The following is a 72089-nucleotide window of genomic DNA, read 5'->3' as shown; positions in this document are numbered from 1 at the left end:
TCATATTGTACGCCTCAAAATAGTGGAACGGGTGGCTCACAACATAACATTTTACGTTCTTTAACGCTGGTACTTTTTTAACAATAATAATTTAAAAAAATATTTGAACTTGCAAACTGGATAGTAAAAAATAAATTTTAGATCATATAATCCGAATGACAGTGGAAACCTACCTGCTAAAATTAAGAGCTTACTTTGGATTTGTTTCGTAAAAGTCTAAGTTATCGTGTGAATAAATATAGCTTCGGATGTGATATTGAATTGCTTTTGTAACAACATGTGTAAAATATACGCCGTAACTAGCTATACTTTCCGTTTTACTATTAAAATGTTCTATTTTATAAACATATCATGAAACTTATTAAACCTTATTAAGATGCTTCATCTATTATTGCTAATCGAGGTTCATAAAGAAAACAAGATTTTTATATTCAATTGCAAAGTCAAATATTATTCGTTTTCCACCTTCAAGCTTGAAGAACTTACTTCTTCCTCTCTCTTTATTTTCTTTTTCTTCTAAGAAATAGCGTGTCAAATGAAGCACATTCGTCTGACCTGGTAACACTTTCCAATCTGTTCGTGCTATATTACACAGCGGAAAATCTGATTGGGTGTTTTAGACATGTAAATGACGTGTACATGTAGTGAGCCGCGGTATACGCATGCAAGAACTCCCTCAGGTGAGGCACGAGAACACGGTACTTCCAGCGACAGACGAACTTGCAGACAGTAAAAAGTTGGGTGTCTACCTGCTGGTTCACGTTCAATCCCAGCAATACGTTAGTCTCCATTGCGGTTCGTGGTCTATTGAAATTAGCGTATCAAAAGAGCTTGTGTCTGTGTAATGGATTAGTAGTAGGTTCAAGTGTTTTCAAAAAATCGTTGGATGATCCTTTAATATGGACTGTTTTCCCATAAGCTGTGGGATTTCTGAGCAAAGTTCCTCTGATGTCCAACTTCTCAGTGAAGACTCTTGTCAGTCCGAAGCTACTGACATGACTTTAACCCAGAACTCCAAAAGGTCTTCGTCATTTTCCGTGGGGATCCAAAGTGTGGTTCGCCATGTAGTGACACTGGGTGCCACTACTTGTGATTCTCAAACTGTTAAACTTTTATCACAACAGCAAACAGACAAGCTAGGTGAAACGTCTTTTATGGAGTTATCTCCCGACTATGAAAATCATTGCTTGAGTAGGCTTAGGAGAACGGACTTCAGCGGTTGCGCTAGACTATCGAATGGCAACAATGTTTCTATGCTTGAGCATAATAACAAACCCGTCCAGCCGAGGAAAACCCGGAGTAGAATGTCTCCTCATCCGACAGTGATACGGAAGCGTCGACTAGCCGCCAACGCGCGTGAACGACGTCGCATGAACAGTCTCAACATTGCTTTCGACCGACTGCGAGATGTGGTTCCTTCAATTGGAAACGACAGAAAACTATCCAAATATGATACACTACAAATGGCTCAGAGCTATATTACAGCTTTAAGTGAACTGCTCGACAAGTAATTTGAGATTGTATGTCCAAGTTTGATTTTACAAACAAGTATTTTATGTATAATTTGTCCAGTAATTACTTTTACCTCGTGTTTGTCGGACGCTTCAAAACGTTTTTTTTTCGTTTTTCGTGTTTTTTTTCTTTACACTACATCGCAATACCGGGTGGATTCAACATCTGTAAAAACGTTTGTTGTTGCTGTTATTGTTGATTGATGCTAACCTGTTCAAAATTAAAAAACAACAGAGCTTTTGAACATTTGTTTTGTTGAGTTACCTAGCAACAGAAGAACGTGCTTTTTCATTCAAAAGGTTTGATACTCGTTAGAAAATGACTCTTTCGCTTAAATATTGCTTTTGATTGTATATTTTTTAAAGATATATGAGTTGTTACTTAAATACACATGAAAACGTTTATTAAAATATTATAATGGATAACAAGAATTTTGGTTTTGTGGTTCTAAAGAGCAAGTGTAGAACGTGAGAAACCTAAAGTTGTTATGTACATGTAACTGTATGTCATGAACCACGACAGTGGTTCATAATAGGGATTGCAAGGAATTGTTCAAAACCCTACTAGAATGTTCGGGAAAAACACGCCTTAACCATTAAAGATTCAATTCAAACAAAACTTTAAAACACTTACAATTGACTTCTGAGGCTGTACATTTATAAATGCGGATAAATAAAGTACGCATGTTACACTCATAAGGAAAAAAAATCTGATAAAAACGTCATATAATTATTATTATTTTCTTGCTAGTCTTTATTAAAAACTGCTTAGTACATTGTATCCAAATCTTTTGTTCAATACTAAGTAAAGCCCTACAAAGATTATGTGTGTATTTAAAAGTCAATTTATTTCTTTATTTTACACAAGTTAAAAACATTAATTCTAGTTTAAATGATGTTACAAACTACCTTCGTTTTTCTTTACAAACATCTGATGTTCCTTTAAGAGGGATGAAACAAGACCTACAAGCCAATAATAGATGTACATTAGATGACTGTAATATATCGATATTTAATGCTTTGTACACTGTACAATCGGTATCTTTATGGAGCTAACCCGATATTATGTATAAAGTGAAGTACAAACAAAAGCACAATTCACATAATATTAAGTTTCATTACACATATTCGTAGAATACGTACTTTAAAAGACAATAGGGTTTACTTAAAATGATATTTTAGCCGTATATGTTTCATTTGAAAAGGCTGCTGGTAAACTTGTACACGTGCTTCGTGTAGGTTGTCTTAGTCTAGGCAATTATTTGCTCGTTGTTTAGTTACACAGAAAATATAATTGCTCACGTTATTCTCAATCAAATTTCCATGATAATCTTCAGCTGCAGCTTAACATTTTACATTTCGAACTAATGTGATCAAATAGTCAACAGCTACAGTAAATCATCATGAAACGCATTAGCTAGCTAGTAGTTATGTTTATTAAGACAACAATGTATAAGGTTAGCTGCCATACTAGGTACTTTTTTGCCCATAGTTAGGCATAAAAAGTCAATAAACAAGATAAATAAAAAACTGGGAATTTAGAAAAACCTATACATAGGAATCGTAAAGAAAGTAATCAAACAAAGCTGGATATGCTGTAGACATTATTTATTCAAACTGTAAATCCATAATTTGGGTAGGCCCGGCATGGCCAAGAGTGTTACGGCGTGCAACTCGTAATCTGAGGGTCGCGCCAAACATGCTCGCCCTTTCAGGCGTGGGGGCGTTATAATGTTACGTTCAATCCCACTATTCGTTGGTAAAAGAGTAACCCAAGAGTTGGCGGTGGGTGATGATGACTAGAGGGAAGGCAACTAGAAACAGGACCGTCAGCTGTTTCTCAATTCTGCGTAAATGAGCAAGTATCATTTGGTCCTATGCTGTCAAATTACGTCCTGGCTAGAATAAATGTAACATGGCCTGGTGGTTAAGGCGTTCGACTCACAATTTGAAAGTCGAGTGTTCGAACACCCATCGCTTAGAAACTTCCCTGTCTCTCAGCTGTAAGAGTGTTGGAATGTGATAGTAAATTCCACTGTTCGTTGATAAAAGAGTGGTCCAAGAGGTGGCAGTGGGTGGCACTGATTAGCTGGCTTCACTGCTAAATTAGATAGCGTAGATAGCTCTATGCGCGAAATGCAAATCAAACCAATAATTTTTTTGTGTAGAGGAGCGAACAACATAAGAATTTTCTCAACCCATACCAGCCGTTTTTAAATATGTATTTTTCTTTACAAGTGGGTTTTCTCGTCATCACGGATTACAATCATTTTTTGCATTGAAACTAGGGAACTGGATACACTGCGGCTGTTTGTTTACATGCGCCTACTTCTAGCTAGTTCGAAACAACACGATAGGGTGCTTAACACATTGGCTGCCTTGTGTCCCACCCGTGAGTCACAGACAATTGGCCCGGCATTGCCATGTGGGTTAAGGCGTTCGACTCGTAATCTGAGGGTCGCGAGTTCGAATTCCCATCACACCAAAGATGCTCGCCTGCCTTTTCAGCCATAGGGGCGTTATAAAGTGGCGGTCAATCCCACTATTCATTGGGAAAAGAGTAGCTCAAGAGTTGACGGTAGTTGGTGATGACCAACTGCCTTCTCTTTAGTCTTACACTGCTAAATTAGGGACGGCTAGCGCAGATAGCCCTCGAGTAGCTTTGCGCGAAATTCAAAAAACAAACAAACAAACACAGATAATTATGTTTCAAAGCCAAATAACTCTTGTGGCATGTGAGTTTGGGACACCATACGTCTCCTCGGTGATTTTTGAATCTTTAATTTTATTTATGTTTAATGTGTAATGTGGGAGCCAAAGTGTTAAACTGAAGGGTTGAGATTATAATGTGTCTACTTAAGAAGTTTAACCCTTCAGTTATAATAACGTTTTCGAATTGCTGTGTTACAAATCTGTAATTTCTGTTCAAAACTTGTAGCTGATCCAATTATTCTCCCTAAAAGAAATTATGAAATGATTCTCAGTGCACAGTTTTTTGTTATAGGTTCTTACTTGACACAGCTCGAACATTGTTAAGAACTATGATTAATATTTACTTCTGTTCATAATAAGCTGCCTAGGTATATCAGAACTAATATTTAACCCTGTAATGAATATAGCTAATTTAATATACCGATTTTACTTACAACGATTAGAATGCGTTGTTTCATCATTTACGTATCGATGTTTTCGGCCACAATCCCAATAATATCTCAGAAGGATCAAAAATACAATGACTAAAATAAAATATTAAGCATTCTAAACAACATTGTTAATTAAAATAACACAAGGAAATGCTAACTGTGTTTATGAAACACCTGTTCCCCCATTTTGTTATACTGAATGTTTAAGTCCGTCAGTTTGATAGTGTCGTAGCTGTTCACAAGACTGAGAGAGATTTTCTGTGTACGAGTGACTATTAAAAGTTAATCAGGTCTAGAATTTTGTATTTTTCAACTATTTTGTAAGTTTCGTGAGAATCTATCCATATAATTCTGAGATATTCTGTCCATTGCAGTAAAGGCATTAATATGTATATATATATATATATACTCAAGAATACATAAGCAGTAAGTTGAATAGGCCTATGTTCCCTTTGACCCTGCAAAATGGGGCGTTATTACCTATATACAGTTTTACAAACTTCTGTCATTATTTAAGAAATTGAAAGTTATTAATAACACACGCACATATATATATCAAAAATACCAGCATAACCTTTGAACTAATAAAACGAGAAAAAAAAAGAAAAGCTAACGTTCTCATGGTACGCAACTAAAAGCAAAAAGTGTGTGTGTTTGTGTTTTCTCACAGCAAAGCCACATCGGGCTATCTGCTGAGCTGACCGAGAGAAATCGACCCCCCCCCCCTACACACACTTTAGCGTTGTAAATCCGTAGACTTACCGGGGTTAAAAAACAACTAAAAGTTAATCAAACGATTTTTTAACTTTGGCTGTCAGTCTCTTGACGAAAGTTAAATTACCAAATCTAATGAGCCTTAGTTGACTGAATTATGTATATTATCAACTTATAAACTAATGTTAAACCTAAGGTAATTTTCATCAGTTGCTCTACTGTTATGTTGTAATGTAATTACTGGTATGTGTCGATAAAAAAAGCTTTTTTTTGAGAAAGCAAGTTGTTAATTAAACACTCATGCACAGTTTAAAATTATAAAACAAAAACAACGTTCTTGGATCAAAGGTAATTCAGAAGGCTAGTTTTCATCCGTATACCGCAACACAACAATAACAACAAATAAAAAATATGTTAAAAATATAAATGTAATTATATTCTCCACTAAACGCCATGAATTTCAAGCTGAACCAAACATATTCACATAACCTGAGTAACGCATTACTTTACCCCAAACCCGCTTTACTTCACAAATACGATGTTGTAAAGTGGTTACTTCAGTAAAGGACGAACCCTCTGCTGGCCCTCCAGGCTGGAATGAAAAGACAAAACAAACATCTTTACAAGAAACGAACTCCTGTAGTTAGATTACTACATAAAGAACTGTAGTGGTCTCACTCCTGTAGTTAAATTACTACATAAAGAACTGTAGTGATCTCACTCCTGTAGTTAGATTACTACATAAAGAACTGTAGTGATCTCACTCCTGTAGTTAGATTACTACATAAAGAACTGTAGTGATCTCACTCCTGTAGTTAGATTACTACATAAAGAACTGTAGTGATCTCACTCCTGTAGTTAGATTACTACATAAAGAACTGTAGTGATCTCACTCCTGTAGTCAGATTACTACATAAAGAACTGTAGTGATCTCACTCCTGTAGTTAGATTACTACATAAAGAACTGTAGTGATCTCACTCCTGTAGTTAAATTACTACATAAAGAACTGTAGTGATCTCACTCCTGTAGTTAAATTACTACATAAAGAACTGTAGTGATCTCACTCCTGTAGTTAGATTACTACATAAAGAACTGTTGTGATCTCACTCCTGTAGTTAAATTACTACATAAAGAACTGTAGTGATCTCACTCCTGTAGTTAGATTACTACATAAAGAACTGTAGTGATCTCACTCCTGTAGTTAGATTACTACATAAAGAACTGTAGTGATCTCACTCCTGTAGTTAGATTACTACCTAAAGAACTGTTGTAATCTCACTCCTGTAGTTAGATTACTACCTAAAGAACTGTTGTGATCTCACTCCTGTAGTTAGATTACTACCTAAAGAACTGTTGTGATCTCACTCCTGTAGTTAGATTACTACATAAAGAACTGTTGTGATCTCACTCCTCTAGTTAGATTACTACATAAAGAACTGTAATGATTTCACTCCTGTAGTTAGATTACTACATAAAGAACTGTAATGATCTCAATCCTGTAGTTAGATTACTACATAAAGAACTGTAATGATCTCACTCCTGTAGTTAGATTACTACATAAAGAACTGTTGTGATCTCACTTTTGTAGTTAGATTACTACATAAAGAACTGTTGTGATCTCACTCCTGTAGTTAGTTTACTACATAAAGAACTGTTGTGATCTCACTCCTGTAGTTAGTTTACTACATAAAGAACTGTTGTGATCTCACTCCTGTAGTTAGATTACTACATAAAGAGCTGTAGTGATCTCACCCCTGTAGTTAGTTTACTACATAAAGAACTGTAGTGATCTCACTCCTGTAGTTAGTTTACTACATAAGGAACTGTAGTGATCTCACTCCTGTAGTTAGTTTACTACATAAAGAACTGTAGTGATCTCACTCCTGTAATTAGTTTACTACATAAAGAACTGTTGTGATCTCTCTCCTGTAGTTAGATTACTACATAAAGAACTGTTGTGATCTCACTCCTGTAGTTAGTTTACTACATAAAGAACTGTTGTGATCTCACTCCTGTAGTTAGATTACTACATAAAGAACTGTTGTGATCTCACTCCTGTAGTTAGATTACTACCTAAAGAACTGTTGTGATCTCACTCCTGTAGTTAGATTACTACATAAAGAACTGTTGTGATCTCACTCCTGTAGTTAGATTACTACCTAAAGAACTGTTGTGATCTCACTCCTGTAGTTAGATTACTACATAAAGAACTGTTGTGATCTCACTCCTCTAGTTAGATTACTACATAAAGAACTGTTGTGATCTCACTCCTGTAGTTAGATTACTACATAAAGAACTGTAGTGATTCACTCCTGTAGTTAGATTACTACATAAAGAACTGTTGTGATCTCACTCCTGTAGTTAGATTACTACATAAAGAACTGTAGTGATCTCACTCCTGCAGTTAGATTACTACATAAAGAACTGTTGTGATCTCACTCCTGTAGTTAGATTACTACATAAAGAACTATAGTGATCTCACTCCTGTAGTTAGATTACTACATAAAGAACTGTAGTGATCTCACTCCTGTAGTTAGATTACTACATAAAGAACTGTTGTGATCTCACTCCTGTAGTTAAATTACTACATAAAGAACTGTAGTGATCTCACTCCTGTAGTTAGATTACTACATAAAGAACTGTTGTGATCTCACTCCTGTAGTTAGATTACTACATAAAGAACTGTTGTGATCTCACTCCTGTAGTTAGTTTACTACATAAAGAACTGTTGTGATCTCACTCCTGTAGTTAGATTACTACATAAAGAACTGTTGTGATCTCACTCCTGTAGTTAGATTACTACCTAAAGAACTGTTGTGATCTCACTCCTGTAGTTAGATTACTACATAAAGAACTGTTGTGATCTCACTCCTCTAGTTAGATTACTACATAAAGAACTGTTGTGATCTCACTCCTGTAGTTAGATTACTACATAAAGAACTGTTGTGATCTCACTCCTGTAGTTAGATTACTACATAAAGAACTGTAGTGATCTCACTCCTGTAGTTAGATTACTACATAAAGAACTGTAGTGATCTCACTCCTGTAGTTAGATTACTACATAAAGAACTATAGTGATCTCACTCCTGTAGTTAGATTACTACATAAAGAACTGTAGTGATCTCACTCCTGTAGTTAGATTACTACATAAAGAACTGTAGTGATCTCACTCCTGTAGTTAGATTACTACATAAAGAACTGTAATGATCTCACTCCTGTAGTTAGATTACAACATAAAGAACTGTAGTGATCTCACTCCTGTAGTTAGATTACTACATAAAGAACTGTGGTGATCTCACTCCTGTAGTTAGATTACTACATAAAGAACTGTTGTGATCTCACTCCTGTAGTTAGATTACTACATAAAGAACTGTTGTGATCTCACTCCTGTAGTTAGATTACTACATAAAGAACTGTTGTGATCTCACTCCTGTAGTTAGATTACTACATAAAAACTGTAATGATCTCACTCGTGTAGTTAGATTACTACATAAAAAACTGTAATGATCTCACTCCTGTAGTTAGATTACTACATAAAGAACTGTAGTGATCTCACTCCTGTAGTTAGATTACTACCTAAAGAACTGTTGTGATCTCACTCCTGTAGTTAGATTACTACCTAAAGAACTGTTGTGATCTCACTCCTGTAGTTAGATTACTACCTAAAGAACTGTTGTGATCTCACTCCTGTAGTTAGATTACTACATAAAGAACTGTTGTGATCTCACTCCTGTAGTTAGATTACTACATAAAGAACTGTAATGATCTCACTCCTATAGTTAGATTACTACATAAAGAACTGTAGTGATTTCACTCCTGTAGTTAGATTACTACATAAAAAACTGTAATGATCTCACTCCTGTAGTTAGATTACTACATAAAGAACTGTAATGATCTCACTCCTGTAGTTAGATTACTACATAAAGAACTGTAATGATCTCACTCCTGTAGTTAGATTACTACATAAAGAACTGTAATGATCTCACTCCTATAGTTAGATTACTACATAAAGAACTGTGGTGATCTCACTCCTGTAGTTAGATTACTACATAAAGAACTGTTGTGATCTCACTCCTGTAGTTAGATTACTACATAAAGAACTGTAATGATCTCACTCCTGTAGTTAGATTACTACATAAAGAACTGTAATGAACTCACTCCTCTAGTTAGATTACTACATAAAGAACTGTAGTGATCTCACTCCTGTAGTTAGATTACTACATAAAAAACTGTTGTGATCTCACTCCTATAGTTAGATTACTACCTAAAGAACTGTGGTGATCTCACTCCTGTAGTTAGATTACTACATAAAGAACTGTTGTGATCTCACTCCTGTAGTTAGATTACTACATAAAGAACTGTTGTGATCTCACTCCTGTAGTTAGATTACTACATAAAGAACTGTTGTGATCTCACTCCTGTAGTTAGATTACTACATAAAAAACTGTAATGATCTCACTCGTGTAGTTAGATTACTACATAAAAAACTGTAATGATCTCACTCCTGTAGTTAGATTACTACATAAAGAACTGTAGTGATCTCACTCCTGTAGTTAGATTACTACCTAAAGAACTGTTGTGATCTCACTCCTGTCGTTAGATTACTACATAAAGAACTGTTGTGATCTCAGCATTAAAATTTTCACAAAATATACTTTTTCAACTTTTTATAAAACTGTTCACTACTTAAATCACTTTAATTCTAATTAAAATGTATTTCGCTTATTTTGTATTAAAATAAGAGCTTAAAAACACTGTATTAAATTATCTGGTCAGTGTCTGGTAAAATTTAAATTAATACAATATTGGGTTTTGTGTAAATTCTGATTTTCGAGCACAGCACATTACGTTTAGTTCCTGTTTGTATCAAACACCAGTTAACCCTCCGTCAAGTCTATTTTTACTCGTAATTACATATTACAACTTTGTAATAAATCCAACCAAGTTTAAATTGGTTTGTTTGTTTTTTTGAATTTCGCACAAAGCTACTCGAGGGCTATCTGCGCTAGCCGTCCCTAATTTAGCAGTGTAAGATTAGAGGAAAGGCAGCTAGTCATCACCACCCACCGCCAACTCTTGAGCTACTCTTTTACCAACGAATAGTGGGATTGACCGTCACATTATAACGCCCCCACGGGTAAAAGGGCGAGCATGTTTTGGCGCGACGGGGATGCGAACCCGCGACTTTCAGATTACGAGTCGCACGCCTTTACACGCTTGGCCATGCCGGGCCTTTTAAATTGGTAAGACACAGGAGCAATGTGAGCCTACTAGACACTTAGGACTAATATGAAGATGAAACTTCGTCGAAATAACTAATTTATGCAGTTTGTTATACTTAGGACTTTGAAGAGTTGACGTACTGTTTACGCTTTGCTTACTCCGTATCTGGACTTTACAATTAGAATAAACTATATATGTGATTCTAAGCTGTACAATGTGTGTGCATTTGTGTGTGTGTGAAGAATAAAGGGAAAGAGACACTTCATATATGTCAATATAAACATTTAATCTCGAAAATAAATTTGAACTGTTTTATGTGGTAGTTCTTTTTTTACTGTTGTTCGCTAAATGTTGTTCCGCGAGACGGGAGAAGAACTTGGATAAGAGATAATAAAGAATAAATTGACACATCTAAATAAACCATAAAAAGTTTTCGTTTAGACGAATAAGCTTATTACTTATTAAAATTTATCTTTTTTTGTTCTTGCTCTGCAATGAATGTAAATCAATGGTGGCATGAAATGCTTTTATGATTTCTCATACAAATAATAACAGTAGAAACATTAAAGGGAATATTACAGAATTTGAGAATTGCAATAAAAAAATAGAATTAGTAGAAAAAATTGAGTCTTATTTTAGATATATTGTTTTCATGGTGTTTTTGTTAGTGACTTTGTTTTCTCCTTTCATTCGAATCAGTAAAAGTCAAAACATTACAAGGTATTTAACACACACACAATCATATCTACATATATATATATTTTGTTTATTTCCAAAGCACACTGCCTACCAAGGCTGCGTGTTATTTTATCCAAAAACACGTTGTTGTTTTTTAATACCTGAATAAAATGTCCCTTGCACGAGACACTAAATGCTCTTTTAGCATGCACGTGTTTTTATTTTAACACAGAAAGTAGATCACGTTACCAGCGCCACTAGATCCACCCTTAAACTTCTCAGCGGTGGTCTTAAGTGTTCTGATGTTTCGTAAGAAGTTGGATCTTATGGCGAAAGAAATCCATCCTGTTGAAAATATTTAACAAGGAAACCCGAGTACTTTTTAAAATGTCTGAGAAAAAATTCAGTTTCTTTCTGACAACTAAAACGAAATCTTACACTTCTACAGCTAAACTACCCCCTCCCCAAGTTGGTAAATCTTACACTTCTACAGCTAAACTACCCCCTCTCCAAGTTGGTAAATCTTACACTTCTACAGCTAAACTACCCCGTCCCCAAGTTGGTAAATCTTACACTTCTACAGCTAAACTACCCCCTCCCCAAGTTGGTAAATCTTACACTTCTACAGCTAAACTACCCCTCTCCAAGTTGGTAAATCTTACACTTCTACAGCTAAACTACCCCTCCCCAAGTTGGTAATCTTACACTTCTACAGCTAAACTACCCCCTCCCCAAGTTGGTAAATCTTACACTTCTACAGCTAAACTACCCCCTCCCCAAGTTGGTAAATCTTACACTTCTACAGCTAAACTACCCCCTCTCCAAGTTGGTAAATCTTACACTTCTACAGCTAAACTACCCCCTCCCCAAGTTGGTAAATCTTACACTTCTACAGCTAAACTACCCCCTCCCCAAGTTGGTAAATCTTACACTTCTACAGCTAAACTACCCCTCCAAGTTGGTAAATCTTACACTTCTACAGCTAAACTACCCCCTCCCCAAGTTGGTAAATCTTACACTTCTACAGCTAAACTACCCCCTCCCCAAGTTGGTAAAATAGAAAAGAATATATATAATGTACTTTGAACTTCAAATTGTTTAACATAATTCGTATGTGTTAGAGGGCGTTCAATAAATGTAGATAGGTATCTTTTACAAACACATTTTGCATATTTTTATAAATATCAAATGCCCTTTTTCAGACGTAGTCTCTGTGGAAACAACTGGAAAGCCATCTGATATTCCATTCCCTTTTACCAACTGACGAAGTTTCGCAGATGTAGTTGAACGTCTTGACATGAAATTTCTTTCTAGGTTGCCCCAGAGAAGCTGAAGATTTTGTTTGTGTTTTTCTTTTTCAAAAGTACATTCTATTGTACTAAAGAAACAAAAATCTAAATAGCATATTTTAAATCATACACATCCCCGATTTATCCGATAGATTTTGCGAGTGTTCGACAATAGGGGTATCAATAATAAAATACACAAGTGGAAAAACAGGAAACAAAAAGTGACACCTGTAATAACAACGCTAAAAAGAACTGTATTATCAATAATTCAGATTGGGAAAAAGTTATATTGGAGTTGTGTAAAAATAATAAAAGTGCAACTTTTCTATGTATATACATTTTTTTCTTCTAAGCACCCCGCGGTGGCGCACAGTTTACTTTATTACCAGTATTCATGCACAAGTTGTGTTTTTGTTTTTTGAATTTCGCGCAAAGCTACACGAGAGCTATCTGCGCTAGCCTTCCTTAATTTAGCAGTGTAAGACTAGAGGGAAAGCAGTTAGTCATCACCACCTTCCGTCAACTCTTGGGCTACTCTTTTACCAACGAATAGTGGGATTAACCATCACATTCTAACGTTCTCACGTCTGAAAGGACGAGGATGTTTGGTATGACGGGAATTCGAACTCGCAACACTTGAATTACGAGGCGAAGGCCTTAACGAGTTGGTCTTGAATAAGTAACCAAACGGTTAAGATAAATGTTTATCATGTATTGAACTATATACTTTATTTAAGGTGCTATTATATTTTATTTTAAGTAGCTAAAAATGTGTTTTCACGTATTTATGGCACTTGCTCTTACAAAATTAGATCAGTTCTGTTTTTATTTTATATTTTTATTCTCAGGTTGATTTTTTTAGAAAACAAAATTTAGTTATGTCGTACTAGGACGTCGTCGAGGGTCGCGAGTTCGAATCCTCGTCACACCAAAAACATGCTCGCCTTTTCAGCCGTGGGGGCGATATCATGTGATGGTCAATCTCACTATTCGTTGGTAAAAGCGCAGCCCAAGAGTTGGCGGTGGGTGATGATGATTAACTGCCTTCACTCTAGTCTTACACTGCTAAATTAAGGAAGGCTAGCGCAGATAGCTCTCGTGTAGCTTTGAGCGAGATTCAAACCAAACAAAAACCTCTACTTTAGGTAAATTATGGCATTGAAAATGTGAACGTTAGGCCTTTAAAATCAGATTTAGTGTATTTATCTATAATTTCATATCACTGGGATTACGGAAGCAAAATGTTTTAAATATTTAATATTGTATATAGCATTTTCAATAGACTTCAGTTTTCAATTATGCTATACGCTAATGAAAAAACATAGCCGTATACAAAAATAGTGTTTTACAAAACCTGTACTAGTCGCATTATTTGCACATTATTAATATCTTGAAAACAAATAAAATAAAAGTTGAAAACTTGGTAATTTAATCTTTGGTCTCCTAATGATTGGTCGTTTAATACGCAATAATATTTTTCTTAATAATTTGAAATATTGCCTCAAGAGTGTTATTTGACCAATTTGTTTGTTTTGGAATTTCGCACAAAGCTACTCGAGAGCTATCTGTGCTAGCCGTCCCTAACTTAGTGGTGTAAGACTAGAGGGAAGGGCTACTCTTTTACCAACAAATAGTGGGGTTGACCGCAACATTATAACGCTCCCACTGCTGAAAAGGCGAGAATGTTTGGCGCGACCGGGATGCGAACCCGCGACCCTCAGATTATGAGTCTCGCGCCTTAACACGCTTAGCCATGCCGGGCCTTTTTGTCTTCAAGAAGAGATATCATAACTCACAATAATAAAAAAGATACAAGTAGATATCATGGATAAAAACCAAACTGTTATACTAATGACGTAATTCTTTCACAGAAGATAAATCTGATCTTCTCAACACTAAGAATATTTCGTTCAAATTTGACAAATGCACATTGAAAAAATCAGCTAAACGAACTTCATTGTAGCCTCGTGGATATACTATACTTAATGCCCTTCATGACCTAGAATTTTATTAACTCGTTGCTTCGAATTCATCAGTGAATATTAGTTCTAGGTTTCACACATTCCAGAAACGTTTATAAAGATATTTAAAAAAATGCACGAAAGCCTGGACAAAAGTCAACTGGTAACTTTGGTAACCACTACTTCGAAATATAGCAAACATCATTGCACATTAGGAACAGTTAAGTCATGGGATAATAAAACCACCAAGGATATGGTCATCAGTCAAGGTTTACAAACCGATTGTTTTCATGTTTTTGTAAAGGCATATTAACTATGCCTAGTTTGCCATTATGATTCTGTACCTCTCCAACATTCATCACATGATGACTATTTTACTACTGGCTGTGAAAAGCTGGTACGTTACACAGAAGTGTTATATATACAGGCAAGTAAAACTAGATTACTGCTAACTAGCTGGAGTACCAGTCCCTGGACGGAGATTATCTAAGTTCATGATTAGTGAAATGTTATCTAAGGACATGAAACGTTGTCTCCTTCATATGTAATTCTAAAAAATTTCAAAAATGCCCACAAAAACTGCAAAATGCAAAACGGGTCTAATGAACATTCATATCAAACTTTTATTGAAGATACATAAACACCCTGCAAAGTAGTTACATGGACATACAACAGATGGCACTATTAACTTTATATACATTTATGATCATGATATTAGAGAATACGTACGTTCAAATAGTATTGATAGAAATGAAATAAAATCCTTATAACCTAAGCGCTTTCGAAAGTCGGATCTTTTATTTCATTATGTTTATATAGATGTAGTATCTCTTATCATATGGCACGGCATGGCCAGGTGGTTAAGGCACTCGAATCGTAATCCCCGTCGCACCAAACATGCTCGCCCTTTCAGTCCTGGGGCGTTATAATGGGTGGGGCCAATTCCATTATTCGTTGGCGAGAGAGTATCCCAAGAGTTAACGGTGGGGGTGATGACTACCTGTCTTCCCTCTAGTCTTACACTGCTAAATTAAGGACGGCTAGCGCAGATAGCGCTCGTGTAGCTTTGCGCGAAATTCAAAACAAAACCAAATTTTCAGTGATGTCGAGAAAACCCACTTGTAGAGAATATATTTGCAAAACGGCTCGTTTGGGTTGAGAAAATATTTTACATAGAAAAGCGAACAACGTTTTGACCTTCTTCGAAATGTTGTTCGCTCTTCTATAAAACATTTTCAAGCCAAACGAGCTGTTTTGCATATATAAAACCAAATTTTATCATATATATATTGTTATGCATACATAATGAAATTATTACGTAATGCTCCACGTTTTTTTCATTCAGTGTGTTAACATTCGTTATTAAACACAAAGCTACACGTCGTTCAATGCCTACCGTGTGTATTGGAACCCGATTTTGAGCGTTATAAGACCACAGTTTTAGCGTTGAACATGTGTTTTGTCATTGCCGTCACATTTCTCTTTTGATTTAAAATTCTATTTTCAAATGTTAGTAACCATCCTCACTGGTTTCTGTAAGACCCACAATAACCCATCGATATAATAAAGTCTACTGATAAAAGATGGTCTTCCACCTAGCGTACATTTTATAACTTTCATGGTTATTTGTTTGCTTGTAGAATTTTACGCAGAGCCACCCAAGGGCTACATAAATCTAAATAGTTGGATTCAATCGTCATTTTTATAAAGCATCAAATCCAATGTTCTCCATTTGATCCGTAGTCCAAATTTAGGAACGGCTATGGCTAAACCATAGGGGTCTTTGACCTGTCCGTTTAACCAATCACGTCCATAAGAGGCAGTTTAGATGAACAAATATTTTCGATTTAGAAGAAAGTGGTTATAAGGGTTCAAGTTTCAGTCAAGGGTCATAAACGATGCTTGGCGATCTTGAATCACAGGCTAAACCCCTTCTTAAGGTTGCAATCGTTTTGTTTATTACTTTAGCCAAATATTAACCTTAATTAATGTCAAAAGTTCAACCTAATGTGAGAGTTATAGAGTTTGTTATCATTAAGCCCGTATTGAAAACATCAATATAAAGAATATCATTTCTTAACCTCAAAATTACAAAAAAACCGATATACAATTCAAAACAGAAATCCACCAAAAAATCACCCATACTGGCCTATACATTCCTTGGGACTCAGCACATGAAATAAAACAAAAACTCAACATACTAAGAAACCAAATAAACACAGCCGTAAAACTATGCTCACCAGATAAAATTAATGATGAATTAGACAAAATAAAACAATATTTCATTAACATCAATAAGTTTCCTCCACAAACCATAGAAAACATTATTCGCACACACCTAGACAGAAAGCAAAATCAACCAACTAAAGTAAATATGTCCTACAATTTAGAAAATCACGAAACCACATACGGCTGCATACCATATATTCCTGACATCAGCAGAAAAATAGCCAACATTTGGCATAAACTAGTAACAAAATATGACATTCCAGTAAATACCAAAGTCATTCAAAATCCAGGCACAAAACTAAGGTCTATACTGTGTAAAAACTACACTGACAAACGCCACACCAACATTATTTATAAAATACAATGTGATAACTGTCACGACTTCTATATTGGAGAAACAAGTAGGAAAATGGAAACCAGATTCAGAGAACATAAAAAGTCACCTTCACACGTTTCGAACTCTGCAAATCAAATAAACACAACATAACTATAATACTAAATAAAGAAACAAACATAAACAAAAGCAGAATTAAAGCCTTACTTTTTCAACATCTCAAGCCCAAAATAAACCGATTCAAAGGAACACCTTTACACGTATATTAATAAATATAATATAATAAATCATTTAAGCACGCCCTCTACATCCCTATACTAAGTTTCACAACCCCCTTCAAACATGTGGTCAGCTATCGATCAGTTACCTCTTTCTTTCTTTGTGAACCTGAAGATGACCGAAGAAGGTCGAAACGTTGTTCGCTCCTTCACATAAAACTTTCTCAATCCATACCAGCCGTTTTTACATATATAAAGGATATTATGTTGTAAGCACATTAAAAGTAATAATAACATTAAGATCTCGAGTTTGAAAACTTATACAACACCAAATTCAAATCTCTCTCCCTCTTCCTAACCACGGTTGCTTAGCGGTAATCTCGAGGCTTGTAGGATTAAAATTTGGGGCTCGATACCGTAGGGGGGGAATCATGTAGACGATCTAAAGAAAAACGATTTAGATGTCGTACAAAGCGATCTTTTGTTCACTGAAGAGCGTGGAGGATTAAAAACGTTAGGTTTGGTTTTTACAATAAGAGTAACCCAGTTCCTCGGCAGCTACAGCAAAATCGTGGCCCACAGATACGCCACAAGCCTTACCCACGTTCACTAGTCCGCACGTAGATATAAATGCATGTGCAGACAATTTTTTTATGACTTTCAAATAGCCTCATTCAATTTTCAGCTTTTCCTTTATATAGTTTAACATCATAATAAATGAACATGTGGTTTTCAGACATTCTTACCTGAAGTAATGTTGAATGTGAATACAGAGCCAGAACGTTTTCTTCTATGAAAAGATTTTTTCTTATTCAAGTGGGGGTTTTAATACCCATCAGTATATTTTGAAAAAAAAAAAAAAGACAAAAAAGCATTCTTTTCACACACGTCTTCTTACAAGGCATAATTGTGAAATCATTAAAACTGTATATCTGTATATGTATTTCAGAATAAAAAGCGAAGATTCTTGCTAACAAACGTATGTTTCTCTCTCTCTGGGGGTCGGAATAATTATATTGATGGGGACAGAAGGAATGAATAATGATATGATTGTATTGTTTATGGATGTTATCAAGAAACGGTTGATAAAAGGCAAAACGTAACCCTACTTTTGTGCCAAGTTGATTTAGAAGTTCTTTGTTTTGCTGCCGCCCTTGTATGGTTGTTTGTTTGTTTTGTTTTTTTGTTTTTGGAATTTCGCACAAAGCTACTCGAGGGCTATCTGTGCTAGCCGTCCCTAATTTAGCAGTGTAAGACTAGAGGGAAGGCAGTTAGTCATCACCACCCACCGCCAAATCTTGGGCTACTCTTTTACCAACGAATAGTGGGATTGACCGTCACTTTATAACGCCCCCACGGCTGGGAGGGCGAGCATGTTTGATGCGACCTGCAGATTACGAGTCGCACGCCTTAACGCGTTAGGCCATGCCGGGCCCTAAAAATAAATACACAAAGATATCGTTGTAACGAAACTGTGGTTACAAAATATTAATGGTTTAATTCCTATTTAACCATTATTTAATATGAACGGTTACTTAACACTATCAAATAGTGATCCTTCTGTATTAGAAACAGTGATAAAATGCTCCACCATTGATTCTAAATTATGGCATCAGTCTCTATTCAGGTGAAAAATGTTTTCTGTATATTTATGTAGTTTAAATCTATTGTTAAAATATAGATTTCTTCAAAGTTATGCTGGATTGATGATTTACAAATGTTCACCTTCCCACCAAAACTTGTAACCTCATACGAACTTATCCAATAGTTACTTGTATCTATAATTTTGTTCCTTTTTGTTTTAAACGTAGAGCTTAACAATAGGCTAATTGTGGGACACCCATCGCAGCTTTAGCCCCTTCTCAATCTCACAGATGATAATCGCGGGGTGAGGAATTTTTTTAAACCAAAATTCATAACCGAAAAAACCTTTGTAAGCCCATTGTTTATACTTATGTTTTCTCTACGAAAACATTACTTCTTTAAATTTTAGTCAATATACATAGGGTTGACAAAAGTGTGCCCCCCCTCTGAAAATGTTGTCAATTTGTCATACCCTTTATCAGATAACAGAAAAAGAAAAATATTTTAAAATATGTTTTTAGAACTCACTCGACAAGATCTGTTCGAATATTATCTCAAATCCTAATTTTAGTTCTGGCTTTGGTAAATACCTGAAATTTTCATGACTTTACTTACATTTTTTCATAAAAGTGTGGTCCAGCATGGCCAAAGGTTACGGCACTGAGGGTGGCGGATTTGAATCCCCGTCACACCAAACATGCTCACCCTTTGTGTCATAGAGGCATTGTAAAGTGATGACCCATTCCACTATTCGTTGGTAAAAGAGTAGCTCAAGAGTAGGCGGTGGGTGGTGATGACTAGTTGCCTTCCCTCTAGTCTTGCACTGCTAAACTAGAAACCGCTACAGAAGATAGCCCTCGCATAGCTTTGTGCGAAATTTAAAAAAATATATCATAAAATGTGTTGTGAACCTGAACGCACAAATAAAACTCAAAATAGCATAAACCAGTTTCACAAGTTAATATTCAGTCGGTATTCCGTTGGATTTCAGCACTGCTTCATATCAACATGGCGTGTTTTCAATTAGTTTGTGTATGCACTTATAGAGGGAAGTTTAGGCTTTAGGCTTATTGCAAAGCTTCTAAAATGATAGAGTGTCGCAGTGGTTTCAACCCGACCCACCAGGTCCTAAATTGAATGCTCTACCACAGGGCCAATCCGTGTCCTTTACGGAAAGATATTAGACACCAGATCGCCTGAATAATTACTTTTATTTGAAAGTCGTATTTGTGTTTCAGCTGCTTGTTCCTGAAACGCAGAAAGCGCAAATCTTATCTGAAGCATCAGAAGATCCATGGTTTGAACCACGATAAGCTATTATTTGATTACCAATAGCTGCATATTGGGCATTACGTGCAATTGACTGGCACTTCACTTTTATTCTGGCCAATAGTACTTATAAATCAGAAATGGCTGAAACTGATCTTTTATGGCTTCGTATTTAACCTTTGTGTTGTAATAAAGCACCGCTTGGAATGAATTGTTTAAGAACATCGAGGTATTTTAAGATTATAGGTGATTTTATTTTTTGCTTCTGTTTGTATAACGTACGTATAGTTTAAACGATATAAACAATCGCATGATATTACCTGAAGATGTATTTAAAGATATCTAACTGCCAGTGATTTCACTGAATAAGTGAATAATGTGTGTGTATAACATGAACAGATTATGATTTCTACAATACTAAAAGGCATAGTGCTAAAATAAAGCTACATCCATGATATTTATAATTCATTTGTCTCTCGTCACTTTGACCAATATGTAGAAAAAAGCGAATTAGGATTCAGTGTTATTTGCGTATGAAACCTGCTGGTAAGCAAATGTAGGCATTTTATCAGAACATAAAAAATATAAAATAATAAAATAATGTCAAACAATTTATCTTTTTTTTTAACTTCAAGCTAGATTGTATGGTATGTTTTACTGTTAAGATCTCCAATGATAATAAAGATATAAAACTACCATTATCGCTGTCAAAACAAAATACATTTAGGTGGCGCGCAATGCACTTAAAATAAAGTTGGCAAAGTTGAGGGGTATTTGTTGTGATTGAGAACTGATTTATATTCGCTATGTTTTTATCTTAATTAGGAAATTTCTAGTCGTTCGTGAAAAAATTCTTATCCATTCCCAATTTCTTAGGTTACGAACTTTTAGCTTTCAAAATTGCCTTTCAAGTTTATACGAGCTGATTTTATGTTCTGGTTGCTAAAGGACAAGTTTTGTGATAAAATGACAAAATTACGTTTTCGAGAAATAACTTCTCTCGGATGATCTCAAGTACTTATAATGTTAAAATTCGCTATCGATCATCGCAATGGCCACACTGTAGTCATTCCATTGTGCTTGAACAAACAATTTTGTGCCAAAATATTTAAAATCTTATTATTTATAATAAACTTTTTTTCACTTTAATTTGTTTTCATAAAGGTCTTCACAATTTGCTCGCAGGCGAATAGTTTATGTGGCGCTTTCAAGATAGGTAGGCCTATTCACTAGCTTTTACGACTTTCGATTTTTCTACTAATGTCGTTGCTAGAAGAGAAAGTCCAATTGTTTCACTAGCGGGTAATAAATTAGCCGAAGGCCACAGTCTTCAGAAAAGACAGTTACCTTCAATTTGTTGCTTTCTCGTAAAATTTCTTTCCAAATATACTACACACCTATGAAACCTGGCAACAGTGAAACATTTGTTTTAAAGTATGCCTAAAAGCAATGATGAAAATACAGAGGAATTCGCATAGTTGTTTCACAGTTAACTTTTCATCTTTTACCGAGAATTGTATTCAGACATAATTATCTCCAATTCTCCCTTCACCTCCTTATTTTTGGCCTCATTTGACAAAAACCGCTGCCGTTCACTTTTCTTTTTGTTATGGACACGAGCGGCTGGAGAAAGGCTCCTTGAGAAAGTTTTTTGTTGTTGTTTATCTGCTAGTTAATGCCGCCTTTATAATATTTCTCTCTGAAACTCTTTTAATGTGTACCTGAATTTCTATCAAATGAATGTTTCCTTTTTTCTTCCGCACTATTTGAAGAACTTCGCCAATGACATTGCACAGCTTTTAACACTCCTAAAATGGCGGATTTGCAAACGATAAGGGGAACTGTTTTATATCTCTACAACCTGCTGTTAGGCTTTAAAACTCGCAAAGAAACAGTAGTCTTACTTATCTATTCATAGAATAATCAATTTAAAAAACGCGATTTTTTCCATTTGACTTCTATCTGCAGTAGGTATTGATCACGGGAAATGTTCATCCAGTGAATTGACCCTACGCAGAACACTGAAAACTGAAAAATTACTGAGTAAGTGACGAAATCTTATGTAGGCACAACCTAAAATCCTGTTTGTCCTACCACTAGCAACAACACACTACTTGAATGGCTTAAGAGATTGATCGATCATCACACCAAGACCCCTTTCTTTCATGTCACTGTTAAAGTTATTTCCATTCAAATTATACTTGAAATTCAATTTATAATAACCTACATACATTTTCTTGCATTTATTATAATTAAAACTTATTTGCTATATATTTACCTAGAACAATAAATGATCTAAATCCTTTTGTAAATCAGCAGCATTATCCAATACCTTAATATTATCAGCAAATGTAAGTAACGTTTTGACCATTCCTTCATCTATGTCACTGATTTAAATGAAGAAGAACAAAAGTCCTAAGACTGAGCCCTGAGGTACCCCATTAACTATATTAATCCAGTTTGATGAAACTCCACTTCCAACAACCCTCTGCTTTCTTTCATAGATATATTCTTTTATAAGCCTTTTATGTAGCACCTTGTCATAAGATTTCTGAAATTTCAAATACACCAAATCTACAACATCGCCCTCGTCTACATATGCAATAATATTTTCAAAGCATGTCAAAATATTTGTAAGACAAGATTTTTCCTTTGTGAAACCATGTCAACTATCCAATAAAATTCTATACTTTGTGAAATGACTTTGCAAAACATCTTTTATCAGAGTTTCCAAAACTCTTCCCATAACTGATGTAAGACTAGTAGGCATATAATTACTAGGACAATTTTTATCACTTCTCTTGAAAAGAGGAATACCATTAGCTAATTTTCAATCTTTAATTCCTGCCCACTATTCAAAGACTTAAAAAAAATAGTATCATGTGGTTCACATATCCAATACTTAACCTCCTTGAAAAATCCTTTGGTAAATATATTTTGTCCAGAAGCCATACTATTTTTTAAACTATCCATTTTTTCTTAACCAGCTTAAAATTAATGTAATCATATTGCCAGTCTTTATCGCCATATAGTAACTGTTTAAAAAGAGGAATACTAATTTAGTCTTCACCAGTGAAGCATGAAGAAAAGACATAATTCAATAACCTAGTCATCTCATAATCATCAGATACAAGCTTTCATTCATCATCCCTCAAGAGTCCTACCCTCAATCCTTACATTTTGTTTACCCTCAATGTACTTAAAGAAATCATTATTGTTAATTTTTACATTTTTTATACATCCTTTTTGATGTCGTCATTTCCTATTTCTCGATCTTTTATTATTCTACCAGTTAATTTAAATTTATTAAACTTGTGATGCTTTTCTTTAATTCTATCTCTTATAACCTTTGTGAACCAACCTGTGTCTTTTACTTGCAGTAACCCTTTTCGTTCTGTAAAGAATACGTTTATCTTGAATATTTAGAAACATTATCCTTAAACGTTTTTTTCACATTTGATCAGTGTCTCCAAATAACTCAGCCACCTAATTCACAACAGATATTGTTGTCGCATCCCTTCAGAATTTGTTCTTTCCTAAATTTGTAACAAAAATATCATTATTTCTGATCTTCATATGCGGCAAAATATCAAATCTACCAGAGCAATTATCACATGCACCCAGATGTCTCACCCTCTCAACAATTTCTGTATTAGAAGTTAACAATACATCTAAAATAGCATTATTTCTAGTAGGTTTCTTTACCAATTATAAGGTTGTTTTGTTATGTTTTTTTCTAAACTGGTTTGGTTTGAATTTCGCGCAAAGCTACTCGAAGGCTGTCTGCACTAGCCGCCCCTAATTTAGCAGTGTAAGACTAGAGGAAAGGCAGCTAGTCATCACCACCCACTGCCACCTCTTGGGCTACTCTTTTACCAACGAATAGTGGGATTGGCCATCACATATAACAACCCCAAGGCTGAAAGAGCGAGCATGTTTGGTGCGACAGGAATTCGATCCCGCGACCCTCGTATTACGAGTTGAGTGCCTTAACCACCTTGTTTATTGCCAGTTTTATATGGAATAGTTTTAGTTTTCATTTGTTTCCCATCATATTTGACAGGCGTTTACGCTAGTAGTTAATAAAAAGGGTCTCATAGATTAATTTACTCTAATCCTGCCGAAAATACTTTCAAGTGTCACAGCTGTTAAGTATTTCTTCTTTCTTTTTTTTTTTTTTTAATAGTTTAGTTTCCCTGAATGTCTGGTTCAAACAGCCAGAATATATTGACAATATAAACTATAATATGTGACTGATCTCTTCGTATCTCTTTACTGGAAGACTTAAATTACTTCAGTTTGTGAGTGTGTTTTTTATAATATTTATAAGGAATCGAAAAAAATAAAAAATTGTTACAATTAATTAGTTCCAAAAATGTTTTGCCTAAAGTTTTCGCACTTTTCGTGGAACAAGCCATAAAGCAACTGTATTAATCTCATTCTAGGTCTTATCTTTTTGCTTTATCAAATATTTTGATTCAGTTAGCCAGCAAGTTTGAGAGCTCACAAGTCTAAAAAGAAGAATGACGAAATACTTAGAGAATAATTATGATCAATGAAAAAACATTATGAAGGATGAGATAGAAAATCTATAGATTAAAGTTGAAACTAAAGGATATTTACAAAACGACTATAACAAGAATGAAAAATATGTAGGTTTGGTTTATTTTGACTTTCGTGCAAAGCTACACGAGAGCTATCTGCGTTCGCCGTCCCTAATGAAGTAAAGAAAGATTGGAGGGAAAGCATCTCGTTATTCCCAACCACCACCACTTCTTTGGATACTCTTTTTCCGATGACAAGCGAAATTTACCGAAACATTATAACGTTCTCCACAACTGAAAGGGTGAGCACCTTTGGTGGGATGAATATTTGAATCCGTGACCCTCAGATTGCGAGTTGAGCGCTCCTAACCACTTTGCGATGCTTAGTTCAACTTCATCATAAAGTTTCTGAAATCTAATAAAAAATAAGATTGGCCACAAACGACATTATCATGTTTAAATTGATTCATCTGTATAAACCTAGCCTTTGCTAAAGTATTAGTCGAATCATTGGGTAGGTTAATTGTTTTATTTATCTGAAGCTTGTAGACGTACTTAGTTTAGCAATGATTTTAATCTCTAGGTGCATTTAGACGTCTGAATGTAACTTATAAATCGGTGCATATCCAATAAAGAAATTTATAGTCAATGCTTCAACCAAATGGCCTTTATGGAGAATAAATGAAAGCCGTATGGTCAAAGTGCGCTGACCACATATTTCATCATATATTTAGCGATTCTTCTCCTGTAACTATATTTATTTGTTATTTTTCGATATAACAAATAATCTGGATCGAGCGTGAGCTAACCGCTAACGTGCCCAGACCGTGAATCCAAGAATTCGTGGCTTGCTTACCCCTATCACAAAATCACACTCCACACTCTTTACCTTAGGTACTTTATAAGAGTGATGGTAAACGATTATAGGGTCCGGCATGGCTATGTGATTAAAGAGGTCGGCTGGTAATCTGATGGTTGAGGATTTGAATCCCAGTCACACCAAATATTTTCGTTTTTTCAGACCTGAGTGTGTTATAATATGACGGTCAATCCTACTATTCGTTGGTAAAAGAATAGTCCAAGGGTTGATGTTGGGTGGTGATGACTAGTTGCTTTCCTTCTAGTCTTACACTGCTAAGTTAGGGACAGCTAACGCAGATAACCCTCGTGTAGGTTTGCGCGAAATTGAAAAAAACAAAACAAAGAAAATGATATGTGCAGACTTCCATTGTCTCCCATTGGGCGAAAGTCTGAAATAAACAAGAAGGAAGCTTACTGAACACGACTATACACTATTCAGATGCATCATGTAAAGTTCTAAGAAACAGTCTTCAGTGATTTTGCAACTGTATTTTGAACCATTAACGCCAAATGATCAACTGACCAATAAGAAAAAGATCCTTAGTGCAGGTGACAAAAATAGCTTGTTTTGGTGGCATCGTTTAAAATTATTGGTTTCATTGATGAACTTGAAAATCACCGTGTGTGTGTTCTCGTGTCAGTATACATTTATAGTACACGAATAAACCCTGTCTAAGAAATGACTTCCTTTCTAAAGTTAAACTGTTTTATTTCCACGTTTATGATGCTACGTGCTTGTTTAGGTATAACGACTCCATCTGTTGCTTGTTAATCATTTTTAATAACACACTATATTCAAAAAGAGCACAAGTAGTTTCAATATTTATTATTTCTTAACATGCAATACTTTGGTTGCAGGATTTCAATTAACTCTTAAAGAGAATATACGAGGCAATACATTTGCTAACATCATTATTACAGATAAAAATACTTTAGCCTCAATTTGGGGATTGGCTTGACGTCATTCTTGACTTCGCAAATGTAATGTAATCGGGGCTGAACTGTACTAAGTAATATAAGTAAGCCCTCAGGATCTCATTTAAAAAACGTTTAATTATCCTATCTTAAGTAATGAGTTTTATATCAGTCATCGTGAAGAAGTAAGAACATGGAACTAGCTGAGTTCTGCATCACGTTTGAAGAAAACATTTTTAAGTTAATTGTCTCCCACTGGAACAGCGATAAGTATACGGATTTGCAATGCTCAAATCAGGGTTCGATTGTCCTTAGTGAGCACAGCAGATAGCCCGATGTGGCTTTGTTATACACAAATACCAACCCACTCACCCTTAAGTTGATGAACGATTTAAATCTTCTTAAAACTAAATAACATGTACATCATTCTCCCTATTTTTAGTAATTGATATCGCCTTCCTTGGTTTAAAATCTCCAACAGGGTTTTGTTACAACATTGATGATTACATATATTGTAATGTCACAATCATGTGCGTGGTTTGGTTTGAATTTCACATAAGACTTACGAGAAGTATCTGCGCTAACAGTCCCTAATTTAGCAGTGTTTCATTAGAAATAAGGCAGGTAGTCAACACCACCTGCCATAAATTCCTGAACTAGTATTTTATTAACGAATAGTAGAAATTTACTGTCAAATTACAACGCCCCCACAGAAAAAAGTTCGAGCATATTCGGTCTGACGGGGACTCAAACTCCCTCAAATTGCGAGTCAAGCTCCCTAACCACCAACCTATGTCGGGCCAAAATCATTCGTACAAAGTATATATTTTATTGTTTGTTGTTAAGCTCAAAGCTGCACAATATAGTATATGTAATGTTTCTACTGCGGTATCAAAATCCAGTTTTTAGCGTTATAAGCTGTGTGTTTTTTTCACTTTAAAAATACATATTGTCTTCTCTTTTCCCCAATGAGATATCGGTAAGCTCGTGGACTTACATAGTTAAAATATATTCGCAATGAACGCATCAGACAGCTAATGTGATTTTCTCTAAAACAAATACACTTTTTTATGTAAAAGAAAGGTAATACAAATATTTATTTTTAAATTTACTGAAAAAAACAACTCAAATGAAATCAATCAGATGCCTATCGTTTGTTTCTTTTTGTTTCGAAATTTTGCGCATTACTACACGAGGGCTATCCGCGTTAGCCGTCCCTAATTTAGCAGTGTAAGATTAGAGGGAATGCAGCTTGTCATCACCACTCATCGCCACCTCTTGGGCTACTAGGCCATGCCGGGCCTTTTAGCCGTCTCTATCACCGAATAGTGGGATTGACGGTCTCTTTACATTATTGAACATTATAACGCTCACACGGCTGAAAGGGCGAACATGTTTGGTGTGACGGGGATTCGAACCCGCGACCCTCAGATTACTAGTCAAACGCCTTAACCCTTCTGGCCATGATGGGCCAATGCCTATCTTAAGATGCAAACAAACATACACTCGTAATTAATAAGATATAAAGGAGATTGCTTTCATCCTACATTTCTTACATGTAGTGATGAGCACTGTGGAACCGTAGTTTTTAATTACTTGTTTCATTTATTTTCAAACTCAAATAATTCAGAAAAAAGTTAGTTAAAAAATCATCATTTATAAAATGTGTGTAAAATGTTGATCATGTGTACTTCTAGTTAAATAAGTGGGAATCCTCAATAGCCGGTCTGTACAATGTTGATCATGTGTACTTCTAGTTAAATAAGTGGGAATCCTCAATAGCCGGTCTGTACAATGTTGATCATGGGTACTGCTAGTTAAATAAGTGGGAATTCTCAATAGCCGGTCTGTACAATGTTGATCATGGGTACTGCTAGTTAAATAAGTGGGAATCCTCAATAGCCGTTCTGTACAATGTCGATCATGTCTACTGCTAATTAAATGAGTGGGAATCCTCAATAGTCGGTCTGTACAACGTTGATCATGTGTACTTCTAGTTAAATAAGCAGGAATCTTCAATATCCTCAGCATGGGAAAATATTTTAGGCAAGATTAGAGTAGATTAATTTATCAGAACTGTTAGTTCTTATTATTAGCTACACTTTTTGTACGCCAACAATGCCAAGAGTGGGGGAAGTGTATACCCGATTCGACTTTACCATTTCTTAGGATATCTACCAGCCTACTCTTATACTGAAATTCTTTTAGATAGGATCAGAGAAAATTCATCTATGACACCTTGAATGTGATCAAATAATCAGTTGAACGGGTTTTACCTGGTGAGTCAAAACTGTAATTAGATTTCAACTCGGTCGACACATCATGGAGGTATGAACTAAATGTTTGAACTTGAAAAAAAAAAAAAAACTCGGAGCCTTTCTAGGAGCCGTCATGTCCTGGCTAATTAAAAAAAAAAAAAAAACTTGCTCTTCGTGTTAAGACAGCAGGTTACATTCCATTTACATTTCTGGAGTTACTTTGATATCTATTTTAACATGCACAGGAGCGATCATGCGTTCTTTTGAAAGATCATTTGTAATTCAGTTTAGACTTGTACGTGTTTACCAAACGGAGAGTACGAAACAGGTTGGTATTTATTATATAACAATGCCAGAACAAGCACTTTTTTTACTCTTTCTTTGTCTATCATTTGTCCTCGTTTCCGAATCTATTTTTCTTTGGCCCGGCATATTCAGGTGGGCTAAGGCGTTCGACTCGTTGTCTGAAGGTCGCGGGTTCGAGTCCCGGTCGCACCAAACATGCTCGTCCTTTCAGCAGTGGAGGCGTTATAATGTTACGATCAGTTCGTTGGTAAAAGAGTAGGTAAAGAGTTGGTTGTGGGTGCTGATGACTAGTTACCTTTCCTCTAGTCTTACACTGCTAAATTAGGAACGGCTAGCGCAGATAACCCTCATGTAGCTTTGCGCGAAATTAAAAAAAAACAAACTATTTTTCTTTTTCTTCTCTGTCTCTCTGTTGTTTCTTCAAATCTATTTCCAGTTTATATTTTATTTTATTTTGCGAACTGAAATTGTTCTCCATTACAGTTTTATATAACAACACCATTAGTATGTCAGAGACGATTATCGCTAAAAACAAACCTTCTGCGATACTCGTGCATGGAGATAAAAATATCACACTTGGTGGTAAATAATTTCTTTGATAAATTTAGGACGTTTTTTAAAAGCAGTCTATATAATTATAACTTTTCTTTCTCGTGCAGCTGAATTTAAAAAACAACAACATTCAAATACTTTATTGTATAATTGGCTTGGGAAGTCCAATTCAACATTTCGTCATCGATGGTCGGCTTCTCTCTTTTTTTTTTTCTCAGGGATTGAAGCTCCTATGCTTTCTCTGAAGAAGACACCATGTGCTTAGACATTAAAACTTTCAAGCCAGACTTAGATTGAATCATTTGTGTGCGTGTGTTTTCTCTTATAGCAAAGCCACATCTAGCTATCTGCTGAGTACACCAAGAGAAATCGAACCCCTGATTGTAGCGTTGTAAATCTGCAGACTTACCTCTGTACCAGCAGGGGATGGATTATTTGTTCAATATTCAACGTGTTCAATTTTGAGGATGTACAATATTCAGTACGGAACTAATTTACTCAGAAGAATATGGTGTACATTTTTATCGTTCATTATACACGAGTAAAGTACTTTTTTTCATCGTCTATCTCATCAAAAATCCCCTTATTTTCCTCATATGTTAGCAATGGCCCTATTTATCCGTATAACATTATATCTATCCACATATTAAATGTCAGTTTTAATATACTTAAAGTCTCACAAAGAAGAGGAATCATATTAAGTAATATAATCATGTGCTACCGCCGGAAGAAAAAATTTAAAAATTTTCATCACTTTTTTATAGTTCTTTCCTGATACTTTCACGGCATTTGGTATTTTCAACCTAAAGAGCACCTTTTACTAAACGAGGGCTAAACGATGAGATCCGAGAACACACGGTTTGCACATATTCATCTCTGATTTAAACCTGCTGACCAAAGACGACAAGCCAGCAGCATCTACCGTTCACGTGGTTGCTCTTAAGCATAGCGAGTTTGACTCTCACGGAGTGTATTCATCGGAATATCATAGCCCGTCACGTTGACCACTAGACCATACCAACTTCAATGAAGTTTAATGTCGTAACTCCATAATATTACCGCTGGCATACCGAAGAGCGAATGGCTAAGTACAAAGATATTTTATCCAAATAAAAAATATTATTTCATTCGAGCTTAGGGTTTTAAATACAAATAAATAAAACGTGGGGGGAGGGCGGACAAGATGTAAAAATTTGGTTAAGTTTATTTTTAACCCTAAAATTGTGAACTGGTTGTACGAAAATTACCATGTTTTAATGGTAACCTCAAACAAGAAAAAATCTGCTAGACCACTTTCTCATAAAAAAATTTTGCTAAATTAGGTTGCATCTCTTATTTTGAAAAAAATAATGCAATCTAATTAACAAAACCTCAAAACTATCCAATCTGACACTGATCCAGAAATCATAAGGATTTCCAACGTGTTTATGGCATTGTGGTTCTTTGGGCAATACATTTTCTTAAACTATTTCTTATGAGTTTTGCTTCTCAAGAGCTGAGCAGTCCGAGACAATGCAGATGACTACAATGAGGAGACTACAATATTTTGTACTTATTCCAAAATCCCTTGTCCTCTTGTGATTGGTTTTCATTTTATGGCCTATGTTTTCGCGCTAAACATGCTCGCCCTCCCAGCCGTGGGTGTAAACGGTCAATCTATTCGTTTCTTGATCGCGTTAGTCTTACACTGCTAAATTAGGGACAAGTAGCTTTGTGCAAACAAACAAACAAACTTTTTCTGATCGCGTTAACTTCAACAGAAATCCCAGTGTAACTGCGTTTACAATACGTTCAATAATCGCATTTTCCAACCTTCTACTTTCCCCTGAAACTAAAGTAAACATTACTTCAGACATTATCCGATTTTTTTATCGCTTACAGAATATTGTGGTCATTTCTGTACGATCAACTCTCGATTTTGAGATTTATCAAAAAGCAGTGAAAATTAAATCTGTGAATAATAGAGTAACAACTTTGTTTGGGTTTGTTTTGAATTTCGCGCAAAGCTACATGAGGGATATCTGCGCAAGCCGTCACTAATTAAGCTGTGTAAAATAAAGGGAAGGTAGCTAGTCATCGCCACCTACCACCAACTTTTTGGCTACTCTTTTACCAATGAATAATGTGATTTACCGTCATACTATAACGCTCCCGCTGCTGAAAGGGTGATCATGTTTGGTGTGATGTGGATTCGAGCCTGCGATAGCCAGGTTGCGAGTCAAACGCTCTAACCACTTGACCAAATAACTGCTATACATACATTAAAGTTAGGTACATCAAGCTAACACCAGAAAAAAAAACGTTTCTCGTTATTTTATTATATTGCTATTTAACGAGTAAAATTGGAAAGAGGTGTGTTTTTTTAATATTAGCTTCAAATAAATGTATTTATTTATTCTAGGTGTCGTTTGGGTTTACACCTCTTTTAGGCTTCGAATGTCAAGTCAAAAGATGAAACAATAAATATGCATTTATCTGAAGTTGTTTGTCGCCTTCATTGAAAATGGTTTCCATCCTTCATTCGACACTGAGAGCTTTAAAAAATAATAAAACTTTTATAAGAAAGATTCTTAAATTGGAATTGAAATACTCCTAGATTATTTATTTTATGGCATATGCTTCAGTTGCTATGGGAACAGATTTGTTGTACAAGTTTAATAGCGGTACATTTTGATTAAGACCTACTATTGTTATGTTGCGCAATTAGTTATAATGAGCTGTTTGTTTAAAACTAGCTATTAAAAAAACTATGCGAAAATGCCAGTTACAGAATGTAATCTTAGAGAGAAGTTAAAGATTCCAATAGAACATCTGGACTATAGTTACATTAAAAAATGTGAAAACTCTAAAGAACTAGAAAATATTATCAAGGTACTCAGGTTAGTAGTATATTACAAACTGCTAATTCAAAGTAATTAATAATACTATTACTGATAGTAATATTAAGCCTATATTTTAATTCCTAAGTTGATTTAGGACCAGAGTTGGTAAAAATATATATTAACACAATAAAGATAAGACCTTTGTAAACTTCATATTGTAATGAATATTTACTGTGAATGTTACACATACATATATACGTTTTACAAAAAAACCAATTATTTTATGTATTTTATAATTTAATTACATTGAAAATGAAGACATTTTTTGTATTAAATGAGCCAGCATTCAGCATTAAAGTTTTAAAAATATGTAAAAGAATGAACATGCATCTCATTTTTTGTTTTTGCTATGGTGGAGCTTTTCTTGTCGGTAAGATCTTTAATGGTCAATGATAATATAAATAAATACATCCAACAGTTAAGTTGAGGCTAGATGACATATCACTTGTATTATGATGTCATTGTAGGCCTATTATTCTAAATCATTAACTTGTAATATTTTGGAACTTACATGGTCAGATATCTATAGGGTGTTTGGAAAGTCACTGTGCAGATTTGTCTGTTAATAAATATATAAGTGCACAGTGACTTTCCAAACACCCTGTAGAACAATTATAGCTGCACATACACTCAACTAACTGTATGTGTGATCCTACAAACCTTTGATAAATAAATCTCTCAGATACTGTCAGAATTGCATAGTGAGTATTGATTTATAGAATTCAGTGATCATATGAACCACTTCAATGAAGAGGTTAGTGAACACACTTAATGTAACAGCATTTACTCTTGCATTAGACATAAATTTTCATGAGTTAATAAATAAACAACTGCATTTTAATGTAATTAAAAAGGTGAATAGATGAAAGTGTAAACAGTGTATAATGAATAATAAACTATAGTGAATATCAATTAATTATTGTCAACACTTTCACTTTGTAAAAAACTTTATATATGACATTCTGTACATCAACAGAAATATGCCTCTTCTTTGGCTGTTATGAATGCAACTTTAAGGAATTGTAAGGGTGGATCCAGTAAAGATGTGGTTTATCTGTAGTGATTCAACAACACAAACAAGTATGCAGAATATAATTACTATTAATTACTGGAAGAGGAATAGATAATTGATGAAAACAATTAGATATTAACTCATAATTTCCATTTTGAAAAGGGCATACATCAAACTCAATATCCTTATTAGAATCATTGGTTGTGGTTTGTAGGAACAGACCATTCACCATCTTATTTTCCTCCTGAGAAATGTTATCTAAAGAATCCTCTTATTCCAACAAATGACAAAATGCATTACAGGCATCTTTTCTACTAGTTTAATATATAAACCACTTAAACAAAATATTAATCATAAGTGTGTTAGGTAAACAAAAATGAGAAAAATTAAAGGTGTTATGTGGCATTCCTAAATTTCTTGTTAGTTGTTATGATGTTTATATTTTATCTGTCATTTCCTCTGGTTTTTAACTTACTAAATATTTATAACTATAAATATCATTTTAATAATATTTTTGCAAGGTAGTGAATTAAGTCAATGGTATACTTCGCTATAAACTAATGTGCACTGACTAAATTAATAGCCAGGTGGTCAGGGCTCTCGATATGTAATCTGAGGGTTGCAGGTTCGAATCCCTGTTACACCAATTGTACTCATCCTTTCAGCCATGGGGGCATTATAATGTTATGGTCAATCCCACTATCCATTTGTAAAAGAGTAGCCCAAGAGTTAGCAGTGGGTGAGTGGTAATGACTACCTGCCTTCCCTCTAGTCTTACACTGCTAAATTAGGAATGACTAGCACAGATAGCCCTCATGCAACTTTGCGCAAAGTTCAAACTAACTAAAGCTCAAACTTAACAGGGAGAGGAGGAAATAGTACTGGAGTATTTATAACCTAAGTTAAATCTATTTATTATCCACATCATAAGGACTCAAATAATTTTGTTTATATTAGGAATCAAATCCCAGATTTTGACAATGTAGGTTCCTAAAGTTACTGCTCTCAAAATGTTTTACAGTAAAATATTGAGCCATGTGTAGCAGTAAGGATGTGAGCAGACTTGAAGAATAAGGCAACAAACAAGCAAACAAACTAACTGAATTAATAAGGTATGAAATTATTAGTTGTTGTATTTTAAACACATGTTCATATACAGGTCTGGAGAAGAAGGCAACTTTCCTGACTTGACAAAATATTGTGAAAACCAATTACTCAAAGTAGCACCACAGAGTAAACTGTTGAGAAGCATTGAACCAGTACTGCACTTGTCCAGTATTTCTCAGGGTCAACAAAAAACATTAAAGAATGACTTGCAGGTTTGTATACAATTTGTATGTATTTACTGGGATTATGTTATCAAGAAATTATTTTAAACAAAACTTTTATGTTATTATTTGTAAATATGTTATTATATAGATGTGTGTTGTATTTTTTTACTGCTTATACATAAGGATTACGTGCAGTTATTATTTTTCTTGCACTATAAAAAATTAAATTTGTCACTAGTATTGCTCATCATTTTGAGATTTTTTGGTTTGTATTCAGATTTTCTAAAATATAAATTTAAGTTGATTTTTATTATGGTTTTCAGTGTAACTGGATGTGGATTACAAAACTGGTTAGCATTTGCAGCTTGAATGATTGTGTGTCTGTATGTATTGAATAGAGTTTTTAACAAATCCTTCAAGTTCTAGAAAGTCATGGAAAATTAGCACTAAACACTACAGTACTGGAAATCTGGAAAAAAGCAACTCTGTATGTATTTAAAATGTAGTCTCAGAAAAAGACTTGAAATTTCAATTTAAGTCAAAAATCATCTGTAAAGTAATTGTTTATTTTTTAAAAACAACAAAGAAAAGAAGGTTTGTTATTGGTTTCACTTTTGTTGTGTGTTGTGTCAGCTTTTGTGGAATGTGGGTGTGATCTAGTGATTAACATGCCAGAATATGGATTCATAAGTTTATTATTTTTGTCTTGTTATTGCAAAATTGTACTCTGCACTTTGTGGCTTTGATATATTTTATTATAGGAGTGGCAGTCAAATCCTGCTATTTGATTAGAGTAGCCCAAGAGTTGGTATTGATAACTGTTGATTAGATGCCTTCACTCTAGTTGATATAGTTCCAAATTAGGGATAGTTCATACAACAGTTGTTTAGTTTTCACAGAAACATGCAAGTAACCTTAAGATTACAAGTATGCTCTTGGAAAATCCCCCAGATAATTGAATGATGGATTGGATGTAGATGTTCCTTTATTATGTGAGGAAAATGAAGAATGTACATTATCTGATGTAAAATTGGTAACTTGACTGTTCTGCTGAACCTGAATTGTATATTTATATGATATGATGAGACTCCAACTACTTATGGATGGAAAAACCCAACATTGTATCATCAACTGGAGAGAGTACTCCACTTTTCCATTTCATACATCACATTTCTATGGTTGACTTGCTTATTATTGTAACTAGCTGAGCTGGTATTACAAATTAATGTGATAACATTGGCTTTTTTTTTTGTTCTGTACTGATTAAATTTTGTAATTTATTTTAAGTATCATTATCTTGAACAATAATTTAATGAAACTGGTAGTGCATATATATATATATATATATATATATATATACATACATACATGTATCAGCATCTCACAGCCAAGCTGATTCTTGAAGACATTGTAAACCTCTGGTTTTTTGCATACCACTGTTCTTACATATCAGGATTTAAGTTGGACCTTTTGTTTTTTATTAGGTTGAGAAAAGCTTGTTATATTTAGAAATAGAAAAATTAACCATTTATTGAAGAAAGTGCAAATAATTTAATTTTCACTACTCAGAACAACTTATTAATGTTCAACTTCTACTGTATATTAATGAAAAATACTTGTAACCTATTTAAAAAATGATCAGTTTTTCCACTTTATCTGAACAGCAAATTACTCATACTGTACAATGTCAAAAACTGTCTAATTATCTCCCAGCAATAGGCTAATCATCACTTACTGTAAATTCTTTGAATTCTGAAACTTTCTCACTACTGTAAGCTAATGCTAAGGGTTACTTAAATATCTGTAACTTTTACTATTTATAGACAACCAATTAGTATTTAATAAATAAATTTGTAGTATAAGTAGATTTCTTATAGACTACTATCACAACATACTTGTTATTGGTTGTTTGAGATAGAACTTTTTATTTATTATCAGTGTTTTCAGTATTTGTATATCAAAAAATAAAGTTATTTTTGAAATGTTCTTGGAAGCAATTATGTAAGAGATGTTAAATTATATAATATACATTGCTAAAGCTAGAATGGCATGCAAAAAATAAAACTTACATATAAATGTATGCCCCAGTGAGTCAGTGATAGGTTTACAGACTTATAACCTTAAAATTTAGGATTTGATTCTCCACTGTAGATAGAATGCAGGTAGGCTATGGTGTAAAACTAATTTTGCTGCTGAATTTCAAATTAAACCAATTAAAATGAAGCATTAAAACCTATGTAAATTTACAAATTATGTATATTACAATTGAATTGTTTTCAAATACATGAATTTAACATGATTTAAAATTCTTTTTACTTAATCCACAGAATAAAAATCTAAAAATGTTCATGTATATATTAATGATATCATGTTTTAATTCCCATTTATTAGAGAGATTATGCAATGTGTCTGAATTTAAACTTTCTAGGCATGGGAAGAGGAAATAAAAACCTCAGAGAGAAAACTTCAGAGGATTACTCAACACAGTATGTCAGTAGTGGGGGTCTTACCTCCTGTTCGAAATTCTTTTGGAGCTAACAACATCAGTGAGAAAGAAGAATACCAGAAGGTCTGACACTGCTATCAGTATGAATATTTTTAAATGCATGATCATTAAAAGTATATCCTTTCACTGTTAGTGCAACAGATATCTCTGTTTTTTTTTTAAATTCATACTGATTGTTATTGACAATAATAAAAGCTGCGTTTTGATACAGTGTTATTTGTGGAATAATATGTGCATCAAAGATGCATACTTAAGCAAAAAAATATAAAAAATTCTGCTTTAGGTCACACAGTAGATAATATCTCATAAACAGAGCAAGATAAAGCATCACATTGCTTTATTCATGTGCATACAACATAATTTACATTCTACTTAGCTCTTAATTTACCTAAGAATTATTACTAAATTACACTGAAAAAATATAATCTGTTATGTATGTATAAAGCAGAATTTTGTTTAATGTTTTGTCAAGCATTCTTGGATGGATTTCACATACTTTGTTTTACCAACTCAAAACACTTACTATTGGAATAATTATTTTTTAACTAGACTCTTAAAGGGAAACATCTCATATAGATAGGGATGTAATTTACAATTTAAGATATTACTAATATTACAAATATTATTGAGTAGATTACATGGAACTGGAAATAAATATCTTTTAAGAATGACAATGTATGAATGATAAAAAAAGAGTCAAAAGCAACAGTGACAGTGGACAACACTCTCATTCTGGCATGAGCTATGTGTAGTGACACCAGATAGTATTCATCCTGAGCTGAGCTAAACTATGCACAGTATCACTGAATGACACTCTTGTTATGATATGACTATGCACAGTGATACGGGATGACACCTGTTCTGAGCTGAGCTGTGCACAATGAATTCTGGGAAAGAGAGTGACCAGATGAAGGGGGGTATTTCTTATTTTATCAATCAATATTCTTCATCATTTGTTAAGGATGTGACATAAGTTTAGTAACAAATACTTATTTACAATTGTAACAAGTAGCTACTGCTTCAGCTACATAAATGCAGATTAAATGAATCACTTTATGCCACTAGTACAAGGATTAGTATATAGTTTAAAATTTGTGAGATATAAATAAGAATCTTATGACTGTGATCACTGTGTGCTTGTGTTATAAGCACTTAGTTCAGCATTGGACATGCAGCACTTCATTTTTATTTTTTTTCTGTTGGAATTGCTTTGTTTAGTATTAAAAAATGATTAAATATAGATTATATTTAAAGCAGGTTTTTACATTTCATTTCTTTTCATTCAAACTTTGCAAAAGTATGCACTCTGAAATTTCTCTTTACATTCATACCACAAAGAAAAAACATGCATCAATAGTTTTTGTTACTGTTCTACGAATGTTGAAACTTTCTGGAAAAAATCTTTCTGTGCTTCTAGAATCAAATGTAGGCAAAGCTGGCAAAGGAAACTCTACAGATCTGTTCTAGAATTATATAATCCTGAGTATAAAGGGAAACATTTACCACTTATAATTTTAGAGGAGAGTAAGAACCATGCAGAATTTATATGTAGTGCATGAACTGCATAAAAGGAAAAAGTCATTATAGTTTTGTTTTTTCTTTCAGTTTTGATACAAAGTAAGAGCCATTCAGAATTTACACATAGTGCGTGAACTACAAAAAAGGAAAAGTTCATAGTAGTTTTGTTTTTTCTTTCAGTTTTGATACAAAGTAAGAGCCATTCAGAATTTACACATAGTGCATGAACTGTGTAAAAGGAAAAGGTTATAGTAGTTTTGATATGAACTATCTTTTTTTTTATCGTGAAAGTAGAATAAAAAGTCAAATAAAGGCTCAAAAAGTGCTCACAAGTTAAACTATTTTTGTTTTGGTAAAGGTAAGTAATAATTGATTTTTTTCAGTTGATTGCCCTTGTGAAAGCAACATAACATTTGACTAATTTTGAAATACTACTCAGCTTGTGTTCAACAGCTTGGTCACTCTCAACAGCTAGTGTTGAATGCTGTAAAATTGCTAAAGTATAATAACTAAATTAGTGTGTTTATATGAATAATTACTTCTTAGGCCATTCATTTTGAAGAAAAAGTTCTTTCAGTTTCAAATATATTGTTGAAGTTGTAGAATATGGATTTGAGAAAGAAATTGTGTTAATTCTTTACAAAGCACATCACAATTTGAATTTTTAGATGCACATTTATTGTGGGTAAGTGCTTACCTAAGTTGATTTTAAAAACAAGAAAATTATATTCAGTAAATGTTAACTGATTTAAAACGTTTTCACTTGAGACAGTTGCATAGCCCCTTGCTTTTCTTAGTGTTAGATAATGATGTAATATAAGTTACTTTGAAAGCTGTTTTATAACAGATTTAACATTTCTTGATAATCAAACTTTGTAAAAGTATGCATACTGTTAATGGGTTTATGTATTCTGTGATAGTCAAATTATGTAAACTTTTAAATTATGCTTTCAACATCTATTCAGTACAATAGTTTTCATATTTACATCTTGCAACTATTTTATTCTTAAGTCAATATATATATTTATTTATTTATACCTTACCAGGACAAAGCAGTGGTTTCTGGTTTTGATTCAGTCAAAGAAAAAGCTACACAAGAAACTAAATCATGTGATTGTACTGTCTCAAAAAAGTAAGTTTACATTTGTAAGTAAAAATATTTTACTTGTAAAATATATTGCCAATATATTTTACTTCAGAAAAATATTTAGATTGATAGAAACCATTATGTTTCTTAAATCGTACATTAAATAAAATGAATTGTTTTAACATTCAAGAAAAACATTATTTGCATAAGAGACTCAATCATTAGTTTTTAGAAGGCAAATACGTACAGTATTATAGTATTCTTTCAACTTAGTATTATCAAAAATAATAATAATAATAAATAAATGAAGGGCTTTAAGAAGATGAAAATTGTTTATGGCTTTCTAAATGTAATTCTTTATAAGCAATGTTCATTAATTTGTGTATTTTACAAAAAAATCTAAAGATAAAAATATTTTCTTAGTCTATTTGATACCAAAACAAAACTATTACAAGTTAAGCAGATAATAAATATACATAGTCATAAGATATCATGAGCAACAATATTTCTGCTGGATAGACCAGATGTCTTGCATTTTTTATAATTTATTGCTCTAAATTACTTCATTTTAGTTCTTAAATACATATTAAAAAAAGAGCCATCTACCATGGCTTATATTCATTAAGGACACACACATATATATGTGGGTAAGTGTTTACCTACGTTGATTTTAAAAACAAGAAAATTACATATAGCAAATTTTCATTGATTAAAAATGTTTTTACTTGGCTTTATATATATATATGTGAATACTTTTAAAAACCAATATAATAATTTTCATCAACCACAGTTATATATCCTTTCTGTCAATTAGTGGCCTCCAGAGGTACAGTGATATGTCTGCAGACTTGCACCATGAGAAACAGGGTTTTGATACCCATGGTAGGCACAGCACAGATAGCCCAGTATGTAGCTTTGTGCTTAATTTCAACCAATCAATCAGTCAAAAACTGTTAATTAGTTTACACGTATAGTGTCTATTCAGTTACACGACCATTAATTAACCACAAGATAATTTAAAACAATATAATTTATTACCTTTGTTGAAATCCACAAAGAATTGCAAAGATATTATTTTTCATAGTCAAATATTAAAATGTGCCTTCTTGACTTGAACATGAAAGCAATCTCCCAATAAATGTATTAATATTTGGATAGTAAAAACACCATGGATGTAATTTTTTAAGATAAATTTTGAAACTGCTGAATTATATTTAATTTATATATATAATACAAAGTTCTTTAATCTATTCGTGTAAGAATAAATTATAAAACTGTACCTTTCTGATATTTAAAGAGAAGATAAGAAAGAAATTGTAAAAAAGAACAAGGAATTTGGCAGGTCAGAACTATCAACTGATGTCCATATATTTTATGAAGGTAAGATTTTCACCATTCTGTTGTGTAAGTTTAAGTTACCAGACTATTATATTAGTATGAAGAGGTAAGAACACTAGGTTTTCTAGTGATTTATAGAAATCATGGAAAGTTAATGTCTTCAAGTTATCAGACAAGGTAACTTCACCACATGGAAGTAAAATTTCAGGTCTGTAATATGGGGTTAAAATTTCTGGTTTACTAGTAATTTGAATTTACCATAGAGAGATGAAAACTTCAGATAATCAGATGATTTTGTCACATGAAGTTGTGATTTTAAGGTTACAACATGATTTAGGCTTACTAAATGGAATCATGATTGTGAGGCCAGATGGAGATATGTGAGATCTTAAAGTTATCAAACGACTCATACTTACCATGTTGATGTAAGATTTTAAAGAGTTACTCTCTGCAATGGCAGATTTAAGGTTATGTGGACCCAGAGGATAATAACTTTTGTGAGCTCTATATCCCATGTAATTTTACATAAAATTATCAATTGGCCCCCAGTAAGACCATGGGTCCTGGGGCTGAGCCCCCTCTAGCCCCTACCTAAATATGACACTGACTCTCCGATTTAGATTTACCACAAGGAACTAAGGTTTTCATTATCAAGTAACGTAGATCTACTCTGTGAAGATACAATTTTAAGGTTATCTGTTTATCGGCCTGGCATGGCCAGGTGGTTAAGGCATTCGACTCGTAATCTGAGTGTCGCGGGTTGGAATCCCCGTCACACCAAACATGCTCGCCCTTTCACTGACTTATATTTCCCCCAGTAGCACAGCGGTATGTCTGTGGATTTATATTATGAGAAACCGGTTTTCGATACCCGTGGTGGACAGAGCACAAATCACTCATATTAACAGGAAATATTTAAGGGGCCTGGCATGGCCTAGCTCATTAAGGCGTGTGCTTCGTAATCTGAGGGTCACGGGTTCGCGCCCGAGCCACGCCAAACATGCTTGCCCTCCCAGCCGTGGGGGCGTTATAATGTGACGGTCAATCCCACTTTTCGTTGGTAAAAGAGTAGCCCAAGAGTTGGAGGTGGGTAGTGATGACTAGCTGCCTTCCCTCTAGTCTTACACTGCTAAATTAGGGACGGCTAGCACAGATAGCCCTCGAGTAGCTTTGTGCGAAATCCCCAAACAAACAAACAATCTGTTTATCATTTAACAGTGAGGCCTTGAAGTGTAATTTACTTAGGTGATCTTGTATTTATCTTGTGTAAATAAAAATTTCAGATTTACTGTGAATAAGTATAATCTTTATTATATAAAGATTACTTCCATTACTTGGAACTTTACATTGAAGGTAAAATCTTCAGATTACAAGGTGTTTTTGATTTACCATGTGAACATAAAGGCTTGAACATATTTGTTAATTTTGGTTTAATCAGAGAATGCCCCATTAGCACAGTAATATGTCTGATGACTCAAACCACTAGAAACCAGGTTTCAGTACCTGTGGTGAGCAGAGCACAGATACCCCACTTCATAGCTGTGTGCTTAATTTGAAACAACCAAATAGATCAGAGGAAACATAATGCTCAAACATAACTTTTTACAGTTTGAAAAAATAATCTTAAGTACATGTTAGTACTGACACATATGTAGAAGAAACTATAAATATGTGTAGTCTGAATTAGCTCAAAATTTCATAAACTGCTAAATGAAACTTATACATATTTTGTGTTATATGTATTTCTTAAATTTTACAGTGAATTATAGAAATGGAACAACATAAGCTGATTTTTATTTTGGTGTTTATTAAGCTTTTGTTGCTGTGCTCCTTTGTTAGTTTAACCCCATACTTTAACTTCGTATTGTCAGTATATGGGAAGTTTGTTCTTACAAATAAACATATTAATTGGTATTAATACTTGAAAACCTTTTCTAATCCCTGTAACCAAAAAGATGAATTAAATTATATAAAAATAAAAATGTTTACAAATAGTATTTATTTCTGTTAATTTTAATCAAAAACAAAGTCAAATTGCAGGACTATCAGATGATCAAAGATCATTTTTAGCAGAAAAGGAAAAGGCAAAGGGAAATGAGGTAAGATGAGTTTAGTGCTATGATAAAGACTTCTGGTTAAACTCTGTTTTTTATCTAGATTTTAATTGGCTTAACGACTAGTGTTTTAATGTACATGAAGTCTTGCTATTAATATTATCTTTACATGTGTTGTATTTTGAAATTTACAATTATTTATTTCATTTTGCTGTTTTTTGTTGAACATACTTCAATTATTGAAATCATTGACATTAGGTCATACAAGAATGTGAATATATATATATATTTCTTGACAGAATTTTTTTATATATGTCAGTTTCAGCAATGTGCTAAAATATTGTTAATGATCCTGTTTCTATCCATGACAGGTAACAATGCCTACTGCTATGTTAATGATGTTTACAGAAAGTCATATGTATACCTCATTATGATAGCATTTAGAAATATATAATAACACTGTGTTTGGGAAATGAAAAATGCTGAATACAGTGTAAAAACATATGTCTGCTTTCTGTGAACGGCATGTACATAAAAGATTGATATTTAAAAAGATCTTTCTTTAATGATTTTAATAAAGAAAAATATGTCAATGTTGCTGTATGCCTTTGTAAAATGTATTGATTAACTTCTAGTAATTCACAGTAAAACAACAGACTCTTCTCTCACAATGTACTAGTGAGCTATTTAGAAATCCATTATTAAGTTGATAATATTTTAATTTAGATTGTTCATAGCCATTTTGCATAATTTATTTTCCTTTTAAAGTGTGGTTGCTCATTATTGATGTACAATAGATTTGTACTTCTTTTAACATGTATTCATATAAATAAAATACTTGTATATGTGACATTTCTAGTAGTTAAGCCTTTTAAATAGCTTTGTTTCTTTCTTCTTAACATGAAACCTTCATTTGTAGAAGTTGTTGGTATAATCATGGAAGCAGTATAGATTTACTAGTTTCTGTACCTTTAAAAGCATGCATTACGACTAGGTTGCCATGGTGATAATAATAGTTCTATAAATCTGTCATTGAAAGATTACATACTCCAAATGAGTTCAGTGGAGTTTGGCATGTTCTGTGGTTTTTGTATGTCAATGCAATAGTGTTTGTATCAGTTATTTCCTTGGCTTTAACTTAGGCATCACTTGATGGTAACTTTTCTGAACAGCCAGTGGAACAAGTTCCTTCAATCTTATTGAAAACCATGTCTGAACATGTCACTGCAATAAATATTTATGATAGATAAATCGTGTGATGCTAATTACTCATATTTTCTTATAGCCTTTTATGTTCTCTTAATGATAACTTGAAAATGGTATAGTTGAGAAAAATAGTAAATTGTACAATAAAGAGTTAATATAACAATATTGTTTTTCTTCTTTTTCCAGGCTTTCAGAGCACATGACTATGAGGAAGCTCTCATGTACTTTTCCAGAAGTATCCAAATCCAACCAATTCTTGCTGCATACAATAATAGAGCACAAACTAGTGAGTAATATGTATCAGCAAAAGAAAACAAAATCTCCAGATTGTTTGCTTTTATTTCTGTTAATCCTTTTCAATATTGTAATTTATTTTGAATAAATTTCATGATTAAAAGATTCATTATTAAAGATAGCAACATAATAATGTGTCTTGAATTCTGTAAATAAAACAGAATAATCCATAGTACATCAGGAAGTTTAAGAAACATGAGAGAGACAAAACATAGATATTTTAAGTAGTAATTGGAAAAAACATCAGATAATTTGATAAATGTTTATTATTTTTAACAAAACATTGCAAAAGGCATAGATTTTCAATATAACATTTTGTAGGTGAAAGATCAGACCATGTTTTTCTAGCTTGATCATTCCAAACATTTAGAAGCAGTGCAAAAATATGCTGGTAAATCAATTACTAGACAGCACCAAACACTTTGGGAAATAATTTTCTTTTCTTTTAACCATTTTAATAGATATCAAGCTCCGAAATTATAAAGATGTTCTCATGGATACTAATCAAGTACTGTCTATGGAACCAAACAATGTTAAAGGTAGAGTTAACTTATTGTAGTTAGGTTACATACATTTATTTACTTAGGAAACCATTTAATACAGTGCAATGATAAGTGATAAAGGCATTTAAAATTTTACCATATATGCTTATAATTCAGACACATGGCAATCAATTCCTCAAACCCAAGTGGGGGCCCGGCATGGCTAGGTGGATAAGACGCTCGACTCATAATCCGAGGGTCATGGGTTCGAATCCCCTTCACACCAAACATGCTCACCATTTCAGCCATTGAGGCATTATAATGTTACAGTCAATCCCACTATTTGTTGGTAAAAGAGTATCCCAAGAGTTGGTGGTGAGTGGTGATGACTAGCTGCCTTCTCTCTAGTCTTACATTGCTAAATTAGTGATGGCTAGCACAGATGGCCCTCATGAAGCTTTGCATGAAATTCAAAACAAAACAAACCTAAGTAGATGCTGCCAGCATCTGGCTGAAATCCCAATATACTCATCAAATCATGACAGCATTTGATGAAATTTGTGTCTCTTTGGCTGAAAACTAATTCAAACCAAGTTATTATCCATAAAATTAAGAAATTTGAAGTTTATTAGATATGGTGATAAATTATTAGGAAATTGTGAGAATAATTCCATCAGAACACTAAAAATATTGCAGGTTTAAAGAAATAAGTGTGTAGTAAGTGCAGGGTTATTTATGATTATTCTGTTTCACAAGCTGTATAATTCATCCAATATTGTATTTTTTGGTTATATGTATAAACTATACTTGTTTTGAACAATCTGGACATTTTCTAATTTCCTCAAATATTTCATGGTTTCTATTGTATGCCAGTGATTATGTTATTCTACCATCATCAGTTACCTCTGCTGCTGAATATAATACTCTAACATCATCAGTTATCTATGCTACTGATTATATTACTCTTAACATGCTGGTGATTATATTACCCTAACATCATTAGTTGCCTCTGCTAGAGACTGTGTTACTCTAACATCATCAGGTATCTCTGGCAGTGAGTATATTACTTGAACACCACCAGTTATCTTTACCAGAAACTATATTACTCTAACATCATCAGGTATCTCTACCAGGGACTATATTACTCTTATATCATCAGGTATCTCTACCGGGGTCTATATTACTCTAACATCATCAGGTATCTCTACCAGGGACTATATTACTCTAACATCATCAGGTATCTCTACCAGGGTCTATATTACTCTAACATCATCAGGTATCTCTACCAGGGACTATATTACTCTAACATCATCAGGTATCTCTACCAGGGTCTGTATTACTCTAACATCATCAGGTATCTCTACCAGGGTCTGTATTACTCTAACATCATTAGTTGTCTCTTCTTGTTCTCTTTCTCTTTTTCCCATAAGTGATTCTCATTCTAGAATTGAACAAACTTGGTTTCTTCAACCCATACTGGAAACTGACAGAACTGTGGGAACAACAGTAAGGGGATAATAATAATAAAACATTTTTCTTAAACCACAAATTGGATAATTTTTCAGTATCTGGTAGAGTACTTAGAAGTGGTAAACTTTATTTGTAACCATGAGCAAATGAAAAATAAAGCTGGGAGTATGAAATGTCATAAAACCAAAAACTTATTGCAGTTTTGTATGATATTACAACACAATAAGGCCAGTAATGATTTATTATTAAATCTCTTGTTTACTTGATCCACTCTGGCTCCATCAAAGATTTTATTAAAATTATTACCAGTGATTTTCATGTAATATATCACACAAGACTATCAATCTTCAGAAACTTTACAAACCATAACCAATAAACAAAACTTATAATTATTAGAATGCATTGAATTATCCCTGCTATCTGGACTACACAGTAACAGTTGTGTTGCAATGGACTTCACAACTGAAGGGAAGAGAGCCTGTTTTTGGCTTGTGCCAAACTCTTTAATCTTGCAATTAAAGTCAATTGGATATCCCCACTGTTATTAATACTTTAAGTCATATATCCAACAGTTTGATGACTGTTATTTTCATGGGCAGTATCTGAAGAGGACTATGGATTCTTTTGGTTGCTATAACTGATTATATTTGTTTCTATAATGTATCTGTTTCTCTTCATTTATAAGTTGTGATTTGTTTGCTATGTGGTTGATTGATAACTGAACTGAACTGTGGATGCATTTGTCTGTTACAAAGAACAAAATCTACTTGCATTTTATATGAGATATATCATAGGAATTTACATTAATTAATTAATGTAAAGTATTTTTAGTTTGCTGTAATTTGTACATTGCATCATATTGTGTTTTCAACTTGTTTTTTTCTTTTGTTGATATAAATATAGCCTTACTAAGAAGGGGAACAGCTTATAAAGAACTGGGAGACATGCTTAAAGCCAAAGCTGACTTTGAAAGTGTTGTGCAGTTACAGCCTGACAGTAAACTCTGTCAGGTATAAAACTATATATTATATTAATGGTGGTATAAATTTGACATTTATTTTTAAGAAAATTGTAGTAGATTTCCCAGAAGTCTGTAGCATACACTTCTTCTCTGGTTACTAAATTCAACAAAAGTATGGGAAGTGTGAAAATGTATATTCATGTCTATTTCTTTATTTTTAAGCAAAGTAAATAAAAGTTGAAAACATCTTTTCATCAAATACAATTTTGCTTTAAAATATCATGTATTTAGGTTTATCATCATTATTGTGATCTGTAAACTTTTACAAGTAATGCTATTTCATTAATTGTATTAGACTTACTGCATTTATACTGGTAAGAAAAACTGTTATACATAGTTTGTATTATGCTTATTTTGTGCTGTATTCCTTTTTAAGGCCTAGTTGTGATAATGTTGTTGTTTTTTTGGTTTTTTTAGGGGTAATTTTTAGGCCATTATGTAGAGTATTCAGAACTATAGGAATGCATGGTTACCTTACATTACACATATTTAATTATCACCATAATTGTGGAGTTTATTTCAGTAAAACAAAGAAAGTATATTGATCAGAATTTCCAAAATGTCTCATTATAGATTTTGTAATGTCATTTTCAAGCACTTGATGCTTTCACAAACATAATTTAACAAAAGTAATAGGAGTTTAATTAAAAGAGATTTTTTATGGGAAACAAATGCAGACTTATTTCAGATTTTTGATTAAAGAGATCAGTACTTGAACAATATATTATTTTATTTTACTATGATATCTATGTAATAAATATTGCATATTGCAGCAAATGTTAAATGAGGTAAATAAGAAGCTAATGCCCAGCAGTAAACCACAAGGAAAGCGTATGATCATAGAAGAGTTTGATGGAATGGAAACTGAATCTGCTACTATTACAACTGACCACAAAGAAAACTCAAGTATTAGTTGTAATTCAAAAGAAAATGTGATCATAGAAGAACTAAAAGAAGTAGACATTAAAAACTTTACTGTAAACGTAGATCAAGCAGTACTTTGTTCTTCCAAGTTGGAGCAAGATAGTCAGTTTAATACACAAAGTGTGACCCTAAATGAAAAAGACAATGTTGAAAATGAAGCTATATTCCAGCCAGAAATTGACTACTCTGAAGGAGTCAGAGATCCAGCTACAACTATCAAAAGTAAACACTCTACTAAAGAAGATCTTATAACTGTTCAGAAGAATTTTAATCAGACAAAAATTATCTCAAGCACTCAAGATCCTATGCCTTATCAGTCAAAAATTATACCCATAGAAGACATAGATTCTGATCCAGAGGAGGAAAACTTTGTGGTCAGGCTGGTCAACAAACCGAAAAAAATACCATCTGGAAGCCAAGCAAATGAGATTCTTCTTACAGTAGCTCACCAAGAAAATAACAATACAGACCATCATGACAATCAATGGTTTCCAGTGAATAGCTTTGATAAGATTTCTGAAGTAAGAAACACAAAAGATATCTCAGAATGCTTCACTTCTGTAGGAAGTGGTAACATCAGTGAATTTCCAGTAAGCACAGAGGAATATCAAGAAATGTCAGAGAAGAGTAAAATGTTAGGAATTTCCACACCACTTAAAGAAATGGATTTGGAAAGTGAATCAAGAAAAGTATGTGAATTTTTGATAAGGAATTACACAACCATAAGTTTACAGAAAATAATACAAGAATGAATCCCACTAATCAACAGGTTAATACTTTTATCTTAAATTTTCCATTCTTTTAATCTATTGTAATATTAACCATGTTAAAAAAGCATAGTTACATATAGGACATACAAACGAGATTTTTGGTTAGTTTTGAACACGTTTTTATTTATCATAAAATATCTTGTCAACATTAACACATCAAGCTTCTCAAACATTTGAGCCCAATAGTAATCTGTTCAAAATCATGACCTTAAAAGTCTTTTATACCCTTACTTCAAATAAACTGATATCACCAGAAAGCAAGTATCATGGATTCAAAAGATGTTATCACTTAAATGTTTAGACACTAGGTATCTAATTTAAAGATATAATTTTGTTGAGTGTTAAATGTTGATGGTAGTGTTATGTCTGCCAGTTGTCAATTAAAGGCTTTTACTTTCACTTCTTAACAGTATAAATATGTACTGAATTGTTGTTATTGGTCTTAGGATTCTTTTGCAGTTGGTGTCTGTAACTTGTTTGCGATAAATGCGAAGATAAATGAACAGCTTGTACTCCACTTGTGTACAAAGTAATATATATATTGATAAAAAGTTGAATGTATATACAACAAATATTTTAGACTGTAGTGATCATAGGGATATTATAAACACTATATGGTTCTCTCCTTCTTGTCAAAAGTTTACTTAGGCCTATTCAGTTTGTTTAGAATTTTATTTGACAAACTGAACTACCTTTCCCTGTTTCTATCTTGATAATATACTGTATAATTCACTTACAATTATAATGCAAGTTACTACAGCCATATACTGCTCTTCCAGTAATCATTTGGTCTTCTTTCTTCAAAATATCTCCTGTTTCTTTTATCAAAGTTCACTCAGACTGATTCAATTACTTTAGAATCATGTTTCGAAAGAATTAATTATTATTCTTTTTCTCCATTTCTAATGTTAGTCTTACTCTAACATATTAAACATTAAGCCTTTCACTTCCAAGACATTTAACTTCATGCCAAGTGATTCCTTGGCCATGACCTTGCTCTCTTCTGCTGTTGTCTTTGTTTGTTTGTTGTTTACTGCTCATCCCATATTATTTATATGTTTATTACTAAATTGTCTACTCACTATATTCTCAATATCAATGACTTACAAACATAACTTTCAATAATTGCCTGCTTTAATTCTCATATAATAAAAGATCACTAAATAGTTATACAATATTCATTCTCATAATAAACTAAATAATAATATCTACACTAAACAGTCTTTTATGTCACGATATCTGTAGATTTGACAAAGAAAAAAAAAGCCAGTGAGCGTTCCCAGTTTTCTTATTTTATTTATTTTGCTCAAGAGTTGGCAGTGGGTGCCATTGGCTAGCTGCCTTCCTTTTAATCTGTCAATTCATAATCCAAAACAACTAATACATATAATACATGTGCAGTTTGATGGAAAATCTTAAACAAACATTAAGAAAATGCCTAAAGTTTTCAAACTGAATTTATTGCAATTAAAATGAAATAACTTTGATTTAAAGTTAATTATAATTTTTCAACAAGATATTACACATGAAGTAAGTATTGTAACAAATATCTTTAAATTTATATTTATCTTATTTTAATTGCCTTCAAGCATCTATCTCCGTATGAATACTTGCATGAATGGTATTCAGAAAAGACAGGGAAAACTCCATGCAAAGCAGCTGCTGTTCTAAAACACATTCTACCCCATGAGTTTCCATTTATTCTTGGTAATAAGGTGGATGGAGAAATGTTGAGTCAGATTATAATGGCTTTTGATTACATGAGGTCCCACAGTAAGTATATTCACATGCACTTTACATTGTTCTAGTATTTTTAAGATGTAAGATAATGGTGATGTTTTAATAATGTTTAATGAGACACAATAAATCTGTTGGTTTCTTGTTGCTCTTTGAATGTAAAGTAATGTCAGTGAGGTATTTAAGATATAAAAGGGCCCAGTGTACATATCTGGTAGTCTCGTTATTTGATGATATTAAGCAATATTGTAAGAGCTTTCGTTTTAAGGTCAGAAATGGATATATTTTATATTCATAATGTAATACAGTTTCATGTAGAAAATCTGGCTTGACAAGGTAAACTTGGAATTGATATTTCAGTACATTTGTTTTTACCTTTACCAGGTCAATAGTGTGCCTAAACATTGATTCTGGGTTAAAACTATGAAAGGAGAATCACATTAAAATTTGCAATAAATTGATTGCTACCTAACCAGTTTTCAGAATAACTTGTTACTTTAATGTTGCTGTGAGAATGGTGAATCAAATACCTTTTTTTGATCATTCTATCACTTGAAGATTGTATGATAAACATTGAAACTTCAGTTAATTATTCATGTTTAAGTTAAGCTACAGTTATTTGAGTGATATTACAAGTAGGGTACACCTTATTCAGTTAATCTCTAGCTTCACTTATATTTCACAGATACTGCATTTACTGTTTTATATGTATTGTATTAATTAAATGTTACTGTTTGAGTAGGCTTATCTTGCATATTACTAATACATAATTTTCAAAGACTTTGAAGTTCATTTTAAGTTTGAGTTGCAGCTTATACACCTAATTTTAGCTCTATTTGTTTGATACTTTTCAGACAGTTGTGGTCAATTTGTTGTGTTCTATGTATTACATTTAACACAGAACACAGCTTGCTTTGGTAATATTACATGATTTGTAACATTACACAGATAATGGAGCTTTAGCATATAGGATAAAGTTCATTGAGTTCATCTTTGTAATATTGCACAAGATGATGCAATGTATCCAATTGAACTTCTCTATTGCCTTGTATAATGTTTCACAGACAAAGTACCAAGTTCAGAAAGTTAAATCTGTAAGTTAGTGGTGACATTCCAGTGATTACACACTTTATACTTTTAAACTTATCTATTGCTTGTAAATGTCCCACAGATGATGCAACTCATGCAGTTAACCTACTGTATTACTTGTGTGATGTCCCAAGAATATCAACAGTAGCTCTATTTTTAAAGGAAAATGAAAAACATGGTGAGTTATCTTTTTCTTTAGTTTATAAACATCATTAGTTTGGTCAAGCTTAGTTAAATTTTGTTTGCTTATTGAATTTGTAGTTTGTGTAAATTTAATGATGTCACTTTCTCGACTGATCTAATATGAGTTTCCTTTAACTATGTGTACAATGGTATTTGAAATACACTGCCATACAAAACTAGGTCTTTCTATCAATATTAGAACTCATCAGGTTGGCTGGATTGCAGTATACATTCTTAGTTGAAATTCTATTGAAGATCTATATTTTATTAGTTAAGGATAACTTGAGTGAAATAATTTACAGTAATTATTGTCATACCTCAAAGAACATTACCATATACTTTTTAATTTGAAGTAGATAAGCTACTGTAAAAGTGTCACAAAAATAAAATCATACCTGAGTTTGTAAACAAGTTACTATGAGATTTCAAACGTTATTAAAAAAGTAAATTTGAATAATAACATTGAAACATTTCTTGAAATTACAGAGAAGGAAATATGCATATTTACAATTCTGAAATATAGCTTTTTGTAATTATTTTACAAAATTTGTAAGAAAGGTTGTATATAAGACTTTCTTAACTACCAGATGAATGTATTTAAAAATAGCTTATTTTAAACTAACAAAATAAGGGAATGTTTATCTAAGTAAATTCAGTGTATATTATATATTTAAGAGTACTGTGATATCAGTGTTCTAAGATATTTGATTTAGATTTTAGTATTGTATTCTTATGGGTTACCTGTATATTAGTGATTGTTTTGTCTTTGATACCATAATAAAATGAGACAGCAATTTGGTATAGATTAAGAATTTACTTGGAATAATTTGTACATTTTGGCACAGTGGAAGTCATCTTCAGCTAGGACAATTTTATTTTTCTAACAGAGTGGTTGGTCTTTGGAATGGATTGCCTTCAGATGTTATAGAGACAGTAAATTTAAATGTGTTTAAGAAAATGTTTGATAATTATATGAATGAAAACGGCTGGCTTTAAGTTTGTTTTTTTCTTTAGTTAATTTAGTTTAGAGTGTGAAACAGCTGAGAGGGACCAATAGGTCCCATGTTGTTCCAAAACATTATATATGTTATTTGTAGGATTAATTTAATATTTAAAATACAATTAGAGTAATAATCTTGGAATAAAAATTATAATTTAATGTAATTCAATTTTCAAATAATGTAAAACAAAACATTCATTTTATTTCAGTGATTCAGAACTTAATGAAGTTCATGAAAAATGAAGAAAATGAAGTCAAAACTAAGATTCATCAGATCTTTCATTTGGCACAGTGTGATATGTAATTCATAGTTGTGAGCTTCAATACTGTTTATCACAACAAAAGAACCTTTTGTAGAAGTGCAATAAATTACTAGATACTATACTGAATTTGTTTTATTCATGCATCACAAGTAATTTCACTGCAAATATAAATATGTATGAAACTCATGCTTAGGAAATGTAACTGTTTGGTACATGGAAAAACAAAAATTTCTTTATCTAAATAGAGCTCTTATTCTTCACTTATTTATATCTAAGTATTTGTTCATATTACTTATACAAGTATTTAACACACAGCTTGTATACCCAACTGATTCTTCCAACACTATACATAACACCTATAACTAAGTGGATCTGTATATGCATGACAGATTTTACCAAGGTTTTATAGAAAAACATTTAATAAAAATTAGATTTAAAATGCACTTTATGTTAGTTATTTACTCATTTTATAGTTTATGGTATAATTAATACCTACGTAAGAAAACTTGTTAAATGTATGGTAATCAACCATAACCTTTACCTGCCTTCACTGTATATTCATACTGTTTTATTTCAACCCTTGAAATAATTATAAATGTATATAATAATGGTTAGATAAGTATTTAAAGCACAGGAAAACAAAATAATTATCACAAGAATCTTAAGGATCTGTTTTTTTTTTTTCCTGTGGATTACACAAGTTATATAAATCCTTCAAACACTTAATTCAGAAGTAAATTTTGTTTTGTTTAAAACAGCATTATTAAAATTCTGGAATGATAGACATTGTAGACTTGACATTTTTACTAGACTGTTCCTCCTGACTGTCAAAAAAACATTTTGTTTCTAAATGATTATGTCTTCTGTGCCAGAAGAATTTGATCATGCTCTGACCACCCACAGAGATTTTTTTTGTTTGTCAAGTTAATGATTTTGTCAGTTGACACCATCACTGTGGCTTTGATATCTGTGGAGAACTAATGTCTAAATATTGCTGATCTGTAGGTCTTGTTGTTAACCAATAATCGGTTGTTATATTTTGATGAAGAAAAAGTATCTAATTTTTCTCATATTTCAGTTTTAAGCTGTTTTTGGAATTTGGCTTAGACCTTCTTTATAAAGTAGCCAGTGTGATAGCTGTGTTCTTCTGCAGTTGAGCTTTTAGTAGTAGTATATTCCATCTGTAGCTCTCCCTTGGAATATGTATGTTTCAGTCAAGGCTCTATAGACAGCCACCATGAAACTCAATGTCTGGAACATACCTTTGTTCAAAAATTTAAACGTATAGTTCACCATGGAGATGGAAGAAAACAAACAAAACTACAATTTATAGATATTCTAATCTGTTAATATAAACAGTACTTTACTACCAGCGTATACATAAAGCCTACTCACTCATATTGGTATCACCACTTATTGAAATGTTCACTGCTCAAAATTACACAAGACAGAAGAAACTGTGACAGAAATCAGCTTAAAAACTTTTAAGAAAGACTTTCTAATGTTCTGGTTATCTTGTCTACTTAATCTAAACATTCAACTAGCTAAGACAACAAGTTTAAAACAAGAAATTGGTGATTTATTGAACGTCCTCCCTTTCCAAATAATTCAATGAAGCTTTTGTAAAACCATGCAGTAAACAGTGCATGGACAGTCACTCACATTAAACACCACATAGATGGTTATGGTTCCCAGAATTTCAACAAGACATATTTGACCAACAATATGGTAAACACAATGACAAGAATGTTATCTCACTTAAGCAACAATACAAGAGCAATTTATGGAAAGTGTTAAACCTATTATTTTCATTGATTAAATTTATACTGTCAGTTAGAAGTAGTTTGATGCCTCGATATCATAACCCAAATATCTTAAGACCTGAAATGGAAAAAAAGTACACGTTTTCTTTCGTGTAGTTTCAATGTCACTTATTTACTTACCATACAGATGGCTAAATTGAATAGTCTCAGTTTTCTGTCACTTACTTGGTTTACTATTAACTTGTGTTTTAAATATCTACCAATATAATTAATAATCAAAAATGAGCTCAAAAGAGCAGTTACTCTTGTTGCAATAAAAATATGTATAAAATATAATCTGTAGGTAGAGCCATTGCAACTTCAGTCATGAAAAGTAAAAATACATATCAAATATAATCTGTAGGTAGAGCCATCGGATCTTCAGTCATAAAAAGTAAAAATACATATCAAATATAATCTGTAGATAGATCCATTGAATTTTCAGTCATAAAAAGTGAAAATACATATAAAATATAATCTGTAGGTAGAGCCATTGGATCTTCAGTTGTAAAGAGTGAAAATATATATGAAATATAACCTGTAGGTAGAGCCATTGGATCTTCAGTCATAAAAAATAAAAAAATATATAAAATACAGTTTGTATTTGTATCTTCAGTCATTAAAAATAAAAATATATATAAAATAGAATCTGTAGGTAGAGCCATTGCATCTTCATTCATAAAAGTGAAAATACATATAAAATATAATTTGTAGGTAGAGCCATTAGATCTTCAGTAATAAAAAGTAAATATATATATAAAGTATAATCTGTAGGTAGAGCCATTAGATCTTCAGTAATAAAAAGTAAATATATATATAAAGTATAATCTGTAGGTAGAGCCATTGGATCATTAGCCATAAAAGCTTTAAAAAAGACTCAGCTCTTATACATATTTATAGACTTGCCTTACATAAAAATGTCTAAAAAATGTTTTGGTTTAATAAAATGCTTTTACCCACTCAAATATTTTTTTTATCATTAAACTACTTTTTGACAAGCCTTTACTTTACCAGAGTGTATACAAGATTTCTGAAATCCAACTGAGGATGTAGTTGTAAAGCTTCCACTTGTTCCATTGAACAACTCGCATACCACTGTCAAGTCATAACTAGGCTTCATATTTAACCATTTTGTTAGATCCAACATCTAAATGTTATAGTTAGAGATCAAGGGATTGCAGTATAATCAATATAATTTTTTTTATCTGTGAAGATACTGAAAAAACGTCTGTGTACACATCAGGGTGGCTACAGTTTATTTGTGAAGAGTTGCCAGAGTCTCTAAAAACATTAATAAATTCCCAGTAGAAATACCAGTAACATATCCATGTGTACACTACCTCATGGATTTAATTTGTATCTTAGTAATTTTGCATCAGTTAATATTACTGAAATACAAGGTATGAAGGATTAGTACAGATAAAAGTTTGTTGTCTTGTTTTGTTCATGTACTTACGAGGTATCTAAGAAAATTATGGCATTTGTTTTTTTACCAAAACATCCTATGTAGTAGCCTCAGGTTGTAAATTGTATTAGCATAGTTTTTCTATAAAACACCACCCTGGCATGGCCAGGTAGTTAAGGTACTCAACTTGTAATCTGAGGATCATGGTTTTGAATCCCCATCACACCAGACATGCTCCCCCTTTCAGTCATGCAGGTGTTATAAAGTTACAGTCAATCCCACTATTCACTGGTAAAATAGTAGCCCAAGACTATTTGCCTTCCCTCTAGTCTTTCATTACTAAATTAAGGAGGGCTGGTGCAGATAGCCTTTAGGTAGCTTTGTGCAAAATTGTAAAAAATTACAAACACTTCTTTGTCATTGAGGCTCTTAAGGCTAAAAAATGATATGAGTATACACTACTATGAGATATATCAGTACAGATAAACACACACAACACATGTAACCCTTATCATTAATCATAAGAACACATGGAAAAAATACGTATCTATTTCATAAGTACTATTTGTGAAGTTTACAAAAACATGTATTTAATGAAATTTGTAATTGCAATAGTTTGTTAGAAGTTTAGTAGAATAAATTGATTAGTAAGTATATAATCAGAAAAATATTTCAGTTTCTCATTAAAAATTATTATTTGCATTCACAGTAAATAGAAACTGTAACCTTAGATACTGTTGTAGAGAAAGCATTGTTACATCTTGCATTTTGGAAATTCCCACTACATTTTTCATTATTATACTAGTGATTAAAATCTTATAGGGGATCATTGAAGTAAAAACACTTCTCTAGGAAGTTAAGTTAGTATATGACTAACTAACAGATTACAATGACTTAAAAATATTTCAAACTTATTACAGCATTGCTCAATCCACATAACAGGTAATTTGGATCAACAAAACCATCACAACACCAAACCAAAACTTAATATGGCACACTTACTATTTTGTGTTAACAAAACCATCACAACACCAAACCCAAACTTAATGTAACACACTTACTATTATCTGTTAACAAAACCATTACAACACAATAAAAAGCATTCAACTAATACAAATATTCTTGTTAATCCAGACAATCAGTACAACAAAATCTGAATTCTCATTTGATGTACTGACACCACAAAGTTTGTTGGAAGAAACTGAAAGCAGTGAGTCACAGACATCTAATGTAGTAACTTTAAACACTAAAAACCTGCATAACACAGAAAATAAATCTCACATGACAATAAGAACTCTCGATTGTGTGCTTTCATTATTGTACTTTTACTACAATTGAACAAAAATAAAGAAATCATAGAAAATGTTAACATGAAGGGAAACCTGTATTGGCCTAACGAGTCTTCTGTTGTCCTAAAATCATAAAGAAAGTATAAGTTCATGAACTGATTCGTTTATACTGATAAATTATATAAGCACTAGGTGGTTATCCAGTGTAATTTGTGGACCCATTACATTTTTATATGCTATAATAGATTTTATTAGGTACTGTTACAATAGTACAACAGAGAAATAAAATAGGCATTCTATTAATGAAGGAATAAAACATAAAATAACCATCAGTTTTTATAAGTTGTGGGAAAGAATCAAACTTAGAAAAATGAAACATCAATACTGGTGTGAATTCATGTTAACAATCACTCAAAAGTTATAGTGGAAATAAAAGAAATACTGAAATATATCTTGAGTGGTGGTGGCGCTACTGTAGATAACAGTTTTGTCAAGATATTGAATAAAGTCAATGAAGAAAGTAGGCTTAATATAAATCGACTGTGTGTCAATTGATGTACTGAATCTACAGCTAGATCACATCAGCTGAGTTTTTTTTTTTTATTGAATCATTTTGGAATGTCTAACATCCACATGGCCTAGCGCGTTAAGGCGTGCGACTCGTAATCCGAGGGTCGCGGGTTCGCGCCCGCGTCGCGCTAAACATGCTCGCCCTCCCAGCTGTGGGGGTGTATAATGTTACGATCAATCCCACTATTCGTTGGTAAAAGAGTAGCCCAAGAGTTAGCGGTGGGTGGTGATGACTAGCTGCCTTCCCTCTAGTCTTACACTGCTAAATTAGGGACGGCTAGTACAGATAGCCCTCGAGTAGCTTCGTGCGAAATTCTAAAAAACTAAAAAAAAAAAAAACATCCACATACTATATATATATATATATATATATATATATATATATACTTTAAGAGCTCTTGCTGTGTCTTAGCATTGTATTTTTTGAGACCTTAATCTATCCTTACAATGGCTCACTTAGTTTAGTTAGGAAATCAGTAAAACTACTTTATGAACAAGAGCTTCATCATTTATCTTTCTCGAAAATTACTAATATCGTAATATTAGGCTTACTGAGTTCCTAATTAATGTGAGTCATTGTAAGTAAAGCCCAGCATGGTAGGTGGGCCAAGGCGTGCAACTCGTAATCTGAGGGTCGCGGGTTCGCATCCCCGTCGCACCAAACATGCTCGCCTTTTCAGCCATAAAGACGTTATAATGTGACTGTCAATCCCACTATTCGTTGGAAAAAGAGTAACCCAAAAGTTGGCGACGGGTGGTGGTGACTGGTTGCTTTCCCACTAGTATTACACTGCTAAATTAGAGATGACTAGTGCAGATAGCCCTTAAGTAGCTTTGCGCGAAAACAAACCAAACCTCTACTTCTTTCCATGCTGCTATTTGGATCTTCAATGGTTCTAAAAAGATCTACATAGTAACAGGTCTTACAATGAAGGTAATAAAACTACATCTTTATAAGATACAAAATGTTGTCCATATTCTTTCCTTGAGAATAATTTTTAATTATTTTTTATTTTGCATGTAATTTACATTATTATTTTCAAATTGATATAAATAGGTTTTTATATTTACTGTAAAATAGCATAATGCATCTAATTAAGGTTTTTCATCAAAGCCATTAAAATTCGGTTTCAGTACTACAATTTTTACACTACCTAAGACGTGATGAATCTATATAAATATAACAGTACTGTTTGCTCTGTGTCCGTGTATTCATTTGGCATGGTGAAGATGGGTATTCACTAAAACTGGTATGTGAGGGCAGTAAGGGTGCACAAAGAAATACAGTTTTAGATTTACGTTTTATGGTTTTCATGGGCGTTTTTGCAGTTTTTATTACTGCTTCGTGCCCTGTTAATGGATATTCACCAAGATGAGCATCAGTGTTTCTGGAGTCTGTGCGGACATATGTGTAAAGCTGAAGTTTCCCATTTATGCTTTACAGTTTTTATGAGCGTTATTACATTTTGTACAACTACATATAAGGGAAACAACTTTTCATGTCTTGAGATAACCTTTCATTTTGATCATAAATTTACATAATTCAATCAGCATGGAGCAAAGTACTGATAAAAAAAAGAATAAAACGAAAAATATAAAGCTGAAATTTTCTATGTACCCCCACATGGACCTAATAAATCTCCATACCAATTTTGGTGAAAATCCATCCGCATCATGCGAAGTATTTACATAGACATACAATAGACATAATTAATATATTCATATAGATTATAATGATTATTTTTAAATAATTAGCGAGTTTTCTCTTGTGTTTATATTAATTCCAGTTCTCTCCTGTTATATTGAAGTTGATAGTAGTAGAAACGCTAGTAATCAGGTTATATATTTGTATATCTTGAATGGTGTATATAAGTAGGTAGTGGTTTTACGAGAGGGCTCAAACTAGGGTCAGGCTAGGTTTGGTTTGTTTTGAATTTCAAACTAGGGTCAGGCTAGGTTTGGTTTGGTTTGAATTTCGCTTAAAACCACTTGAGAACTATCTGTGCTAGCCATCCTTAATTTAGCAGTATGAGACTAGAGGAAAGGCAGTTAGTTATCACCACCCACCGCCAACTCTTGGGCTACTCTTTTACCAACGAATAGTGGGATTGACCGTCACATTATATCGCCTCCACGGCTGAGAGAGCGAGCATGTTTGGTGTGACGGGGATTTTAACTTACGACCCTCAGATTACGAGTCGAGTGCCTTAACCACCTGGCCATGCCAGGCCGACTCGGGTCAGTCGCTCAGATGAAATGTTCAAAAACCAGAGTTGTTAAGGTAACATTTCAATTTTCAAGTGGTTTGGATGTTGAACAAACAAAAACCTATAGTAGCTTTCTGTTCAGTAGTTAGTCGTAAACGTATGACCACAAAATAATATTTAATTTCGTTGGTCAAGAGTTTGTGTACTCGTTTAACATTAAAGCCAGATCCATTGCATTTTGTGTCCACTGTGCCAATGATAATGACCCTTTTGGCCACTGTATGTATATGTGTATTTGCCAGCAAGATTTCTCTGAAACGGGTGAATGCATTTAGACGAAAGATGGTATGCATTTGAACTATGACTGTACTTAGAAGTGTCAAGTTTCTTTTGAAGGGCCATGGGTATGCAAATCCAATAACTCCATATCTATAAACATGGAGACCAATTTTTCATACTATTTTTGTTTTATAACTCAATCACCCCTCACTCCAGTGGCACAGCATTATATCTGCAGATTTACAGCGCTATAAACCGGGTTTCGGTTCTCGTGGTGGGCAGAGCACAGATAGCTTTGTGCTTAATTCGAAACAACAATTATAACTTAGTCAAAAAGGGTCAGATTTTGATTACACTTGGTAAACGTGTGTAGAATATCACCCCTCATCGTTTTGCTAAAAATGATTCGTGTCTGTTAGAAAACACGAAGACGCGGATCCATTTTCATACTTTTTTCAGGGCCGAATATGGTAAACGCTGCGTGGTGGCGGCATGCGCTCCACTGAGCGCTCCTGTAGTAGTTATATTGCAAACACTTTTATGTTTATCTTTCTGTTTATCTCTTTATAAACAGTAAATTTGCAGTTAGCATAAAATCTTTCTAATCTTAACCTCATTTACCTGTAATCATGGCCTTGAACTTCAGCTTATTTTAACTTTTGTTGGTAATTAGTGAGATAAAAAAGAGGTAGTCGAAATATAGCTTTTGTAAAACAATATATCAAATTATATAACTTGAAAACAAGGCCTAAACTGTTTCTTATCAGGACGTAAAAAATAATTCGTTTTAGGACTGAAAAACAAAACGTAGTATATAATGTTTACTAGGAAGAAAATTCTGAGCTAGTTCCATTACTGAGTAAAAAATATCTACTTTAGGATAAAAATAAATTTGAAGTAATAAAAAGCAAAAAATAATAATAAACGTCAAAAAAGAAATTCAAACTTGAGCCAAGACCATAAACTAATATGCAGAGACTAAGCACGTTATACTAAAACGATTTTGGAACAACACCACGTCGTTACAGTCTATGTTACCACGTCCCGTCCTGATACATCTGACAACCATGCATCTTGATAATATCCCTCCAAAAAACTCCATCTTAAGACGATTATGTTAAAGCACATCACTCCTCCCTGCATCTTATCATAATCCATCTAGTGTGTGTGAACGACAGTTTTCCAACAGCCATTTCAACGTTTTGATCACACAGGAATCCTTATGCGCTGCGCAGTGACAACTTGGCCAACATGTCTTCGTAAGGAATAGCGTGAATATCTGCTATGTGAGGCATGAAACATTTGGACGAATATATCATGCAAGTAGCTTGTGTGCACGTGACTTGTGTCTTGCTTTTTTGGAAGAGATTGTTCTTGAATATATTATGTACCTGGGGCACGTGGGTGACTTTTGACATTGACCTTTTGGCTTATGGATTCTCATTTGTTATAACACGCTTCACTAGTTTACCCTAGTTGGAGTAGAATTTTTTACAGGTCGCTCTTAAATGGCCCTGGTGTCCCAAGTTAATCCTTATTTTTCTCGTTTTCCAATCAATTAAGTACAAGGGTTACCCAATTTTGCAAATACTCAACCCTTGATCTGAGCACATCGTTATAATCCAAATGTATGAATACCTTAGGTAAAGGATTGTTGCTACTTATTTTTATCAAAATATTTTAATTTTGGTGACGTCACACTACATGCTCTAAACCAATTTAATATAACAAACTCAACCCTCTGTAGAAGACAGCTGCTACCATAGAGATTAGCTTTAAGAAGTTTCATGAAATTTAACTCACATATCTTTTCATTATATTAAACTACTTTGTGGTTTGTTTTTAGTATACGTAAATAAGACTGAATATTTTAGTGATCAGTGTAAAAAAAATATTAATTTATTTTCTAGCGTTAGTTTATAGCAACTAATCTTAAATATAGTAATTCATTTCAACAAGTTTCAGGTCTGTAAATTGTGCAACTGTATAAAATTGATACTGTAGTTCTTAGGTGAGTTGTTTATCGTGTAAGTGTGTAATAATGATATTTTAATACACAAATTTAACAAATAACTGGTGATTATATTGTCATAGTTGTGTAACGTTAACATTTTTTTAGTTAGTTTATAACAGATTCTGTGAGTAATGATAAAAAAGTATACGTTTGTCACTGCCACAGGACATTGATATAAAATGTATGATAATCAGGTTAACAGTGTTGGAAAATAGTTTATTGGTTTTTCTTTTACTTATAACACCTTAGAATGGTTCACAGGGCTTTGTTTGGGAACCATTGTTTAATTTGTAAAAGAGAGAGACATAAAACTGGGTTTATTTTCTTCTGGGATATTATTCAAATTTAAGTCTCACCACTACTGTTTCATTCGTATCTCAACTTAGTTTTTTTTCTTTATGGTTCCATAGTTAATGGTCGCGGGTTCAAATCCCTGTCACACCAAACATGTTCGCCCTTTCAGTCTAGGGGTTTTATAATGTGATGGTCAATCCTACTATTCGTTGGTAAAAGAGTAGCCCAAGAGTTGGCGATGATGACTAGCTGCCTTCACTTTAATCTTACACTGCTAAATTATGGACGGCTAACCCAGATAGCCCTCGAGTAGCTTTGCGCGAAATTCAAAAATAAAGCAAACTATAGTTAATAATAGGTCGACATGTTAAAGGAACAGCTTTGAACCCTTTTCCAACACAGGTTATCCCTATGATACCATTGTACTAAGCGTTATTACGATGCCAGCATCTTGCTTTGAGTTAAGACTCAAGCTGTTTGGCTTGTTGTGAGAGTTAGGACTCGATGGCTTCATCTTATCATAAGGGTTAAAAGGCATGGTCTTCAGCGTGATATAAAGATTAGAACATAAGCTATCCTGCTTGCTGTAAGCGATAATGTAGGATACAAGATCTCCGGCTAGTTGTAAGGACTAAGACACAAACCTTCTCTCTTTTAAGCAACACGACAAAAGTTTTTCTATTTAAAGTAAACGTTAAGACACTAGCTCTCTTATGTAATGTAAGGGCTAGAACACAAATTTTTCCTGCTTGGTATAAGGGTTAGGACACAAGCTCTCCCATGTTATGTAAGAGCTAGAACACAAGCTGTCCAGATTGGTATAAGGGTTAAGACACAATATCTCCTTTTTGATTTAATACTTAGAACAAGAGGTTTCGTGCTCGGTATAAATGTTGAGACATGTGATGCTTGCTTGTTATCAGTGCGCATCAGTAAATGCTTTGTTTTCGACCCTCGGGCCTGTTTGTGTTTCACAGGGCAGAAGAAATCGATATCTGTCCAGTTTCTCTTCCAGCCGTTGTGAGAAGGGCATTCTTTATCCAAGTGAGTATTGTACAGAATTATGCTTGACTATAGGCTACCTATAGTCTCTAACATAGTAAACTGGGCCTCGTTGATGAAATTAAATCCTTTTGTAATTTTTATTTTATTTTATAGTAGATCGCTCTTGTTAAAACTTTCTATACCCTTTTGACCATTGTGCTATGTATGAATACAATAGTTAACCTCAGTATACTTTGTGTCATGTTATTTAGTTGCCGTTTCAGTATGAGAGGATATTTAGGATTGATCATAGCTAGAAGGCCCGGCATGGCCTAGTGGTTAACGCACACGGCTTGTAAACTGAGGGTCGCGGGTTGGAATCCCCGCCCCACTAAACACGCTCGCCCTTTCAGCTATGGGGGCATTATAAAGTTACAGTCAATCCCACTATTCACTGGTAAAAGAGTAGCCCAAGATTTGGCGGTGGGTGGTGATGACTAGCTGCCTTCCTACTAATCTTACACTGCTAAATTTGAGACGGCTAGCGCAGATAGCCCTCGCGTAGTTTTGTGCGAAATTAAAAAAAAAAAAACAATACAAGCCATAACTAGAAATATTTGCTTGTTGCCGCTTGCGTCACCTAGTGTGATTTAAATATATTACAATAGGAATAGAGCGAATATAAACTTTTCTTATGAACTTTTACAAAAATCTCTAGTTTTAGACCTATTTGAAAGGAAAAAAACTGGACAAAAAGAGAAATAAATACTTTATTACTGTCAGTCACTCAGTCGGAAATTGTGGACATTTTAAGCTGAAAGTAAATATTGGGAGGTTTATTGCAGTAGAGGCTTTAAACGTTTACGACCGGCTCTATTTCCACGTGCATCATTTTACTTTTGATATAAAAACCACGTGATTCACGATACCAGATGTAGAATTCCCCTCCATACTGTCTTGTCTTTGTAGTTTCTTTCATCATACAAAAAAAATCATAAAATACTACCATGCTCTCAAGTAGAAAAGCTGTTATTTAATGTTGATGTTGTTTTATGTGTGTTCCTATAACAGTGCTTAAAAACACCAATGTTGGTTTATTGGTTGGTTTTATGTATATTATGTGTGTTCCTATAACAGTGCTTGAAAACAGCAATGTTGGTTTATTGGTTGGTTTTATGTATATTATGTGTGTTTCTATAACAGTGCTTGAAAACAGCAATGTTGGTTTAATGGTTGGTTTTATGTATATTATGTGTGTTCCTATAACAGTGCTTGAAAACAGAAATGTTAGTTTAATGGTTGGTTTTATGTATATTATGTGTGTTTCTATAACAGTGCTTGAAAACAGCAATGTTGGTTTAATGGTTGGTTTTATGTATATTATGTGTGTTCCTACAACAGTGCTTGAAAACAGAAATGTTAGTTTAATGGTTGGTTTTATGTATATCATGTGTGTTCCTATAACAGTGCTTGAAAACAGCAATGTTGGTTTAATGGTTGGTTTTATGTATATTATGTGTGTTCCTATAACAGTGCTTGAAAACAGCAATGTTGGTTTAATGGTTGGTTTTATGTATATTATGCGTGTTCCTATAACAGTGCTTGAAAACAGCAATGTTGGTTTATTGGTTGGTTTTATGTATATTATGTGTGTTTCTATAACAGTGCTTGAAAACAGCAATGTTGGTTTATTGGTTGGTTTTATGTATATTATGTGTGTTCCTATAACAGTGCTTGAAAACAGCAATGTTGGTTTAATGGTTGGTTTTATGTATATTATGCGTGTTTCTATAACAGTGCTTGAAAACAGAAATGTTAGTTTAATGGTTGGTTTTATGTATATTATGTGTGTTCCTATAACAGTGCTTGAAAACAGCAATGTTGGTTTAATGGTTGGTTTTATGTATATTATGTGTGTTCCTATAACAGTGCTTGAAAACAGAAATGTTAGTTTAATGGTTGGTTTTATGTATATTATGTGTGTTCCTATAACAGTGGTTGAAAACAGCAATGTTGGTTTATTGGTTGGTTTTATGTATATTATGTGTGTTCCTATAACAGTGCTTGAAAACAGCAATGTTGGTTTATTGGTTGGTTTTATGTATATTATGTGTGTTTCTATAACAGTGCTTGAAAACAGCAATGTTGGTTTAATGGTTGGTTTTATGTATATTATGTGTGTTCCTATAACAGTGCTTGAAAACAGAAATGTTAGTTTAATGGTTGGTTTTATGTATATTATGTGTGTTTCTATAACAGTGCTTGAAAACAGCGATGTTGGTTTAATGGTTGGTTTTATGTATATTATGTGTGTTCCTACAACAGTGCTTGAAAACAGAAATGTTAGTTTAATGGTTGGTTTTATGTATATTATGTGTGTTCCTATAACAGTGCTTGAAAACAGCAATGTTGGTTTAATGGTTGGTTTTATGTATATCATGTGTGTTCCTATAACAGTGCTTGAAAACAGCAATGTTGGTTTAATGGTTGGTTTTATGTATATTATGCGTGTTCCTATAACAGTGCTTGAAAACAGCAATGTTGGTTTATTGGTTGGTTTTATGTATATTATGTGTGTTTCTATAACAGTGCTTGAAAACAGCAATGTTGGTTTATTGGTTGGTTTTATGTATATTATGTGTGTTCCTATAACAGTGCTTGAAAACAGCAATGTTGGTTTAATGGTTGGTTTTATGTATATTATGCGTGTTCCTATAAGAGTGCTTGAAAACAGAAATGTTAGTTTAATGGTTGGTTTTATGTATATTATGTGTGTTCCTATAACAGTGCTTGAAAACAGCAATGTTGGTTTAATGGTTGGTTTTATGTATATTATGTGTGTTCCTATAACAGTGCTTGAAAACAGAAATGTTAGTTTAATGGTTGGTTTTATGTATATTATGTGTGTTCCTATAACAGTGGTTGAAAACAGCAATGTTGGTTTAATGGTTGGTTTTATGTATATTATGTGTGTTCCTATAACAGTGCTTGAAAACAGCAATGTTGGTGTAAACGTTAGTTCTTACCTTTGTAGTTTTCCTATTTTTGGACAAAGACACTACCAACAAACTAATACACACATAGACAAATATTTAATTTATCTGTATAATATATTTACTTCTAATAGGTGTTATTAAGGAACTAAAGTGGTCCAATAAATATAATAAAATGGGACGGAAATATGGTTGGCTTGATTGAATTACACGAGGGCTATCTGTGCTAGCCGTTCCTAATTTAGCAGTGTAGGACTAGAGAGAAGACAGCTAGTCATCACCACCCGCCGCCAACTCTTGGGATAGTCTTTTACCAACGAATAGTGGGATTGGCCGTAACATTATAACGCCCCAACGGCTAAAAGGACGAATATGTTTGATGTTACGGGGATTCGAACCCGCGATCCCGGTTTACGAGCCAAGTGCCTTAACCACCTAGCCATATCTTTAGCAGTCTGGAACATATTTTGTACCATAAATTACAATAACAAAAAATATACCGTGTACATTACGTTGATAGTAATATGCTACAAAACCTCTTCATAACTGTCATAATCAAGTGCGCACAACGTAAGTATCAAATGTTTTTTGTAGCTCTGTTTGTCTTCGTTTTGTTTTTTGGTTTAAGCGCAAAACTTAAAGAATGAGATAGTTTCATTCTGCCCACCGCAAGGATCTGTCTTTGAATTTTAGTATTATAAGCCGTTCAAGCTTAATACTGAGGCACCACTTCAGAAACAACGTGGTTAAAAATACACCCTTCTAAATCATTAACTCTTTTATAAAATACTATAAGCTCAGCGAAATTGTCAAAATTCGTCCTTCTTGATATTTAACTATTAACTGAAGTAATACAAGCCTGTAAAGAGAACATGGTTTAAAATGCGTCCTTCTTCATATTTAACTATTAACTGAAGTAATACAAACCTGTAAAGAGAACGTGGTTTAAAGTTCGTCCTTCTTGATATTTAACTATTAACTGAAATAATGCAAGCCTGTAAAGAGAACATGGTTAAAAACGTATCCTTGATATTTAACTATTAACTGAAATAATGCAAGCCTGTAAAGAGAACATGGTTAAAAACGTATCCTTCCTATTTAACTATTAACTGAAATAATACAAATCTGTAAAGAGAACGTGGTTAAAAATGCGTCCTTCTTCATATTTAACTATTAACTGAAGTAATACAAGCCTGTAAAGAGAACATGGTTTAAAATGCGTCCTTCTTCATATTTAACTATTAACTGAAGTAATACAAACCTGTAAAGAGAACGTGGTTTAAAGTTCGTCCTTCTTGATATTTAACTATTAACTGAAGTAATACAAGCCTGTAAAGAGAACATGGTTTAAAATGCGTCCTTGATATTTAACTATTAACTGAAATAATGCAAGCCTGTAAAGAGAACATGGTTAAAAACGTATCCTTCATATTTAACTATTAACTGAAATAATGCAAGCCTGTAAAGAGAACATGGTTAAAAACGTATCCTTGATATTTAACTATTAACTGAAATAATGCAAGCCTGTAAAGAGAACATGGTTAAAAACGTATCCTTGATATTTAACTATTAACTGAAATAATGCAAGCCTGTAAAGAGAACATGGTTAAAAACGTATCCTTCATATTTAACTATTAACTGAAATAATACAAATCTGTAAAGAGAACGTGGTTAAAAATGCGTCCTTCTTCATATTTAACTATTAACTGAAGTAATACAAGCCTGTAAAGAGAACATGGTTTAAAATGCGTCCTTCTTCATATTTAGCTATTAACTGAAATAATGCAAGCCTGTAAAGAGAACATTGTTAAAAACGTATCCTTGATATTTAACTATTAACTGAAGTAATACAAATCTATAAAGAGAACGTGGTTAAAAATGTGTTCTGCAACACAATTAAAATCTTAATCAAGGTTAACATTGTACAAGGCATAACGTACATGTTTTTTTTTTAAATAACTGATAATACTATAGGAGCTGATGCCACGTAGTGGGTCCACGTAACTCGTGTATCATCAAATAAAAGTTGCATGACGTTAAAAAGCACGTAGGTTCAAAACACAAATTTAACACAAAAATGCAAATCACTATAACCCGAGTGCTTGCAAAATGTGTTGTTTTTTTCGTTGGGCAATCATTTAATAAGTTTTCTGGTCTATAATTACCTATAAAATAACGATCACTGAACTATGAGGGTAAAGTAAAAAGTTTTATTGCAGTTTAGATTCTCTATTCTTTCGTTTGTCTATCCAAACTTTGGCGTGTGAACAAATGAATGTGTTCGTGTCAGGTAGCAGTAAAAGGTCCACCTTTTGAAAATGCTTGCTTGGTCATCGCGGTTTGTTTCATTTGCTTATTAAACACAATGTTACACAGTGGGCTCTCTATGAAGTTCTCAGATTTACTGGTTAACCAGTGTTGGAGTAGTTTATAATGTAACACATGCTGTTTTGAACGACTAACAGTGCTAGGGATTATATCACAAGAGATTCAACTCCATGTGACAAAACATGAACCAGTGCATCATTTCTTCCTTCTTCCAGTTCTCGTTATCCGAGAATCGCAGGTACTGGCCGGATGGAATAATGGGATTAGTTGTCATTTTTACAATAAACCCATAGCTGAAAGCGCGAAGCGTGTTCAGCAGCATCGCAGAGTCGAACCTTGGACCTCAGATCCGCAGTCCAATACGCCAAACGGCTGGCAACACCTCGTCCATTAGAGATACCATTGCCGCTTTCTAGTGCTTTACTTTAAAATTTCCTACATTTAGGTTACAATATTTAAAACTATTGACAGAGACTTACTATTCTACGATATCATTTAGATTACCACTCCCCAAAGTTTTGGGGCCGGCATGACCAAGTGTGTTAAGGCGTTCGACCCGTAATCCGATGGTCGCGGGTTCGAATCCCGGTCGCACCAAACATGCTCGCTCTTTCAGCCATGGGGGCGTTATAACGTAGCAGTCAATCCCACTATTTGTTAGTAAAAGAGTATCCCAAGAGTTGGCGGTGGGTGGTGATGACTGGCTGCCTTCCCTCTAGTCATACACTGCTAAATTAGGGACGGCTAGCGCAGTTAGCCCTCGAGTATCTTTGCGCGAAATTCAAAAACAAACAAACAAGCCCCAAAGTTTTATCAATACATTCATCAACTTAAAGCATTTTACAGTTGCTCGTGAGATTCGTGTCGCTGGACCTAATTTAAGTAAAATTAAGTTCTGAGCACCTTTCAAACGTTATGATGAGAAACTTATTAATCCATATCAAATTTCGCCCATCACCCAGTAAGACTTATTTATTTGTTTTCAAACAGCCACAATAGGTTACTTACTGTATCTACCACAGGAAATCGAATTCTTGTTTCTACAGTATCTAGCGCTGTAACTTCATAAACTTACCACTGTCCCACCGCAGAGACCTTAGTACGACAGTTCACACACATACACACACAAAAGTTGCTTCAAATCCTGAATCTTATCAACACGGTATCCGAAGAAACAATTTTTCAAACAAAGTTTCAACAAGTTTGTGCTCCATTGACAATTTAAAGATACGGAATAAGCAGTGGCGGATTTAAAGTTGTGGAGGCCCTACATTCCACGTAATATGAAATAGAATAAAATTATCAATAGGACCTCATTAAGACCATGGGCCCTGGGGCTGAGTCCCCTCTAGTCCCTCCCTAAATACGCTACTGGAAATAAATCCTTTAGTGTGTTTTTTTTTCTTTATATCGGTCCTTTTCTGGGTGGAGGTAAGGAAAATCTAAAAGTCAAATTTAATATTCTAATCTCCACCCAATTGTTATTTAAGCCTTACAAGTTTCACGAACATTTCCGTTTACGTAAACCATAAAGTCAACAAATAATAACACAACTTGGTTTGACAACGTTATACGGCCAATAACGTTCGGGTCCCAGCAGTGGAGCAGCGGTATGTCTGCGGACTTACAACGCTAACTACCGGGTTTCAATACCCGTCGCGGGCAGACTACGGAGAGAACATCGTGTAGCTTTGTTCTTAACTCCAAACAAACCAGTCATCAGGCGTTTGTCTATAATTATGATCACATCCGGGTCTTTTGAGCACATCTTCGCATAGTCAAACCAACTACAAAAGCTAAAGTCATCATAAGACCCCAGTCAGTTGGTTAGCCTAAGTTTTACATCGGTAGTTTTGCCAATTCACAGAATGTTTAATGCAGAACAATTATGCAACACCTAATTCTGCCAGGTTAACACAACGGCAACTTCAGCTATCGTATATTTCATTCTATCGTGTTCGTGTACGATACTCAGTGAAAAGTAACAAAATAATTGCAGGAGTTTATGATATATTTTTTAGTAATGCAACTAATTTAGCAGGCGCTCCAATTTTCAAATGTGATCACCGATGTATGAAAGATGATTACCACACACACTGGTGACGTACGTATACACGTGATAAAAATCAATTTACTTCGAATAATACGCAGTCATCTCGAACTCCATCTTTGTTTAATTGGAGAGTACCTACATAAAAGTCGCGTGCACGTTTCGCAATCACTTTTT

The 72089-nt window shown here is 33.4% G+C and overlaps 2 protein-coding genes across 4 annotated transcripts; both read left to right on the top strand.

Moving 5' to 3' along the window:
* Positions 1-555: 555 nt before the first annotated feature.
* Positions 556-1876, top strand: LOC143235503 (uncharacterized). Its single transcript, XM_076473707.1, has one exon. It carries the CDS (start codon positions 900-902, stop codon positions 1509-1511), a length of 612 nt encoding a protein of 203 aa, XP_076329822.1. The 5' UTR covers positions 556-899; the 3' UTR covers positions 1512-1876.
* A 30115-nt stretch (positions 1877-31991) lies between these two features.
* Positions 31992-53820, top strand: LOC143233957 (uncharacterized). 3 transcript variants are annotated; one of them, XM_076470889.1, is made up of 13 exons: positions 31992-32469; positions 34644-34803; positions 37184-37324; positions 39826-39911; positions 41164-41246; positions 43245-43303; positions 44651-44750; positions 45220-45297; positions 47614-47720; positions 48505-49344; positions 51015-51198; positions 52334-52429; positions 53644-53820. In XM_076470889.1, exons 1-13 carry the CDS (start codon positions 32348-32350, stop codon positions 53736-53738), a joined length of 2151 nt encoding a protein of 716 aa, XP_076327004.1. In that variant the 5' UTR covers positions 31992-32347; the 3' UTR covers positions 53739-53820. The 3 variants fall into 3 exon arrangements, with proteins under 3 accessions (XP_076327004.1, XP_076327005.1, XP_076327006.1); XM_076470891.1 differs by having other exon boundaries at positions 32025-32253; XM_076470890.1 differs by lacking the exon at positions 45220-45297 and having other exon boundaries at positions 31999-32469.
* Positions 53821-72089: the final 18269 nt, after the last annotated feature.

The sequence above is a fragment of the Tachypleus tridentatus genome, chromosome 12 (genome assembly GCF_004210375.1).
Source record: "Tachypleus tridentatus isolate NWPU-2018 chromosome 12, ASM421037v1, whole genome shotgun sequence".
NCBI lineage: Eukaryota > Metazoa > Arthropoda > Merostomata > Xiphosura > Limulidae > Tachypleus > Tachypleus tridentatus.
The sequence above is the reverse complement of the archived record's forward strand: the minus strand, read 5'-3'. Positions and strand labels throughout refer to the sequence as shown.

Excerpts from the sequence above, each read along its gene's own strand:
- LOC143235503 (XM_076473707.1), top strand. The coding sequence starts at position 900 with ATGGACTGTTTTCCCATAAGCTGTGGGATTTCTGAGCAAAGTTCCTCT.
- LOC143233957 (XM_076470889.1), top strand. The coding sequence starts at position 32,348 with ATGCCAGTTACAGAATGTAATCTTAGAGAGAAGTTAAAGATTCCAATA. Across the intron at positions 37,325-39,825 it reads AGAAAGAAGAATACCAGAAG|GACAAAGCAGTGGTTTCTGG; the intron begins GTCTGACACTGC and ends ATACCTTACCAG. Across the intron at positions 45,298-47,613 it reads GGAACCAAACAATGTTAAAG|CCTTACTAAGAAGGGGAACA; the intron begins GTAGAGTTAACT and ends ATATAAATATAG.